The sequence below is a fragment of the Megascapheus bottae genome, chromosome 14, assembly GCF_031878675.1.
Source record: "Megascapheus bottae isolate mThoBot1 chromosome 14, mThoBot2.hap1, whole genome shotgun sequence".
NCBI lineage: Eukaryota > Metazoa > Chordata > Mammalia > Rodentia > Geomyidae > Megascapheus > Megascapheus bottae.
The window spans coordinates 25,483,661-25,545,777 of NC_143522.1; the positions used below are offsets into that span (position 1 = coordinate 25,483,661).

At 53.7% G+C, this 62,117-nt stretch overlaps 2 protein-coding genes across 3 annotated transcripts; one reads left to right on the forward strand and one right to left on the reverse strand.

Annotated features, from left to right (window-relative positions):
- The first annotated feature begins 10,819 nt into the window (after positions 1-10,819).
- Fam181a (family with sequence similarity 181 member A) lies at positions 10,820-19,063 on the forward strand. Of its 2 annotated transcripts, none has more exons than XM_090345410.1 (2): positions 10,820-10,903; positions 17,654-19,063. In XM_090345410.1, exon 2 carries the CDS (start codon positions 17,740-17,742, stop codon positions 18,616-18,618), a length of 879 nt encoding a protein of 292 aa, XP_090201536.1. In that variant the 5' UTR covers positions 10,820-10,903; positions 17,654-17,739; the 3' UTR covers positions 18,619-19,063. The 2 variants fall into 2 exon arrangements, with proteins under 2 accessions (XP_090201536.1, XP_090201537.1); XM_090345411.1 differs by lacking the exon at positions 10,820-10,903 and adding an exon at positions 10,984-11,231.
- Positions 19,064-21,552: 2,489 nt separating this feature from the next.
- On the reverse strand, positions 21,553-57,562 carry Asb2 (ankyrin repeat and SOCS box containing 2). Its single transcript, XM_090344747.1, has 10 exons — positions 57,259-57,562; positions 45,072-45,334; positions 38,723-38,827; positions 36,536-36,702; positions 35,750-35,905; positions 33,221-33,466; positions 30,256-30,427; positions 25,190-25,754; positions 23,940-24,093; positions 21,553-22,188 (listed from the first exon to the last, which is right to left on the reverse strand). The coding sequence occupies exons 2-10, from the start codon at positions 45,263-45,265 to the stop codon at positions 22,052-22,054; spliced, it is 1,896 nt and encodes a 631-aa protein (XP_090200873.1). The 5' UTR covers positions 45,266-45,334; positions 57,259-57,562; the 3' UTR covers positions 21,553-22,051.
- Between the last annotated feature and the right edge of the window lie 4,555 nt (positions 57,563-62,117).

The following is a 62,117-nucleotide window of genomic DNA, read 5'->3' on the forward strand; positions in this document are numbered from 1 at the left end:
GGTACATGTTAGACAAGTATTCTACCACCTGCTAATCCCCTTTATTATTATTATTATTATTATTATTATTATTATTATTGTTGTTTGTGTGTGTGCACCAGTAGTAGCAGAGCTTAAACTTAAGGTCTGATGTTCTCACCTGTCTTTCTCCAGGCAAGCTGCAGCTCTGAGACTAGAGCCAAGCTCCCTTTCTGGCCTTTTGTTGGCTAATTGAAGATAAGAGTCTCCTGGACTTTTCTGCCCAGGCTGGCTTCAAACTTTGATCCTCAGACCTCAGCTTCCTGAGTAGCTAGGATTACAGACTTGAGCCACCACTAGCAGCATCCAGTCTCTTTCACATGTCGTCATGTGTCAGTGACGACATACCTTACAGTGGAGGCTGTCAGGTAAGGATCATAATGGAGTAGTCATTACACATACATACATACATACATACATACATACATACATACATACATAACAGATTGAAGAATGTGGATAATAGCTGGGAAGTCGGGGCGGGGAGGGGTGATTCCAAAGACAACAGCTATGCCACACCACCGATGCCTCGAACTCCTTGTGAACCAGCATGGGTGTGGCTGACCCCTTGGAAAATGCATATGAGAAGGGCTGACTGACTGGACATCTTAGTTGATTCATTTTTGCTTATGTCTCCTTGTTATGTTGTAAGGTAACTCAGCCATAAGAAACAGAGAAGCCACATTTTGAGAAGTCGAATTGGGAGTCTTTATAAGAAAGCCTGTAATTGCAGGTCGATTCTTGTCTACCTACAGCCCCTGGAATACCCTTCGCACTGTTAGAAAACAGGGCCATGACATTAGTAAAGCAAAGAAAGAGTAGAAAAACAATACCAACAAACCAGATCAACCCCAGTGGAGGGCAGCCAGGAGCCACCACTGAGGCATGGTGGACTCTAAATAGAGTCAGGGTCAGGGATCAGGATCACAGGAAACTCAAGAGTATTGTTCATTCAAAGCATAGGACTGACAGGTCCAGTAACCTATCCAAGGCCCCGCCCCTGCCTCTAGGAATTCAGCATGCCGATCACCTGAGAGGTGAGACTTCACCTCCTCCACCATGAAGATAAGATGGTGCCAATTAAACCCAATTCTCTATCCGCTATGTGGGGTTAGACTCAGCATCCCTACTCTCCAGTTATGTATGTATAGGAGAAATACATGGCTTGTCTAATGCGGCTCCACTGATCAATACAAAGCAGACAGGAGGCATGTTGTCCTTGCCTGTGGATCTAGTTGGCGTCATCATTTGCACCAGTGGTTTATTCTTTGTTAGCTTGTGATTCTTAGAGACTCATCAGCATTGTAAAACAGTGAGGGGCTGTATCAGTTGGCATCTTAAGGAATTTCTGAAGGAATTTCAAGGTCAGGCTGGCTGAGCGAACCCAGCAGCAGCCTGAAAAGCAGAAGGGTGACCTTCACTGAACCAGGAAGAGAGAACTAAAAGATGGCAAGCTGATGGCAGCCACTGCTTTTGGTAGGGGAAGAGCCAGGAAAGAAACCTAACCCTCCCAATAGCCCTGAGGAACCTAGAGAGTCAGAGCCAAGGTATCACTGAAGCCACTTTCCAGCGATTTCTTCCATGGGGCACAGAAGAGTGGCAAGAGCTAAACCAGGCTCACCACACCCTGCCTCTGACTGCAGTGCTTGTACTCTGTGCTCAGAGGCCCTGGGTAAGAGTGGTGGGATGGGTGGCTAAGAGCTGGAGCTGTCGCCATGCATTATTCCCAAGCCCCAGTGGCTCCCTGCAGTCTGTGTGTGACTTGGCTGGTTCAGACTCTGATAGCCCCTCTTCTTGCCTCCCCTCTCCTGCCCACACCTGATTTACAGGGTGACACTCCATGGGGAGACTCAAAACATCTGCTCCAGCTGACACTTGGCTCTGACATGACAGGCATCCACATGCACACAAGGTGATAGACGGCGAGATCTCTGGTTGTTGTGTGTTCATAGCCCATTTGGGTGAGTCCTCCATAATTCAAACTAGATCTGGTGCCCCTGGCTCCATCAGCCTGGCCGCGGGAGTCTGTTCTGATTTAGGGCTCAGGATATACCAATCTGTGTCCTGAGCTCTTTGGCTTGCCAAGTCTGCAGCACATCTGAGCTCACAGGATCCATGCACAGCAGAGCTGCAGGCCCTGCTGGAGGTACAGATGGGGAAACTGAGGTCCTGCAAGAGAAAGTACAGGCCCAGGCCTCACATAAGGGTGGCGGGAGACCCAGAACCCTGGAAAGTTGAAGACTGTGTTCAGGTTTAGCGTGACCTTTGCCATCAGACCTCAGACAAGTCGTCTAATCTTCTTGTCCTCTGTTTCCTGTTCTGCAAAATGGGATGCTAATACCTCCATGTCAGGGTGGTTGTGAGAATCTGGTGAGCACCCAGACAGAGGGATGGCAACACATTTTAAGCAGTACTTGAAGCTAACAAGCTAGCCAAGGAGTTTGCTGAATGAATTAGTGAGTGTTTGATGAGCTTCACAGACAATTTGATGTGGAGTTCTCTCCCAGCAAATAAATCTCGCCAGGCTGTCTATACACAGCAGGGAAGGCCTGCAAGCTGGAGAATGTTCTGTCTGCTTCCTCAGCAGCAAATCCAGGCTTTTACTGATGGGATTTAAAGGAGCCAGTGATGAGGTGAGCAGGAACCAGGTGGCTGTCAGGTGCATGGAGTAAAGTCCCCCCAGCCTGGGCACTTAGGACAGTCTGGCAGCAGGGTCAGAAGCAGCCTTGGAGTCCGTGGTCATGGCCATGGCCAAGAGGAAGTGGTTGATGCAGGGAATGAGTCCTCTGGGGCATCAGGGAGGATGTGGCTTGGACTGAGCCCAGCAACTCTACCACAGAGGCCCACAGAGGAGTCTCAGATCCCATGGCTTCCTGAGAGGGAACAAAGGAGGCCACATGGCCCCCTGGGACAGCCACAAGTTCCACAAAGACACAAGATCCCAGAATTGAGAGCTCAGAAGGACTAGGAGTGAAAATGGCGGCTTCCCAGCTTGCCTACCACACAGCAGGGCAGCCCTGGGTTCCAGCTGAAGCCCTGCCCATCCTCCCATCCCACTGAGGGGCGAGGCTGGGCTCCTGGAAGTGCGCGTTTCCAGTGCTGTGTGTCGGGGGAGAGCTTTCCTGCAGAGCAGCCAACTGACCCAGCCACAGAGCCGGCACTCTCTCACGTAAAGGGCTACAGCCTCGGGGGCCACGCAGGACACAGCCCGAGCAACTGCGTGCAGCACCCCTGGAGGAAAGCCACACAAATCGACCCTCCTGACCACCCCAGGCATCTCCAAAAGTGGACATCTCCACGGCCCTGTGAGCTAGCGTTTCCCTTCAGCAAGGGGATGCACCTCAGTTAGATGATTCTAGAATGCTTATCCCGGAAGGGCCTTTGGAGGGCACTTCATTTTAGGTTATAAATTAGAACCTATAAAGACTCCACTGGCCCTGCTGTGGTTTCACTCACACTCGAACCCACCTGTCATCCCCCTACGCAGGGACAGCCACCCTCTCCTCTCTCAGCCACCCTCCCTGTCATTGCCAGGGGTAAACTGAGCATCAGCTACTCCTCTCACCAACCCAGATCCTTCCTGGGCTCCCGGGGCCATCGCAATTGGTGTGATCTGGCCTCCTTGTCCTGAGCTCCTGCCCTCTTGAAGCCCAAAAGTTTGTGGGTCTATGTCAAGTCTCAGCCTCTCCGTGTAGCTGAACACCATGGCGTGCAGGCCTGGCCTTGCAGGTGGTCTTCACCTGCCAACTTCTCATCTCGACTGACCCACCAGATGCCCCCTTGTCCAGAGTTCTTCCGTAAACCCCAGTGACATTCCAGCACCCAAAGCACAGCCTTTTTCTGCTGTCCTCATGCTAACTGAGGTCACATACCCTTGGCCTAGAGCCAGCTCTCCATACAGTGGTTCTAGATCTACCTTGGAACATGCTAGAAAACCTGTCATGGGAGTTAAAGTGTTGTTTGTATAGGAGTGTCCCCAAGTCCGCTTTCCCTTACAACGTGAATCACAGCCAAGCAGCTCTCTCCCAGCACCCAGCACATGGCACCTGCACTTCTGTCACCACTGTCCACACACAGGTGGGGCTGACTGCACGGCTGTCTCCCAGCAGACTGTGGGCCCTGCTGGGCGCCTCCTCCCCTGTGGGTGCCTTGCTGTACTAGAAGCAAGATCCGTGTCCTCGTTGGGCTTGTCCCCTAGAGCATCTACACCTGACCTCCCAGACGCACCTGGCCAGGAGCTCCACAGCTTTGGAACTGCACTGCGGGCCTAGCCACCCCAGGGGCCTCAGATCCAGGATCTCTCAGCTCTGTGAAGCAGGTGGTGATCACACGTAGGTGAAGGGAGGCTCAGAGGGGGAGCTCACCTGCTCCAGGCTGCAGTCAGGGTGCCTTGGACCTGAAAAGACTCACGGAGCATCTGTGCTTTCTTTCTCTGCATTGCTGGAATTTCAAGTCTTGAATTTCCACTGTTGCTCTGATTAAGTCTTAAGCGATGGAGGCTAGAGACCCAATACTGCCTGTTTAGACAGGAAGCCGGGGCCGGCAGTGTCTATGCCACCTAGTAGTAGTTCTGGGGATTGCATTCCAGTACCCAGGAGGCCATAACGGGGGGGGGGGCACCTCCATATCCCTGTGCACTGCTCATTGAGAGGACAGGACAGATCCTCGGAGTGGTCCCACACCTTCTGCCTCAGGTTTAGAGATCAGGCCTGGTTTACTGGAAGCAAGTTACAGTTCTTCTGTATAGCTAAGACCATTCCTTTCCCTGTCTGCGTTTTGGGATATTGCAGGGGGAGGGGGGGAGAAACAGGTGGATTTCAGAGACAATGAGGCTGTAACTTGGGGCGGAGGTGGGAGGGTCCAGGCTCTGACTTAATCAGGCAGCCTAATTTCATTATCTCTGTATTAACCACAGCCCAGCAGCCACAGGAGACTAGCACTCACTGAGACCTGGACACTTTGGGCTGGCAGGGCTCTTTTTATTTCTGTTCTCCCCTACCCTTCTCCCTACCCCCCCTGCAGCAAGTGCCATTTGGGTTCTTTCACTCCCTAGAATGAGATAAACATAGGGCACAGACAGGGTCTTCTTTTTAAAACTTTGGGCAGGAAAAGCTTCACAGGGCTGTAGCTAGGGAAGAAAGATGGCTTCCCCTTGGCCACATTCCCTGTGCTGGGACCCAGAAAGCCCTTCCCTCTCCCTGTCAAACCCACACAGCACCCTGGAGCACCAGCTCCTGGAAGGCTCAGGTTGCCCAGGCCTCTCAGGCCTCTTCCTTCTCCCAAATGCTTCTGCTAGGAGTTCTGGCCTGGACTTGCTCTTTATTTGGGGAAATTAGAAAAAGGTAGGAAAGGCCTAAAAAGAACATTCCATGTCTCAACTACTCTAGCTAAACTTGTTAGCCCAGAATGTTGACTCTGTACTCATCAGACCATTTCTACTTCTACGTCCTTTTCTCCCCAGGGCCATGATCCTGGCCAGTGGTTGCTAGGACCATTTTATTAGCGGGGCTTCCTCTCCCTTCCTGCAAGCATCCGGGTCCTCTGTGTTGCTGTGTTTCTGATGGCCAAGTTCCTCTGTATTCACTGGAGATCCGTAAAGCCCACTGCAGACCCAAGGCAGGGCTGGGGCCATGTATCTTGTCTCCAGGGCCTGGAGTGAAGTCAGGGATGGCTGTGGTGAGAGCTGGGAGCTCAGCCCTGGAACCCTCTCTGGGAATACCCAGTCATTTATTTCCTGCAGCCACAGACTTCATTCCTGTTGCTCAATCTTGCTTTCCGGTATTTGTAGGCAATAGGACAGGATTGCCATCTTTGAACTGGTCTCTTCTGTGGGCCGAGGTTCTCAGCCACTCAGTGGGAGACCCTGTGGAGGCCAGCCGGTGTCCTGGAATATGTCTTTGCCCTCCTCTGCATGCCATGCCCTTCTCCTGGCTTCCACCATTGCCCACCCAGCTCAGAGCCCCTTACCTGTGTATTCCAAAAACCGTTCACCAACCGATTTTATAGTAAGAAAAGGTCACAGTGCCCTCTGCTGGCCACTGGCTGACTCTTGGTAAGATTTCTGGTATTAATTCAGAGGCATGGAAGTAATTTGGATGGGTAGATTTAGCATATTCTTGTGGTTTGGGAGTCTAGGTAATGGCTGCTATGGTCTGGAATAGGCTGTGTAAGTATAGACCCCCATCCTCCACTGCTCTGTAAGTGACCTGGTTAGAACTCACATTAGTAATTCAAGCAGAACTTGAGTCATTGTTTAAACTGTCAGTGTCATCCCTCCTGAGAAAATCAGACTCCACCTCTTCTGATTGGCCTTGCCTGCCTTCAGCCCAAGATATGAGGACACGTGTCACAGCTTCTGCTGCTCTGCAGGTCCTTATCTGCTCATCTGCAGACCTACTGTCTGGTAGGTCCTGAACACGGACCAGAGAGACTAGGGCAAGGCCTGGTGTGGGCAGAGCTTGTGTGGGCATGGCATCGGTGGGGCGGGGCCTGTAAGGGAAACGGTGGTTGGAGGGATGATTTGCAAGTCAACCTATTGTAACATGGGTGTTTGGAGCAAGCACTGAAAGCAAGCCCAGTGCCTGCCAGTAGCTCACATGTATGATCCTAGCTACTCAGGAGGCTGAGATCTGAGAATGCCATTTGAAGCCAGTCTTCCAGGGCAGGAAAGTTTAAGCTAGGGGGCAGTGCTCAAGCCCTGAGTTCGAGCCCCAGTACTGGCATGCCTATGAACCCACAGGGACAGGTTGGGTATGGTCCTTCCCATTTACACACTAGGGCCTTTAGGTCCCAATTCAGAAATAATGGTTTGTAGAATATTCCCCGAGGCTCCTATGCCCAGCTTCCAGCCAACACACATTACCCGTCATAATTGCGTCATCTCTATTGCTTGTGTCCATTGATGTGCCTGATGGATTCTGGGTCCCTTCCTTCTACCTCTTCCTTCTCCAGCCCCTCCCACCCAGCAGGTGCAGCACAGGTGTACGTAGAAAAGGAGGATGGGGTGTGCGTGAGTGGATGCCAGGAACCAAGGAACATTCCTGGAACCCTGAGGCAGAGTAAGGAAGGGGCCTGGCCAACGTGAGCCACCTGCTGCGCAAAGCCAGAATGGGGTCTGTGCTCCAGAAGAGGGTACCTAATCCTGGGGTGGCGTACAAAAGGGGAGTGAGGATGGCTCTGAGGTAGCTTGAGGTACTGAGAGTTGGAGAGGACACAGGTCAAGGTTTGGGGGAGAGCCTGCTGGCCAGGGTGGAGGAGGGATGAAAAAAACCATCAGAGGCGCTGATGCCATTCAATGCGCGCCCTCTGGTGGCCATTCCGGATTCCTGCACTGTCCTCCCAGCCCAGGGTAGAAAGCCAGTTCAACAGAGAGGCCCTGAAGTTCAACGCAGGCCCTGAAGTCCCGAAGTCAGGACTCTATCCTGACCATGCTCCTAGTTCATAGCTTTCAGCCTCAGTTTCCTTATCTGGTGGTTCAGAAGGTAGAATGAGATAACCAGCTCTCACAAATGACAGAACAGACCCAGGCAGTCCCTGGACTATGAACCATACCAAGACATGACAAGCAGATGCTACCTGACAGAGGAAGAAACTGAGGCTCCAAGAAGCCAAGTCATTTCTTCCTAGCCACCCAGCTGGTGAGAAGACAGAACCCGGACGTGAAGCCAGGTCTGTGATCCCAGAGTCCCTCTGTCTTCTACCCTGTGATATCTCTCATGCTCTCAGAGGCCCCTTCTATCTCTGCTTGTAGATGAAGGCCTCCAGTGGAGCAAAGAGAGTCACAGCAGACACTGGGGTCCCGGAAGGTAGATGAGACAGGAATTAAGGGTCATCTGACAAGCTATTTGGGCACAGAGCAACCTTGTAGACAGAACAAATAAACAAAACAAACACCAACAAACCCTCATAGCTTTTGCTGGAGAAGAAATTTTGGTTACCATTCATTCGGCCATTAGAACAGTATTATCTTGGCCAACTGTCTACCAGGGAACACAAGCAAGGGAAGACTTAGAACTTGCTTAAAGACACACTATCAGATATTTGTTAATCTTACCCCTGCCCACCCCAAACTTGCTAGCTCTGAGTCACTCAGAAGTTCTCAAAGATCCACCCATCTACTTACTCTCCTCCCTCCCACCCCCTCCCCAGTCTCCCTCCTACACAACCATCCATCTACTACCTATTCACCTATCATTCCACTTACCCATATGCCCACCCATCCATTAATCTGTCCACCCATCTACTCATCTATCCATCCATCCACTCACCCACGCATCCATACACACACACACCCATCTGTCCAACATCGCTGGGCCCTAAGCTGCTACTGCCTTATTCTTAGGAGCTCCTGGTCAGATATGTGTCTTAGGTACGTAGGCTAATGAATACAGAAGCATGTTGCACTAGATATCTATCACTGCATATTGTTTAGTGGCTTTAAACACCAAGCATTTACTGCCTCGTGTTGTCTCCTTTCTGTGGGTGGAGGATCTGAAAGTGGCTGAGTGAGATGGCAGTCCTGCCTCTGAGTCTCTTACGAGGTTATCAGGACATTGGCTGGGGCTAGAGCTCACCTTCTGAGACAGCTCCCTCATGCGGCTCTCCACTGGCCATTGGTCTGGGTCTTCTCTGTTCTTCCTTGCATAGACCCCTCCCCAGAGCTGCTTGAGTGTCCTCACAACATGGCAGCTGGCTTCCCCCGAGGGAGGGATCAAGGGAGCAAGGAAGAAATGGCATGTTCTTTTGGCCCAGTCTCTGGGTCACAGGATCCTTCTTCTTCTACTAAATAGGAATTCATTAGAAGAGAATTTTTAAAAATTCACTTCAAGGGGTAGGGCCTGGGCTCCATTACTCCTCCTAGGAAGGAGTAGCAACTAATTTGGGTCTACCATACTACCATCCCTGTGTGGGAGGGGCTGTGGTAGAGGCATGGAGGGACAGGGGAGCAAGAGGAGAAAGAGATGGTGTTCTAGAACCAGGAAGGACTAGATGGCCTTACTATAACCAGTATGAACTGAGTGTACTAGAGTGGTGAGCGAGGCAACAAACACTGTGCCAGGTTCTCTCCCCAGCTTGTGACATGACCTTCAGCAACTGCCTGTTCCTTTCTGGGTCTCCATGTCAATTCAGGCCACTGCACGGGGATCCACTGAGCCCAGTCACTCTGAGCTCACTGGAGCAAGGAAGCGGACCCCCATCTTGTGCTTGGTGGAGACACAGGGCAGGCAGCAGGAAGGGAAGGTCTTCCCAGGGCCTGTGTCAGCTCCCTGGATGACCTCTAGTCCATGGCTCTTTGCTGAGCAGCTCAGTTGTCCCCAGTGGAACGGAGAGTGGTGCTACACCCCCAGCGGTGCTCTGAGTAGAAATCAGAAGCCTGCGTGCCAGCTTGGCCGTTAGACAGCATTTGATCGAGTTTGGATATTCCATCTAAGTACATCATTTGATAAGTTTGAAAGAATAAACTAAAAAGGAAAAAGACTTTTCAACTTTCACCTGTCTCCTCCTGGCCCCAATTCAGTAATCCTCATTAACCATTTTCAAAGGAATTACTTAAACAATATTCCAATATGGTTTAATGAATTATTCTGTTGAGTGAATTTTATGAATTACCAGAGAAGCAATGGGAATGATTTTGCGAATGGCAGTCTGGTAGCACTGAATGTATGCGCCAAAATTATGACTCTGACGTGGGGATGTTTAAAGTGCCACGCTTTCTACACCCCACATTGTCATGTGGGTTTAAAAAAAACAGTGGGAGCCTCACACAATGGAAGTAGTGCAGAACATGGCCGAAGCCTGGATGTATGTAGAGACTGTAGCTGTCTATGACAGGTCCAGCCTCCTTGGAGAGGATCTGGCAAGGAATCTGCCAGGACTCAGCTCCATCATAAGGGAAACCAAGGCAGAGGCTCAGAGGAAGCGCTCACTGAGAACTTACTTCCCGGGCCTGGCCATGTCTCAGTCCCTGAGATGAAGTTGGGTGCACTCTAGCTGGTGTGCATTCCATGGAAAATAGACAGGAAGTAGACCTCCCAGGCCCCTCATGGTGCCACGTGGTGGAAAGCCTGGGATAGCTGCGGGAAAACCTCACCCGGAAGATGGTTAAGACATAAGAAATGAGGCGTGAGTTGGGGGAAAAGTCAGCAACGTTTTCCTGTCAAGGTCTAGGCTTTGTGTACCTTCTGGGACCTTCCACTCTGTGGACAGAGTGTAAAAACAGCACAGACAATGTACCGGTACATAGCTGTTGTTACAATAAAACTATTTATACCAACAGGTAATAGGAAGTAATAGATTACAGTTAACTGATTGTCCATCCATGCCAGGGAAGGGAATCTCAGGAGAAAGAAGCAGCAAGGACAAAGGCCCTGGAGGCAATGTCTCTGGTATTTGCAGCATAGCAAAGGGAAGGGTGGAGTTGGGCGGATGATCATGGGAAATGGAGAAACAGGGAAGAAGAGGCAGTTTGACTTGGTCCTGCTTGGAGTGTGTCCACAGACCCAACTCAGGATTCACTGCACACAGCCAAGCACCTGGAGCCCTGCTTGCTGCTCTGAGCAGAACGAGCTGGCCCTAGTGAAAATCTGCAGAAGCTCAGATCCTGGGAGTGGGCCACCCAAATGGGACTTAGGGGGACTCAGTGCAAAGTTGTCCTGTCTCCCTCCCTCCTCCCCCACCACCTGCCACCCAGGACAGACATCACTAGTCGATCAGAGCCCTCTAAGAATCAAGCCATTCTGGGACCTCGGAATCTTTCCAGAAGGCACCTGCCAGACAGCATTAATCAAATCCGCATTGGCAGTTGGGAGTAAACGGACATTTCATTCCTGACCAGCTCCCTGAGCGGGAAGGACACGCAGCAGACGGCACTGAGGATACCGTTGAGGTGATGGGCATTTGGTGGGAGGGTGGGTGGGTAGGGAGGTCTTGGCTGGTAACAGGACTATGGGAACAAGGCTGAGATGGTACACTACATGGGCACAAAGGTACAACTGCCCCATGTTTGTTACCCTGGCCCCTCTTCATGGGGGACAGACCCAAGATGGCTTCACCTGGGCACCTTCACGTCCAGCTGTGCAGGGTAACTCAAAACAGAATACCCAGTGGAGTGTTATAGCTCACGAGCCCTCTCAGTCCTCACTGCAGCTTTGCCAGGGAGTGGTAACTCAAGTCCACCTTCGGGGCAGAGGAATTGGAGACAGCTTTTTGACCAGGTGACTAATTATCCAAGTGTGCCATTGGCTTGGGCTCCAGCTATCCCTCTCCTCGGGCACCCTTATCCATATCCTCACCTGTACAGCCAGCTCCCCACAGGAGGAAGGAGCTCATACAGATGAGGTTTTAGAGCACTGTCTGGAATTTAACAGGGAGTCTGCAAGCTATTCACCTAGCTGCCAATGCAGTTGTCTTATTGATTGCCATCTCCTGTCTCCTGCACATAGTAGATAGTTACTGAATGAACACTGTGGAGTAGAACTATCAGGTGTTATCTATTCCTCAGGATAACCCAACATGTCTCTTAAAAATTACATATATGGGTTAGGAGTTTGGCCTAGCAATGAGTGCTTGCCTAGCATGCACAAAGACCCGGCTTCAATTCCTTGGTACCACATATATAGAAAAGGCCAGAAGTGGCATTGAGTTCAAGCCCCACGACTAGCAAACAACACATACGTATATATGTGTGTGTGTACACATATGTGTCTATATACATATACATACATGTATGTGTACATAGATACATATATATTCATGCTGGTATTGGAGCTTGAACTCAGGGCCAGGGTGCTATCTCTTAGCATCTCAAGGATGGCACTCTGCCCCTTGAGCCACAGCTCCGCTTCCAGCTTTATGGTAGTGACCTGGAGATCAGAGTCTCAGGGGTTTTCCTTCCTGGGCTGGCTTCTAACTACAGTCCTCAGATCTCAGCCTCCTGAGTGCCGAGGATAACAAGTGTGAGCCATAGGCGCCCAGCATGTCTCTCATTGCCAAACAGGGGTAGGAAACGGGGGCTCAGTGAGACCTGAGGACCTGCACACAGTCAAAGGGCTTGGAAGAAATGGCCAGCTTCCATCCAGGCCAGGGGGCAGTTGTACCTTTGTGCCCATGTCTACCTTCACAGAGGCCTCACGCCCCACATTTTCCTCCATACACTCCAGTCTTACCCGTGCTTAGTAGCTGACACTTGTAAGCTAAGTGAGGGGATGAGCCTCACCCAGCCTAAAACACCACCAAACAAAACATCAGATTCTCTGGCTATACTATCGGCAATCTAGAAATCAGCAGAAAGATAGGCTGACAATCCACAAACATTCAAAAATAAGAAGATATACTTTGAAATCTGTACAGGGAGATTGCACACTTTCCCTGCTGAATGAAACATAGGCACCATACTGCATGCATGGGAGATGCAGATAAAGCAGGGGTGGGAGGGAACTTCATAGTACTTTCACATCTGTGCTTTATGCTTGCTTAGGAGGTACTGTGAGGGTCAGAGCTCTTTGCAGGGTGACATAAATTGGATGCAGGGCACTTGTCATCGTACCACTGTATGTCTTGTGCTTCTTGGCATAATGAAACTTGAAAAGGGCTAAACAAGAAAAGACCATGTGGTCATCATATCGAGGGATGCAGAAAAGTCACCGGAGAAAATGGAACCTCATTCATGACAAAGAGCAAGTGATCCAGGAAGAAGGGAGCCTCGCAAACCTCTCACAACAAACATCTAGCTCATGAAGGGCTCAGGACACTTCTCAACATGAAACCGGGGGGGGGGGGGTCTGCACTTGGCACACCAAATTCCTGAGACTCACATGACCCACAGAGACCAATTGAGTCTCCGGCCTTGGTTTCTCCAGCTTGACCCCTTCGGATAGTATCAGAAGAACAAGAGGGGGGAGCAGTCAAACCTCAGGCTATGGTGTTGGATCTGCCCTGATTTATATTAGGAGAAATTAAATCCTTCACCAAGCTTGGGAGTCATAAGTTACACTGACTTATGACACACAAGTGTCCCCCCCCTCCCCAAATCACTGTGTGTGCAGCACCAAAGCCAAGAACCACTGTGTCATCTGGCAAGCAACAGGCCCAGGAAGGGTGAGTGAGGTCCCAAGAATACATAGCCAGGTGGGGACAGAACTGAGAGATCTCATCCTCAAAGTTGAGCAGAGTCACAGTGAGGTGACAGCTCCACCACAACTTTCCAGTGCCATCAGCTGCAGCAGGGGGACCCAGGCTGGATAAGCCAGGCTGTGCCTTCTCCTGGTATCACCCAGTCCAGGCTGGGAGCCAGAGGGGTTTGTTTCCTCTCCCATGTCCTTCCTGTGACTGACAGCATGCCACAGGCCAGCCTCTAGCAGTGGGACATTGTGTAAGGGACATACTTGAAACATGTGATGTCTGTGTCCCACACCCGGGGAGGCTCTGTGCTCAGCCATGGCCTCGGCGTGTCCCCACGCTGGTGAGGTCGGGCCGGGTGCTCAGGGCTGGGATGGCAGGTGTGTGCCCTCGACACTGGGCTTGCAGCATCTCCTGATGGATCCACTGTCAGCATCCAGTGCCCGCTCTGTCATCCACTGGCCGTGGGATGGTGGGTAAGTTTTCCGGCCGACGTGTACCTCGGCTTCATTCATTTCAGTGATGGTGGCATTTTGGGAATGGCAGATGACTGGAATGCTGGTTCTGTACTGCGATCAAGTGGGGTCTGAGGCGGCTGTGACCAGATGACGTGGGTCTTGGAAGGGCAGCGCAGTCCCGCGGCCATTCTAGTCCCTCAGGACACAGAGGTGGACGGCAGCCGTGCCTGCTTCCCTCCTGGGGCTCAGCCTGGGTGCGCGTGAGGGACAAATGATAAAGCAAGACAGCAGGTGGCTGTGGTCAGGCTCCTGGTGAAAGGCTGTTCAACGGGATGGGTGAGTGTTTATAGTAGAAGCTACTCTAGGGCCAGTTCCTGCTCGGGGGTCAGATGATAAGGGGCCTCCTGTGTCTAACTAAGGAGGGTAGATTTCATGTCGCCTCTGTGAGCCTAGGGAGATGGTATCATGATTAATTCTGGCCTTGGCAGGAGGTTTCTCAAAAGGGAAAGTATGCTGGAGGTTGAGGAAGACCGAGGGACGGCCAAGGTTGGCTGAGTGGGGTTCAAGAATCAGAAGTCTGAGACTTGTCTCTGCATGTGCCAGCCATGTGTTAAGAGGAAAATAACCCCATTCCTGCAAGGCCAGGCTAGGAACAGGAGGAAGGGCAAGGGAGGGGCCTGGAAAGGGAGCAAGCAAGAGTGATCTCTGCTCTTCCCACGTGCCGGTGGCTCTGTGGGAAACTGGGGAGTCTCCTGACAAGAGAGGTGGCCCAGAGGCCTGGCCAAGCTCCTCAAGCAGGGCCTGCTCAGCACAGACCCTCCAAATCACTGCCTTTCCGATTTCTGAGTCATCACAAGACCTGAGCCACGACCTGAGAAGAAAATCGGGTCCCCCAGGTAAGTGCACAGCCTCTGGCACACAGCTGGTGCTCAGGAAAGCAAATGTGCTATGGTGGTGCCACAAGTTCAAAATCTGCCAGCTGCTAGCATGGAGGCCTTGGGGAACAAACTCAACTTCCCTTGGCTTCTCTGCCAGTGGCAGCCAGTAGCCACCCACTAGTGCTGTCCTGGCTGCCAACATCTGCTGCTGGAGAAGCCTCATGTGGCTCAGGTGAACAGTAGAAGCCCAGCAACTCTACTTTGCTTTTCCTTCCCATTCTTCCTTGCTTTGTTCTCTCTTGTCTCTTGGTGGAATTTCTATAGAAAGTATTTTTTTTCCTGTCTACACTCCGACATCCTTGGCTTGGAAAGACACTGACACAGTCCAACACAGAGCCCAGCTGGTGGTCAACCAGGAGCCAGCCTGACCAGAAGGCTTCACCAGGTTGTGCTGAGAAGGGCTGAGATCTGGGTAGAGTGACTGGAAAATGTCTTGACATCTGGGAAGAGAGAAGGTGTGCCAGAGAGTGAGGACCACTGCCATAACAGACTGGGGGTTTAGGAAGCAAAGTTTTCCAGACAGCAGCTCGAAGGCTGCGGAGGCCAGACGCACACTGCCACCGGGCAAGCAGCAGTGAGCTGGGAGCGGGGCTGGCTGGAGCCTCAGGGCCTCAGTCCCCCAGCAGAGTCGATGTGCCTGTCTCAGCAGGCGGATTGGGCTAGAATGGGCCAAGGAAAACACATAACCCCTGGGCTCTGCCCCTGCGGACAAAGCCACCTGTCTACAGACAGCATCCCAGGATGCTCCAGTCCCCGCCTGCCCCAGGGAAGCTGTGACTGCAGCTTCTCCACAGGAAGGCCAGATAGGAAGTACTTGGGGACAGGTGCCTGTGAGCAGATCACTATTGGCTAGGAGAAGGGCTTGGCTCCTTGCCACCCCACCAGTGCCCAGAGGAGGCTGAGCATCTAGGCTGTGGTCAGAAAGTGAAGGCTGAGTGGCACACTGGTGGCTCAGACCTGTAACCCTATGCTAAGAGCTAAGGATTATAGAAGCCAGCCCAAGGAGAAAAGTCCATGAGACAGACGTGGGGGTGTGGCTCAAATAGTAGATGCCAGCCTTGAGCAACAAAGCCAAATGAGAGCATGAGGCCCCAAGTTCAAGCCTCAATGCATGTGCACAAGCACCAAAAGAGAGCTTGTATAAAGACCACCAGCCCTTTGGCTGACCAACGGTCCAGGAGGCAGACAGCAGGAGAAGGGGAAAGGCAAGGAGGAAAGGAAGAGGCATGTGAGGGCCCGCTGAGCAGGCTGGCACAGAGGCCTTGCCCACGGACATATCCTGAGCAGCCTTCCTCACCATCCTCGTCGCGGGCCTCACCTTCCCTCCAGCCCGTTGGTGGGCTAGGACAGTGTGGCCTGGACTCGCTCTAAGCGGTGCCCTGCTTGCAGCCCTGTCGGCGTTGGCACGGTGACAGTAGCCAAGTGTGCAAACTTGTGCCATTGTCCCCAGGCCAGGGGGAGCCATGGAGACTGGCTAATATGACACAGGAAAATGTTTGCTGATGGCAATTCTATGGGCTTTGTCCACCTCTTTCTCCATCATGACGACTCGATTTAAGTCCCTGACTGTTTGACTACAAATGCTAAGGGACCGTGCAACGCCAACCTTTTGTCCCCCGGCACTGAATGGGCAATTCAGGCTTTGTGCAGCTCAATTGAGGAAGCAAACATAAAGACAAGATTCCTGAGCGCTCCGGCTCCCTTCCCAGGGATATTCCAGCATCCTGTTAGCAGGGCTTTCCTTTCTCCATGTCAGTCAGTGCCCCATCAGGCCCGGCCTCGGGGGGGCCTTCCAGCACCCCAGCCCTGGGGGAATCCTAGAGCAAGCGTGGTTCAGAGAGAGACAAAGACAGAGACAGACAGAGAGCCACTCAACACTCAAGGACAACAGGGAAAACAGCCCGCCCTGCCTTACCCTGTCCAATTGTCTGTCTGCACTGGAGCATGGCAGCTGTCGGCCTGGACTCTGGGGGGGAGGGGGGAGGTGGAGGGGGTTGTGCAAGCCCTTCTCCCCTGTGCCCAGCCCTGAACATTTTAAACACACACACACATGCGTGCACACGCGCACGCCCACACCACCCCCTCGAGGAACAGGGAAGGGAGGTCGAGGGGAGGAGGGGTGTTGGAGGCCCAGGAGAGCCTGGCCTGAAGGCCAGAAATTTACCGGGAAATGATTGCATTTGGAGCTGTCTTTTTTGTGATGGTCCCCATGGCGACAATTTGTGACGGCAAAGAATGTGGGAACGGGGCACCGCCGGCGGATTGGGATGCTTTGTATTTGGAGAGGCGCTCCTGATTGGCCTGAGGGCCCCCCAGCTCCGGACTTGTCCTCCATTCAGTCCACTCAAGGGCTGCACAACTGCTCCCGGCCACGGAGCCCAGCGCGGCGCGCCGGGCCTGCCCAGGTCTGCGGGGGGAACCTGTCGGGCCACGCTGGCCCGGCCGCACCTTCGGTCAGTGTGGAGGCCCCAGTGGCCTGGCCTGGCGGGCAGGGGGGGGGGTGCGGGCAGGGGGGGGTGTCTGGGGGAGGGGCACGGGGCTGCGGGTGGGGGCCCCCCCGGAGGCATGAAATCGCGGCAGCTGCTGCTCCTGAGGAAGCCCGGCTGCCCACAGCCTGAGATCAGTCTGCAGGGCAGGTCTCGATTAAGTGCTAGACAGGGGTCCTGCCTGGTCCTGCCTGAGAGCTGGGGGTGGAGCGTGGGCCTCGAGGGGGCGGGCTGCAGGGAGGGGGCAGCCCCCCCCCAGGAGGAAGGGGGCTTGGCCTTTCAAGGGAAGCAGTTGTGTCAGCTCAGAAAAAAACAAAAACAAAAACTTTGCTGGCAAGTGGTGCACGCTGGCCGGGCAGTGTGGAGGTGAGGCAGTCGAGGAGTCTGGCCATGCCATGCCATTTAGAGCTGGGCCATCTCGGGCTAGTCGCTTGATGCCTCTGAGCTTGCAGCTGCAAGAAGGGGGAGGGGGAGCACAGATCCCAGGAGGCCGTTAGAAATTGTCCCACCTCAGGTACACAGGACATGCGCCGAGGCTTCGCAGGTGCCCCCTGTCCAGGACTGCATTGAGGGCTGAAGTATGCAGGGGGCGGGGTGGGCACCCCTTTTGCATCCAGTGGCCTTTTATGTCCCCCAGGTCAGCTCTGCGCCCTCCTTGGAGCTCCAGGCCCCCAGCAGAGCCCACCCTCTTCATGGAAAGCCCGGAGCCGTGGCCCCCCGGTGATGGCAGCCGACAGTGACGTGAAGATGTTGCTGAACTTTGTGAACTTGGCATCCAGCGACATCAAGGCAGCTCTGGACAAGTCGGCGCCGTGCCGCCGCTCCGTGGACCACCGCAAGTACCTGCAGAAGCAGCTCAAGCGCTTCTCCCAGAAGTACTCCCGGATCCCCAGGGGCCTTCCCGGCAGGGGGGCTGAGCCCCACCTGAAAAGGGGGTCCGAGGACCCTCCGGGAAGGCTGTCCCTCCACCTGGGCCCTGATGGCAGCCCCGACGGGGGAGGGGGCTACAAGGAGAAGGCTCTGGGGAACCCCTTCAGGCAGGAATGTCTCCCGAAGGAGCTGGCCCTCCAAGGGCAGAGTCCAGAAGCCGCCAAGCCTGGCCAGGTGCCCATGAGGAAAAGACAGCTGCCCGCCTCCTTCTGGGAAGAGCCGAGGCCCACCCACAGCTATGCTGTGGGGCTCGAGGGAGCTCTGGGCCCTAGGGAGGATGCTCCATATGAGAATAAGAAAAATTGCCATGGTCTGGAGCCCCTGGGGCTCGGGTCTGCCTCCGTGCCCATGTCCCCAAGGGCACTGGCGGACAAGGACCCACTCAGGATGCCGGGCATGTCCCTGGTGGGCCGTATGGATGCCTGGAGCTGCTGCCCCTTCCAGTACCATGGACAGCCCATCTTCCCTGGCCCTCCCGGGGCCCTCCCTCAGAGCCCAGTGCCCAGCCTGGGCCTGTGGAGGAAAAGCCCAGCTTCTCCCGGGGAGCTAGTCCACTTCTGCAAGGACGTGGATGGCCCGGGGCAGAAGGTGTCTAGACCCGTGGTCCTGAAACCCATCCCCACCAAGCCAGCCATGCCCCCACCCATCTTCAATGTCTTCGGCTACCTCTAGCTGGGCAGGGACAGGCTACTCCCTGCTCCACCCTGCAGGACTGGGGCCCTGGGGAGCGATCCTGATATGAGGAGGGGGCTGGGCCGCGGTGTGGCTTCCTGGGCATCTCCTACCCCTTCCCTCTGGATGTGAGAGGGCAGCACCAGCAAATAGATGGCACCCTCAAGCACTCAGCTGCTTGACCCTTGCGGCCCTGGGAGCTGCAGGGCTGGGCACGGCTGGCCTGTCGCCCTGCAGGCCAGAGTCTAATAGCATCCCCAGCCATGTGCACACGGCAGGCAGTGGGACTCAGCCAACCCACTGCCACCCCAGTTACCAGTTACCAGTTACCAGTTGCAATCCTGTTCGGCCACCACCCACTATGTGAGCCCATCCCAGATGTTCGTTTTGTTCTTTGTAAATATTGAGGTTACAGAATAAAGACATTTCTTTTGCAGTTTCCACAGCTCGGGTGTCATGGAAGTTGACTGGTTTACCAACTGTGTCCAGACTGAGAGCTGACACTGAGGTATTGGCTTTGGGGGACCAGGAGTGGCTCAGAAACTCTGAAATACCTGGGGGACAGATCCTGGGAGCCGTAGGTCAATTCAAAGGATGGAGGTGGAAGGTATTGGGCAGGGGGCCAAAGAAGGTCCTGGAGGGACCCTGGGTCAGAAGACCTGAACACTGGAGGGTCCGTTCATGCTGTCCTGTGCCCAGAGCTGAAACGACAGTTCCAGTTCTGCTTAGTGCACATGCTGTGCCGGACGCTGACCGAAGTGAACACCGCCCAAGCAGGATTTCGGTCCCTCATGGACCAAACAGGTGATTCAACCCAGCATCCCATTTAAAATGGTTGGTTCCGTGACCATGATAAAAACGAGAACACCTCAAAACCAAACCAATTGATAATCTCCAATTCAGATTTCCAGGATTGTCTGCAGATAACTCTCAGTCGCTGGCATGTTCTGGGCGCCTATCACTAGAATGACAGAGCACGGAGGAGCACTGGGTCCTGGCCTGATGATGCCGGAGTAGCAAAGCCACCAGGGTGGGAGAGGGTTCCCATCTGCCCACTCACCACAGAGGCTGCCACAGCCCACAGAGGCCTGCATGGCTGGGGTGCCGAACTACACAGTTAATCAAGCCAGGGCCCTCCCGGCCAAGCCCAGTTCAGCACCCAGCTCTGGCTGGGGACTTCCCTCACTAGTGCTGGTGAGGTGATGGGGAGTGAGTTCTTCTCAGAGCCTCAGCCTCCTTGTCTGTAGCATGGGAACGACAAAGGTCGCATCCAGGTGTGCACTCTTCATGTCCCCTCCTCTCTTTTCCCTCCCCGCCTCTTTGCCTCTCCCTTTCCTGACCTGAATCCTTTCTAGCTAATACAGGATTGCACAGGGCCATTTCCCCCCTGCTTGGTTTCATCCAGGCTCCATGCAGGAAGTCCACTGGACAGGCAGCTCACAGTGGGGCAGCAAGGCAAGGTACCAGTGCTCATGTCCAATGGCCTCAGAAGACCTGAGAGGCTTGGATGCTGGCCTAACTAGCAGAACCATTCTGAGTGGTTATCTGGCATGGACCCTCAGGCGCAGGCCACGTGGACATCAAGAACAGTGAAGGCTGGGAGAAGGCGTGTGCTCTTCTTTGCCCTCCTCCCACACATGCACGCCCACAGAACCTGGGCTTCAGATCCCCATCCTCCAAACTGTACAGCAGGGGTTAAAAGCACATGTTCCAGCCCTGCTGCCTATCCACTGAGTGATTTGGGGCAAGTTACTTAACCTCTCTGTGCCCAAATTTCCTCATCCAAAAAGTGTGATTGCTCAGAGACTTGCTGCATGGTTTGCTGAGGTGGTGTGGGGACATCACACTATCCAAACACTCAGCAACTACCCCAGCCAGAAGTCACTCCTCAAAACCACCGGCTGACATCTGCAGACCCCGCTGCACCAATAGTTTAAGAACAGTATGTGTGAAAGAGAAATAGAGCACATGCTTACATGCATGTGTACACAAGGCTTGAACTTAGGACCTTGCACAGATTTTTCACTCAAGTCTGGTGCTCTTCCATTTGGGCCATACCTCCACTTTTGGCTTTTAGCTGATTAACTTGATACAAATCTTTTGAGTTGTCTGCCCTGGCTGGCTTTAAACCAAGATCTTCCTCAGATCTGTCTCCTGAGAATCACATGCATAAGCCATCAGATTGTACTACCCCTGGACCACTGACCAGCCACACTGCCTACAGGAGCCAGCTTCCAGAGGCATGTCTTTGCGTGCTATCAAGCCCACCAGACCTGGGTCTTCACTGGGGTTCCGTGCCCACGGGTGCCTACAGATCTTGTCATCAAAGCCTGCAGGCTTTGTTGCAAAGCACAAATGGGTACTAAGCCACGATAGCAGCCTATAGCCCTGTGACCTGTGTGTGCAAACAACCAGGACACATCTGGGGAGACTGGCTGTTGATGGCAGTGCTTTAACAAGCACCAGCGGCAGATACAACCCAACAACAAAGCCAGTTGTATTGGTTCAAAGTAAAATCTAGAGCCAACTGGAGACCCCACCTATCAGTGTCTAGTTTCCACTGCTGGGACTTTGGAAATGCTATGGTGGCCATACTTCCAGGATGATTAGTGTTCTGTGATGCTGTGTGACAACCCGGAAGCCGGAAGCCCTCCTGCAGCCAGGTCCCAGGCAATGGAGGCAGCAGCCACTGCTGAAGGTGATGGCAGCAAATCCTTGACAGGAGTGACAGAACCTGAGACATGGCACGCTGGGTGCCTGACCAATCAGCACTGACATCAGAGCAGGGCCCAGCCAATCAGCGCTGATGCATAGGAGAGGGCCCAACCAATCAGCTGTGGCTGTGGGGAGGAGTGGACAGGGATCTGAGAATCGCAAGGCTTTCAGATGAGGCAGCGAGAGTCTGGTGAGAAGGGCTTGGATGGGCAGAGCATCTATGTGTAACATTTATTTGAACTTAGTGAAGCTGCCTGGGCCAGACCTAGGTTCTTTATCCCAGTGCTGGGCTTCACTTTTGAGGGGTTCACGAGGAAGAGAGGGGGCAGGGCATGAGGTCATCCCGGACGGCAAACTCATCTCTACAAGTTCTCCAGCCACAGTCCAAGTGGAGGCTGGGCCTTGCTCAGCCCGCCTTACCCAGACCACCTCAGGTTCTGCCCTGGCCTCACCGTGGAGGTACCTGCTCTTCTCCCGGGCAGGGAAGGTCAGATCCACACAATGGTTTGAAATGAGTGATTCTTTTCCTACTGACACACTGTGCTCTCGGCTCTGGGCAAACACCTGCTACAGACCAGCAAGGTCACTGCCACTGCCCTGGCTGAGCGGGGAGGGGCTGCAGCCTTCTTCTGCCCCCACATGCCTTTGGATACAGGATACCACAATCCTGAGGCTTCAAGGAAGCAGTCTGAGGGCCATTCCTTCTCCCTGAGGCCTACTACTGGGTGGTCTCATATTTCAGGTATCTAATCAACCTGCCAGGGAGAGGCAGTGTGTCCAGGAGCTTTATACGGTATTTCCCAATGGCCTTTCGAACCCGTAGCCGGCAAAGGTGAGCCAGAGGTCTTGGAGGTTCTGGAAAAAAAAAAAGAGTGAGATGCTGACTGTTGTTTGCACCTAGCAGAGTATAGCCTAAGAAAGGTGTGCAGCCGGCATGGCAGGACATGAGTGGAGTGCCTGCTGCTGGTAATCCAGTCCCTGGGGAGGGAGGGCAGGCTCAGGGGGCCTTGCCTAGGATGTCCTGGGTGGGCCTAAAGCATCTTTCTAATGCATCCTTTGTTCCCTCCTCTTTATACCCAACCTGGACTCCCCAACCACAGCCTCAACAAAAGGAGCCAGAGTTTGGCCCCTTGGGTGTACCATGCACGGGCTTTAGCTCTGGACTTCTGCTAGTACAAGAGACCAGGGACAGTGGGCAGTGCCCTGCAGCTCCCAGAATCCCTCACAGCTGTCCTCCAGAACCCCCAGAAGGCCTCACACAGTGAGGTTCACTCAAGAGGAGGACATGGGAGCCACGCGTCAGGTAATGGGTGATGTACTTGGATGCCAGTGTCAAACGCCAGACACCATGGCAAGGTTCAAGGTAAAAAAAACATGAGAAGGGGTGTGGAAGAAGGCCGAGGGTCTGGTGATTGGAGTATGCCTAGCCAGCCAGCCAGCCATACCTCACCCTCTAGAGACAGCGGGGAGTCGAGGCTGCTGGGAAGGGGGGGAGGTCATGACACGGAGACTGGGCCACCTGCCACCTCTGGAGACTTCTGTCTGCCTTCTTCCCAGAATAAAATTAACATCTAGAGCACCAAATGCAAAAGCAGATGGAGAGTTTTATAGGTGGGATGTGGGCATTAAGTGAGCCATATAGGTGTTGGTTCAGAGCTGTGTGTTCTGCTTGTCCATTAACATTTGCAACTCAGTAAAGCTCTCCCCACAGACAGGGTTTGATTGTGTGGGATGACCTTGCTCTGGGGAGGAAAATGGGAGACACATCCAGGTATAGACTGCTTGACCCTCTAGTGGTCAGGAATGGTAATGACAGCAGACTGTTCAATAGGTAAGCTCCACTGTGCATTGCTGAACCAGAATGAGAAGCAAGTCAATGCCACTGTCTCTAGGTCACTAGCTCAGGCAAGCCAAGGGGGGAGGGGGGAGGAGTGGTATTGGTTGCTAGAGAACCCTCTCCAGTTGGCACAGCTGCCCCATGTACACAGTATACATCAGCTCCACTGTGCCAAGCACAGTGGTCTGCACACACCAGAGGCTGGCAGAACCAGCAGGGGACTGGACCGTGCGTCTGTCCAGCCTCTGATCCAGGTAGGAGGGGGTCTGCCTGTGGCCACCTGTGGACCCTGGAAAAGTGAGCACAGAGCTCAGAGCTCTGACACCAAAGCTGTCTGCACCGCAGAGGCACCAACACACCTGGGAGCCAGGGAGAGGGAGCTGCTGGAGGGACTGCAGTGCTACCAAACCTGTCCTTTGGACAAGACACCCAGATGCTTGGTGAGCACTCTCTGGGGATGCCACCTCTCCCCGACCTGCCACACTGCCTCTCCAGGGACACAAGGTATGGGCAACAGACTCCACGGCTCCCCTTAAGGAGGACTGTTTCAAATAGAGTGGGAAGAAGTCTAATCCACAGTGAGGCCATGACTTGAATCTGTAGCTTGGAGTCCCGGCTGTGTGGTGCTGACCCAGAGGACGTGAACTTCTCTGAGGTGTCATTTATCATCCAAGGAGGCTCCCACACACTGCCTGGCATGGCTGTCACATGCCCTGGGGCTTTGGCACTGCATCGGGTGGGGAAGCTGCCGGTGGCACCCACGGCCTACCTGCCTTCTCCTTAATGACAGCCCAGTCCTCAAAGCTGTCGATGTGTTCCTTGAGCCGGGAGCACAGCTGCACGTTGCCTACGTAATCAAGGAGGACATCGATGATAGGCCCGGCCCAGCGGCTCACCTCTGGGGCCGATAGGAACTCGCAGAACTGAAAGGGAGGACCACATTAGTTCCACAGGTGAGACTAGAGAAGCAGGAAAGACACTGAAAACAGACTCGGGCACACCTGGCTAGATTCGCATCAACAAACACAATCCCTCCACACCTAGGCCTCCTGCCCAAAGCATACATGGGCAACTTGACTAGGTCCATAAAATGGGTATCAAACATCCACTCCAAGAGGATGTCTAGAAATGAGCATTCAGAGCCAGGCACTAGCGGTTCACACCTGTAATCCTAGTGCCTCAGGAGGCTGAGATCTGAGGATCATGGATTGAAGCCAGCCCAGATTAAAAAAAAAAAAAAACGTGTGAGATCACATCTCCAAATAACTAGCAAAAATCTGGAATGGAGGCATGGTTCAAATGAGAGAGTGCCAGCCATGAGCAAGCAAGCTGAGCAAACGTGAGGCCTTGATTTCGAGCCCTGGTTTCAGGTAACAGGAACCCCAATTTCTCTGCACATAGGTAGCTCACACATGCTGGTCATTAACCTTGACGATGAGTAGGGTTGCTTCATTCTCATTTAAAGTGCTGACTTCATGTTCTCGGACAGCTTTTGTGCTCAAGGCACCTGACTCACACTTCCACTTCTGGCTTTCTGCTGGTTACCTGGAAAGAGTCTCATAGACTTTCTGCCAAGGCTGGCTCTGAACTGCCATCCTTACACCTCAGCCTCCAGAGCAGCTAGGATTACAGGTGTGAGCCACCACTGCATAGCTTCAAGTGTGGGCAGGTCCTGCCTCTGCCTCCCTGGCTTCCTGCACCGCGTGGGACCTTAGACCTGCATGGGCTGCTGTCTTCACCTTGACCCCGGACCCCGCAGGTGACGGTTCATCAGAGGCCATGAGCCCCTCCGGTTTGCACCCCACCAATCCCTTGCTCGACTGTTGGTTCCTTAAACGTCCCAACACAACAGTCCAAACTCGGGATTGTATGGGTTTAGGACAGGAAGTTCTGCACCTCTGAAGGTGCCAACCACCAAGTTCCCTCGTCTCCCGTCTGGGGGGTCGGGTGAACGGTGCTCAGGCCAGCGGTCTGCGCCCCCCCCCCCCCGGGCTCCGGGGCCCGCCGCCCGCCGCGCACCTGCACCGCGCAGGGCGCCTTGTCGTCGGCCGGCGCGTCCTGGAAGCGGCCGGAGCGCGGCGGGTCGGGCGGGTGCGGGCCGTTGCCATAGCGGCAGGAGAAGCAGGCCTCGCCATCGCAGCCCAGGTCCATGAGGAACTTGAGCAGCGACAGGCACTTCATGGCGAACATGATGGTGGCGGGGAAGGCGGTGGGGTGCGAGGCGACGTAGGCGTCGATGTCGGCGCCGTGGTCCAGCAGCAGCCGCATGGTGCGCAGGCAGCCGTGGCGGATGGCCACGAGCAGGGGGCTGATCACGTCGCGGTTCGGGTCGGCGCCGGCGCCCAGCAGCAGCTCGGTGGCGCGCACGTTGTTGTTGACCACGGCGAAGTAGAGCGCGGAGCTGCGCCGGTCCTCGTACAGGCGCGCGCGCTCGGGCGCCAGCGGCGCGTTCACGTCGAAGCGCGCACCCAGCAGCGCCTCCAGCACCGCGTCGTGGTTGCGCTCGGCCGCCAGGTGCAGCGGGCTGACGCCGCTGCGGCGCACGCGCGTGCGGCTGGTCACCGGGAGCAGCAGCTGCACGATCCTGGGGTGGGGGGGTGGGTAGGGGGGTCGGGAGGGGGGCACACGGTCACCGCAGGCCCGACGGCACGGCCCCACCCGACGTCACCTGCCCGCCCCAGGTGCATGGGCGGGACAGGTCCTGGGACCAGGCAAGGGCCCCAGCCACTCCTGTGCTGGTCATCCACGGTGCCTCTGCCCGCCTGTTCCTGCTCCCCCAGACTGAGCACCCCCATGAAGACAGACTCTGGCTTCTACCAGGCTCTCTTCCCCTCTCTGACACCGTGTGGTCAGTCAACTACTGCTGAGGCTACAGCTCCCCAACCCCCATCTCCTATCTCCCCCTCCTCCACACTGACCTCATTTAATCTAAGTCCTCCCCATGGCCCTGGGTGCTGCTACTCATATAATCATCCTCACTTTACAGATGAGAACAAAGACAGCCAGAGGGAGCATGTGACTTCCCCAAGGATGCACAGCTAGGACATGATAGAGCCAGGATTTGAACCCGGGCAGCCTGATTTCCGGGGTCACACTCAGAACTGCCTCCTTCTTTCTGTGCAGCCATGGGGGTGGCGGTTCACGTGGAGGGTGGGGCGGCTTTCCCGTCTTCACAGTGTGGTAACTTGCCTGCCCCATTTTGCCTGCGCGGCCCTGTGAGGTCGTCTGAGCCATGTAGGGTTTCCTGGGAACAGATGTGCCTCAGAGCAGTGCAGTGAAGAATGAGAGGTCACAGCACAGCTTCAGGGGCTTGGCCCCAGGACCCTTTGTTTTGGTTCTCTTCCTGCAGACCCCCGCTGCCTACAAGAACAAGCACCTGCTGCTGACATGATTCCACAGCTTCATTGTGCCATCCTGCTATCAGGTGACCTCACAGCCTCAGATGTGAGGTGGCCATGTTGGGCAGAAGCAGGTGCTGCCAGGCCTGTTCCCACGCCTTCGGCCTCCTGGCACACCATTTCCCTCTGGCTTCCTGGAAATCAGATGCCCAGAGACCTCCTGCTAGCGTCTCCATGGACAGCATTATTATTGTTAGTGAGGCAGTGTTTGGCTAAAATCTATCTCTAAAAACTCCAAAGGAAATTCACACACCCAGGGGGGCTAATTGCCTCCTAATTTCTATTTGCACAGGCACTGAAGACCTGACCTCACTCTGCAGAGGTGCTGGTCAAAAGCAAGGCTGAGGCCTTGCCCTGGACCAAGGCCATGGGCAACAAATGCTCTGTAACAGCCGTAACGTGCCCAAGTGCGGGAAGGAACAGTGACTGGGGCTGCCCCGGGCAGCCGGCCTGCTGAGGCTGGGATTTCTGGCAGGCTGGCCACAGCTGGTTTCCAGCAATTGCCTGCCCCACATGGCAGGAATGTGGAAATGTGACGGGCTCTGCCGCAGGTCTCAATAACAGTGAATCACAGGATTGCTGCCCACTTTGAGGGCTTCAGCAACCAGAGCATGAATGGGTGAGGCTGGCCTGTGTGACACCAGGCAGAGTCAGTGTGTCTAGCCTGCCATTCCACAGACGTGAAACAGAGGCCTGGGATGAAAGAGAAGTTGGACCAAAAGGGAGGGGCAAACCAGGCTAGAATGGAGGTACCTGGTCTTTCTATGGTACCCCCATTTTGAACTATGGGGAGTGGTCATGTAGACAGCTTATTATGCTTCAGTACTCCTCTTCCTCCTCTGCTCATTTTGGAGGACTGAGGGCAAAAAGCCCTCAGCCCGAAAATGGGTTTGGGTCATCCACTCTCCCAGAGGATGTCCTAGGGGGCGCTGCTGCTTTCGAAACGCCTGTGGATGGAAGGAGGTAACCACTGCCCATAGGACAGAGGTGTCTGGAGGCCTGGTGCCCGCCCTCCCTCCCCCAGGCAGGGGCTGCACTGCACAGCTCAGCTTTGCCACTCTGGCCATGAAAGCAGAGCAGACAACCTTGGGGATGCGTGGAGAGTCCTGGGGCAGTGGCTCTGGAGGTGTGGGGGCCACTGGGTAGATCTAACCAGGGACTTCAGCCCATGTAACCTAGATGCTGCCTTGTTCCTGGGACTCGCCACTTCAGTAACGGAGCCCCACTCTCTCTTTCTTGTCTCAATCAGCCCACCAGCAGGGCGTGGGTGAGGCTCTCGGAGTGCAAGCAGACTGCTGGCCTTAGCAGTGTGGACACCCTGCACAGGTAGTGTGAATGAGGATCAGTGGAATGCAGGCAGCACACCCACCTCTAGGCTTAGTGCTAGGTCATCACTTAACCTCCCTCAACCACACGTGTGACCTTACCATGATGGGGTGATGATGCTAACAGCTATTGCTACTCTTTCTTGAGGCTGGAACACATCACCCTAAACAGCATGATTATTATGATGTTCTTAAGCACTTATTCTATGCCAGGCACAGTTTTAAATTTTTTCCCTTCCATACCACACCCAGATTCTGGGTCACCAGATCACAGCCCTCTGACTTTTGTCAGTGTTCACTGGGAAAGCCGACCTTCACCTGGAAACTAGCACCTCCTGATGGCTCCCGTGTCAGCCCTGCTGTGTAAATGGGTGTGCATATGCATGTGCATGCACCCAGCCTGAGGAAGGTCATAAGCTGGGTGCTGGTGGTTCATACTTGTAACCCTAGCTATGCAGGAAGCTGAGATCTGAGGATCAGGGTTCAGAGCCAGCCAAGCAGGAAGTTCATGAGACTCTAATCACTATCTCTAATTAACCACCAAAATGCTGGTAGTAGAGCTGTGGCTCAAGTGGTATAGCACCAGCCTTTAAATGGAAAAAGCTAAGGTATAGCACCAAGGCTTTGAGTTCATGGCCCAGAACTGGCACAGAAAAAAAAAAAAAAAGGAGAAGAAAAGGAAAGGAAGAAAAGAGAGCTGGGTGCTGGTAGTTCATGCTTGCAATCCTAGCTATTCAGGAGGCTAGATCTGAAACTCACACTTCTTTTTTATCTGGGCAAGGAAGCGCTTGACATTCTTATCTCTAATTAACCACCAGAAAACTGGAAGTGGAGCTGAGGTTCAACAAGACAGCACTGACCTTGAGCAAAAAGAGGTCAGGGACACCACCCAGGCCCTGGGTTCAAGCCCTATGAACAAATAAACAAACAAAAAGCTGAAAGTTGCCACAGCCCTATCCAGTTCTGCCCTCATCTCTGAGGATGGCTCTGCTGTCTACACATCAGGTATTTAGCTGTCCAGGGTTCCAGAATACAGCTAGGTTTGGGGACCACTGCTTCCTGGCTATCTTTGGGGGTGTTTGTGCTTGTCTGACTCACCCAGTTTCTTCATAACTTTGACTGTGGTACTGATCTTTCATTTCACAAAGTCCCTTTGCCAAACTAGAAAAGCAGGAGGCAGAGCACCTCGGGGTGACCAAGATGTGGGGATATGAGGTCCATGCCCTGAGGCTGTCCCTGCTCCTCGGGTGCTGGAGAGCAGATCCTGCTGACAAAACACCACCGTGCTTCTGGTGCTGCATTCCAGGCAGACATGATGGGGGACGGGCAATGGGCGACCGACTAGCAGGGCAGTGAGCATGGAGTACCCATGCACACCCAGGGAATGAGTAAGGAGCGGGTCTGGCTGGCTATGCCTCTGCCAGGTGGCAAAAGCTGCTGGGCACCTAGCTTTAACCCATTGCTTGGCAGCCACCAGAAAGCTAGTCACATGTGAAGGCAGCCTGTAAAACAGGCCTGGCTTTTATTGGGCCAGCAGGACTGCTGGGGCCTCCATATCCTTCTCTCTGATCTCATTCTCCTCTAGCCTCCCCAGCCCTTCTTCTCTCTGCCTTGAAGACCAAGATCAGAGCACCCCATGTGAGGCACACCAGTGGGATTTAGGATAAAGTTTTCTATTCATTGTAAATTATTATTATTGTTTTGGTCAGTCATGGGACTTGAACTCTAGGCCTAAGCCCTGTCCCTGAGCTCTTCAGCTCAAGGCTACCACCCTACCACTTGAGCCACAGAGCCACTTTGTGTGCATAAATTCCTGCACGTGTATGTGTGTGTGTGTGTGTGTGTGTGTGTGTGTGTGTGTGTGTGTGTGTGTGTGTGCGTGTGTGTGCAAGCACATGGGTGGTTGGTGTCACTTTCCCTGCTCTGGGGGATCTTAGCATTTCCACCTGTTACTAAGCGTCAGGCACTGAGTCAGAGCTTGCTTGCTATCAGTCTCCTGAGCATAATTCCTGTAGCTGGGACATTGAGACCTTAGAAGCCAGGTGACCTTGGACAAGCCACTCAATCTCCCTGTGCTTCCTCATCTGCACAATGGGTATCACAATGCATGTGCGTCGTGGAGCTGACAGAGCTTACCCTGTAAAATGCTGGCGGAAACTTAGCGTGTGTGTGCTGCTATTATTGTGGCTGTATGCTTGCCCATAGCCAAAAGCTTCCCTCTGTCCACTGGACAGGTGTCTTCGACACTGATAGCTCCTGAGCTTTCCTGGCCCTGGGAGGGACTCTGTCCCCTCCACACCTCCTCCCTGAGGGCCCCTGGGATTGCAGTGCTGAGTGGCTGTGGTGGCTGGGCCCAGCTGACCTGTAGTTGCCCTTTTTGGAGGCAATGTGAAGTGGGAGTAGGCCATCCTTGTTGACCCTGTTGGCATCGGCACCCTGAGACAGCAGGAACTCTGCCACATCTTCGTGCTCATTCTTGCAGGCCTCGTAGAGAGCAGATGCACAGTCACTGGCCTGGGTATTAATGTCAGCACCTGGGAACAGAGATGAACAGCCTGGCCTTGAGGTATGCCCTCTCCTGCTGGGCACTGCTCAGCTAATCCCCATGGTGCCCCAGAAAGTAGGCGTCTAATCCAGGATCTCCCTGGCTTGCTCAGGAAAACGTTGAGACCCAAGGGCCTGCCAGCCTGAGCACAAACCTCTTGGACACCAACCAGCACCACATGCGATGACACTGGCTTTTTAGGTACTGTGTACTGGGTGCTTAGTTGTTCCTGTCTCTGGATCTATAATCCAGGGACTTCGGTGTTGCTTCCAGCTCCAGAGAACCCAGGTAACGTGTTCCAATCCTCCTAGCTCATAAATATTGACCCAGACTCCACCAGTCTGAGGGCAGAGGCCACAGGTTTAGTCCTCCCTCTGTGTCACACACCCAGGCTCTGTCCTCGGTGCGTCTTCCCGCCTCCAACTGAGCTCCTGGTAAGAAAGAAGCTCCTCATCAAGGAAGCCCCCAGTCATTTTATCAATTGGGATTTGCTGTTTTTTCTGCCAGAAGCGAGATTACTTCCACCCTCCTGGAGGCAAGCCCTGAGTTATGCTGTGAGGAAAGGAAACCGAGCCTGCAGACATCCTGCCTTCCGCTCAGTCTTCTCCACCTTCTTCAGGGCATGAAGTGTCTGCATGTGATTTCTCTGCAGAGAGGCTCTCAGGAGCCAGAGAGTCCAGACTTATCAGTATGGCTGACATCAAAGTTCTGCCTGTCTCAAATTTCCTGGTAACTTCATGCTCAGTGAGAGTAGACCAGTGTCTATCCTAGCAGAAGTAGCCCAGGCTTTGGTAACAGGTGAGGACACGTTGAGGTTTCTAGTGGATTCCTTTATTTTATGTTATTATTTTATTTTGGGCTGGAACAGAGGCTTGAACTCTGGGCCTGAGCATTGTCTCTCAAGTTTTTTGTTTTGTTTTCTGTTGTGCTCAAACCTGGAGCTCCACCTCATTTTGCTGGTTATTTGGAGCAAAGAGTCTCATGAACTCTTTGAACCATGATCTCAAATCTCAGCCATCTGAATAGCTAGGCTTACAGTCAGGCACCACCAGTGCCTGGCCCCAGGTAGCCTCTAGAAGTTTATCCGTCTGTTCACTCGGAGCCAAAATCTCTAGTGTCTGGGTGTATGTATAGCATTGTCAGCAAATATCACGGTGATAGTGCTCAGACTGTGCCAGCTGTCTAGGAGACGGCCTTGGGCACAGGCTGGCTGATCCCGCCTGACCTGCCAAAGAAGAACTGCCAGCTGGGCGCTGGTGTCTCATGCCTGTAAGCCTAGCTACTCAGGAGGCTGAGATCTGAGGATCAGGCCTCAATAGCAATCCAGGCAGGAAATCTGTGAGACTCTGATCTCTAAAGGAACCACCAGAAAACCAGAAGTGGCACTGTGGAAGAACACTAGCCTTGAGCAAATGAGCTCACAGACAACATCCAGGCCTTGAGTTCAAACTCCACAACTGACCCAAACGAAGAAGGAGGAAGAGTTGGGGGAGGGGAGCCACCACCCTTCTCTGTCATAGCTCTTACCGTCAGGCTGTGCAGAAGACTAGGTTTCTCCAGCAAAGCTGCCTGCGTACACAAGGCAACTGGATTGAAAAGCAGCCTCAGCCCCTGAAGGGGAGCAGCCCCTGACTCCGCGTCTGCAGGACGCTGGGCAGATGTGTGGAGCTGGCGCCTCACCGCTGAGCTCCCTGCCCTTGCCCCAGCGCCCGCTGGACCTTGAGCTCCTAGGAGACTGCTAAGGTCCCTTTGTTCTCCTGCTGGTTGGTCCAGGTTTGTCCCTGGAGGCCCAGAAGTACCCTTGGAGTCTGTTTTCCTAACTGCTCTGGCATGAATTAGAGACGTGGACGCCTGTCTGACACAATCTCACCGTCAGTCACTCTTCTAGGCCTAGGGGCCATGCTGGAACCAAAGCTGGGCATAGTTTTGGGCCAGACGATCATAGGCCAGAGTCTAGACTCTGATGGGGACACATTCCTCCATCTTCCGGAGCCCTGGTCTCTCTGTTTATTCAATGGGACAAGGATAGAGCCTTCCTCCTATGGCTTTTGGGAGACGTCAGGGCCTAGTCTGTGGCTGTGCATAGCAGAATGAACCAGGGCTGCCTGCTCCTAGTCTCTCTGGGGCTACTTCCCGTGGAGAGGGAAAGGACATTCCAGGTGTTCTTAGGAGAAAAATCACAATACACTGATCTTCAACCAAAAGAACATCTGTCCTGGCCCCAGGGGCTCCTTGCCACTAGGCCATCCTAACGCAGGCCCTATTGTTTTGGCATCTCCTGTCAGATATTTCCCAGGCAAAGAAGGCAGAGCCCTGGGTTCAAATCTCAGCTCTACCAGAATTCACCGGGGGATCTCGGACATGTCCCTTTTCCATTCTGATCCTTGATGGTATCACTAGCAAAAGGAGGAGGTGATCTGAGCTGACTAGCTGAGATGGCCTCTCACCCTAACATGTGGCACAGTAAAAAGTCATGGTTGGGACATCAAGAGGCTAAGAATATGGATAGTCGCACATCTCGGTTTTCTCTGTGACTATAAGTCACTTTCCCACATGGCTCCCCATTCCTCATTTATAAATGGAGGCTGTTGGGCTGGGGTAGAAGCGTTGGCAATGTGTTTGTACTTAGGGGAAACAGTGAGAGAGGATCCCCCTGGGCTACAAACGACCCCAGAATCCTTCCTACACTCCATGGCACACTAAGCTGACATCAGTGTCTGCTACGGGGTGGCATCCCAGGTTCTCCCAGCTGTACCCCCGGGGTACTCCACGCCACACTCACCATGCTTGGCCAGGAACCTCAGGGCCTCTAGCTGCCCACTCTGGGCAGCCACGAATAAGGGAGTGATGCCGTAGGCATTCTTGGCCTCCACCTTAGCCCCGCCGCCCACCAGGATCTCCATGACTTCCAGGTCATTGCGTGACACAGATTCGTGAAGTGCTGTCCAGCCTCGGTTGCAGCGATGGTTGGTGTCTGCATGGTGCCGTACCAGAATCCTCACCGCCTCTGCGTTCTTGCGCTCGCAGGCTGTGTGTGCCAGGAGAAGCAAGTGTGTCAGCAGAACCCTGACAAAGACCTGCTCAGCCCTGGGATTCATTTGCTGGTTGTCCATTCATTCATTCATGCATTCACACATTCATTCGATCATTAGCCATTCATTCAGCAAGTGGCCATGGGGTCTGTACCAAGCTCCAGTCTCTGCTCTGAACCTAGAATACATGATTACAATAACCCTGATAATAGCAGTAATCCTTGGTGACAGGAAGAGAGTCATGAATCTGTGCCCCACCCTCTGGTAAGTGTTTTCCATGATTGATTGGCTAGCTTGATTCCCCAAATAACCTTAAATAAGCAGGTGATGTTACCCCTTCCACAGACAGAAAACCAAGGTAAGTGACTTACCAGATAATGTATGGCCTTCTGTCCCCTGGGATATTCCAGGATGTCCCTCCTAACTGTGTCCCCCTCCAATGCTACTGCTTTGGTCCCCCATATCACTATGATTGGAAGAACCTTCTAGATGATAACTAGACAATGTCATATGTCTGTTCAACCCTCCCTCACCCCCAAAGGCTACTTAATTAAGTTGGGATAAACATGTGTTATCAGTGCAGCTTTTATTTCTCAGCCTGTTCAACCCCTCCTCCATCTGTCTCAAGATCCCAAATGCTTGGAGACATGTCCAAATTAATCACCGGGGAAGCCAGTGTCATTAGCAGGGGAGGAGACCTGGGGACAGGGAGAAGAGATGCTGTGGAATGTTCCAAATAGGAACACCAGCTCTCTGCCTCTCCCAGCCATGTCACAACAATAATTTGTTTTAAAAAGTCACAGAATCTCTGGAGAGGATGCTGGGAGGCCCAACCAAAGGAGACCAAGTAGATAGCAGACCGGGCTTGGCACACTGCAGGGCCAGGGCCAAGGTCAGGGCCAGGCTTCTAGCTGTGGCTCACCCTCCTTCCAGGGAACTCCCTTGGAGACAGCTGAAACCCCAGGTGACAGGCACGGCACCCACTCATGTGAGTGTCTCAGAGACACTTCCACCCACAGATTACACTTCTACAGCAGCATGATCCACTTCCCAGCCCACACTGCTCAGAACAAACCAAGCACCAGATACTGGGCACGGGGGACGCCAGGGCTGTGTAAGTTGGCACTGGTGTTCATGGAAGCCTCAACTGACTGCTGCAGCAGGTGGTGAGCGCGAGATTCTCCAGACTGTGGGGGATTCAGACCATGATGCTGCTTTCCAGCTCCCTAAGTCGAGACCCCAGGACACTGTTTGCTAGCTGTGTGATCCAGGACCCCTCTGATCTCAGCGCCTCAGTCCTCATTCATAAAATGGGAAAGCGGCAATGCCTACCTCCCTCCTCCATAGATGAGAATGAGGGCTCAACAAGTGCCAGCCATTGTTCAGCCAGATGCCTGTGACCCTGGGCCCTGCTGGGACAGACAACCAATATCTTGGACGATGAATAGAACAAGAAAAGAAGAATCTTTTTTTTTCCTGAGCAAATATCCCAAGTCTGGTGTCAGTGGTTCATGCCTATACTCCTAGCTACTCGGGAGCCTGAGATATGACGATTGTGGTTGGAAGTCAGACTGGGCAGGAAAGTCCATGGGACTCAGATCTTCAAATAATCACCAAAAGCCAGAAGTGGAGCTGTGAGTCAAATGACAGAGCACCCAGCCTTGAGTAAAGACAAAGATAGCACTCGGGACAAAAATAAAGGGGGGCAGGAAAGTGGAGATATGATTTGAGGTAGAGTACCAGACATGACCAAAGAGTATAAGGCTCTGAATTCAAACCCCTTATTCTCTCTCTCTCTCTCTCTGTCTCTCTCTCTCTCTCTCCCTCTCTCTCTCTCTCTCTCTCTCTCTCTCTCTCTCTCTCTCTCTCTCTCTCTCTCTCTCTCTCTCTCACACACACACACACACACACACACACACCCTAGAGCTCCTACACCCTCATTCCTCTCAACTTTTGCCCAAGCTGTAAACCAGCTTGGCCAACTGGTAACTTGAGCTTGGTCATCTTTTCCAGGGCATCTCTCTCTGCCTTAGCCCCTCCCCCGAGGCCTCGTGCCAAGCCCTTCCTTGCTGGTGACTGAGTTGGTGCTCAGGCTTGGGAAAGCCCACAGCATGGCTGTCTTCTCATCTTTGAGTCTAGTGTCCTCAACATGCCTGGCCTGGGAACGAGCATTGCTGAGATGCTGGTGATGAAATGCGTGCGTGGATGATTCAAATATGGAAATGATGCATCTGAGAACGTCTGATCATGGGGACCGTGTTCCAGCAAGCCAGGCTCACCTTTGTAGAGTGGCGTCTCTCGAGACTTGTTGGAGATGTCAGGCTCTGCCCCAGCCTGGAGCAGTGAGAGAAGGCAGTCCAGGTGTTCTCGACACGTGGCCAGGTACAGAGCCGTCTCTTCCTGCAGTGTGCGCTGATCAATGGCCCCCGGGTATGCTAGAGAGATCGAGAACTCCATGAAGAAGGATGGTACCTTCCCCCAGCACACAGGCTTTCTAACTCCCTTCCAGTCCCAATGTATCTTTTTCCTTGCCCCTTCACAGAGCTATTTCAATGTCCTACCACCTCCTCTGGGAAGCCTTCCCTGGTTGAGCCCCCAAGTCCTAAAAGATCCTGTCTTCTGTTGCCCTCCCTCAAGCCAATGCTGAGCATGGCAGGAGAGCGCTCGGTGGGCTTCTGGGGTTGCAGGCTGCCTGGAGGCCAAGGTGATCCCCTCCCACAGGTGTTGCCCAGATGACTCTGGCATGGGAATGAGAGGAAGCCATGACTAGCTTGGAGTCCCACAGCTGGTAGGCACAGCCTTGGCAGGGCACATGCACAGCTGTGGTATTTTCCACACCAAATCATCCCCTGGAACATTCTGGAACAACTTGGCCACGGCTGTCCCCACAAGTCAGTCCTCCCTCCTTCCTTTTCTAGGAATGAGGCTGTTCTTCCTGGGAGGCCTGGAGAATGGAGGCAGGGCTTGACAATCCATGAGGGCCATAACCTGGCCCTCCCTGTTTAGAGAGTGAGCCCTTTTCCCTGCTGCCGTTCCTACCACTGGCCCCCAGGGGTGCCCCTCACCTTGCTGCAGGACCTTCAGACAGCCCAGCTGGCCGTAGTAGGCGGCCTCATGGAGCGGCAGCCAGCCCTCCTTGTTGGGCTCTGCGAGGTTCTTCCCATCCTTGATCATGACCTTCAAGGCCTCTTCATTGCCTTCCTTGATGGCCTTCAGCACAGGGTCCATGGCACTGCAGGGGCAAGAAGTAGTTCAGGCAGAAGCCAGATGAGGAACCCCTGTCCCAAAGGCGAGCTGGTGGTCAGAAGCCCTCGCTGGCTTGTCCCAGCTGGTCCCAGGATAGGAGTTCAGTTCTTACAGCCCTGTGGCTGAGAGAGACTTGGGCATCCCCTCTGTCCCTGTGGTTTTCCATGGCTGAAGCTGATGTTCTTCCAAGAGGATTCGGGCTGGGAGGCCCAGTGGCCAGTGGCGTAGTCCATCTATGAATCCACGGCTACCTTGACGAAATGCCTTCCTCAAGGGGGCGCTCCAGTGCACACAGGCCCTGAGTCACCGCAGGGCTGTCCGTGTGCCCCTTCTTTTGTCCATCCTCATCCTGGTCCATCTAGCAGGGTTTTGTTTGTTTGTTTTTAAGTGTACATCCTTGAAAGGTTAATTCATTCGAAGACGTCACAATGTAAAACTTGGAAATGTTAAGAATTCAGGGCTAATGTGAAGGACATCTTTGCTCAGCTCGTTAAAGTCTCGCTGGTCACCCATTCATTCATTGAGCTCTCCTCCCCATCACTGAAGAGTCAGTGAGGACTGAGGACTGTGACCCCAAACACATTTCCCAGAGAGAAGGAGACTGGAGGCTGACCTTGTGCCTAGCACTTCCTCCACATGGGGGGGGAGGGGGCACTGGGGGGGCTTTGATGATCTCAGCCCCAGCCCCCACCCCCTGCCTGCCTCTTACACCAGCACTAGAAGTACAGAGCACTTCCTCCTGACTCCCAGCCTTCTTGGTTCTTAATAACATCAGCACACAGATAGCAGCGAAGCCACACACTAAGCAAGGATCTGATAAGATCTACTTAGAACAGCCACATCCCTTCTTTCCCCCAAATGTCCCCACCTCAAGAAAAGCCCAGAGGGATAAGTAGATACTGCCGAACTGGAAGAAAGGGACCCAGCTGGCCTTGTGGGTTTGGTAAGGGACCCTCTTAGGACCGGTACCCAATGTGGGTCCCTCCAGCTATGTCACACAGACCCAAATGGCTTCCCCATGAATTCAAAGTCCCTACCTCCTGAGAGGGAGGGGTTCACTGGGGGGGGGAGGGGGGAGGGTCAGGCCACCAGGGACTAGCAAGCTGAATGGAAAGTTCGAGGTCACTTTTCTTCTCCCACCCTGTGTTACACAAAGCAGAGACAGCTCCTCTCCAGCTGTCACAGGGCAGTGGCAGAGACCAGAACAGGGTCTCTCTTCGGTTTGTCAAGCCCTGGAAGCTCCAAGGACCCAGTGGCAGCGGGGTGAGAGGGCTTGGAAGAAGAATGCTCTGGCCAGCTGCTCCTCTGCTCTCTGCAACGAGATGGGGCACTGGCCCTGGCATCCTCTTTGGGAGCCCCCATTTTGCTCTTAGCTGCTTCCAGGATGACTCTGGGGTGCAGAGGAGGGAGAAGCCAGCTTTTTTCCAAGTCCGTTAGCCTAATGCTTGTGTGCCAGGCAGCTTGAACCCTCTGTGACTTGTATTATTTCTGAATTTTGGCACCTGATGCCCTAAAACAGTAAAGCCAAACGCGAGCTGTAGGTTTAGAGATTTAGGATTTCCTCAGAGGGACCCCAAAGAGGGAACGGGATAGGGGCTGTGATACTAGGAGACAAACAGAAAATAGGGAGAATCTCAGTTCTGTCTCCCTGCTCCTCTGGCTCAGGTTCTAAGGCCTCTCCCATCTCCCCCCTGCTGGACCCCCAGATTCAAGGCCCCGTAGGGCTGTCTCAGCACCCAGGCTCTGCCTAAGTTCTTGCCAAGGGTAGTGCCATGCTCAGCCTGGCATCCATTCCTGGAAGCCCATGGTTTCTGGCTACAGCCCAGCTCAGTATGGATAGCAGGGATCTAGAGGGTACATTTTGGAGGGACTTTGCCTGGAGGCTGCCAACTTAAGGCCTCCTCCTGTCCTAAAGCTAAAGAGGGTTCCCCACTCCCACCTTCCTTGCCACTCCAGGTGGGGGTGGGCTTGGTGACAGCCCTGGGGGCTGGGCAGGGATCACTTACGCCAGCTGGGAGGACTTGAACAAGCTGCTGCTGTATTTCTGCATCACCCCCTGGAACAAGCCCATGGGAGCTCGGGCTGGTGGGGTCTCAGCGGGCGCCGTGGACCTGGAGGGCACAGAGCAGGAGTGAAAGAGGGAAAAGTATTCTGCATAGGAGAAGCGGGTCATGGCAGGAGGCAGCCTGAGGATGGAGGGAGAGGGAGAACTGAGGGGAAGAGAGAGAAAGAGAGAGAGAGAGAGAGAGAGAGAGAGAGAGAGAGAGAGAGAGAGAGAGAGAGAGAGAGAGAGAGAGGCTGAGTGACAGACAGACACAGGGCGCTGAACCAAAGCAGATGGCTGAGTCCTCTCTGTGTGCTGGACACAGCTGCTGTGTCTCTGGATTATTTTTGGCCCTTGGAGGAAGCCCTGGGAGATTTAAATGACCATATAAGACAACAATGAGGTTAGCCTCACCCCCGCCCCTGCCGCCCCCCTCCCCAGCCAACCACAAGGGCAGCAGATAGGAAGCAAGGTGACATTCTTCACCCCGGAAGATGTGAGAAGCCGGTCAGGAAGGATGGAGGTAGGTCCCAGCGGGGCTGGACCAGAGACCCAGGGGCCAGTGGGAGGTCGGGGAAGCTGATAAGTCAAGCCTTGTGCTGCACCTTGCCAGTGCTTACCAGGGGTGTGGGGTGGGTGGAGCGCCCCAAGCTTGAGACCTTACAGACTCACAGCAGAAAGACACAGGTTTAAATCTGTGATCTGGGACAAGTTCACCTTCTCAGGGCTGTAGTGTGAAAGGCTTAACTGTTCCAGTTTGGTGCTGGAATGTCCCTTAAAGGCTGCGGGGCTGAAGGATTGGGGTCTCTCTGTTTCTGTCTCTCATTCTTACTCACCCGCTCTCTCCATCTGTTACTTTGCATCTGTGTGTCTTTCTCTCTGTCTCTTTCTGTCACTCTGTCACTCTGTGTGTCTGTCTGTGTATCTGTGTGTCTGTCTGTCTCTGTTTCCTGGCTGCCACAGGTAGGCATTCTCCTCTGTCCCCACACTTTTCCTGCTGCCATAATGCTCTGTTCCACTTTGGGACCCAAAGCAATGAAGCTAGAAACCACGGGCTGAAACCTCTGAAGTCATGAGCCAAACAAATCTCCCCTCCCTGAAGTTGATTTTTCTCAGGTGTCAGCTTAACCAGAGAATTCATTTATAGATGAGAAAACCGAGACTCTGGTGAGGGATGAGAGGTGACTGCCCAGAGTCACATGGCCCAGACAAGTGACCAGAGCTGAGGTTCAGGCAGGCCCCTCACATCACTCCTTCTTTCAAAGGCCTGGTCCTTTCCTGCTTCTTTATCCTCTCTCCATTCTAAGACTTCCACATGAGCATCTTTGTGTCTTCTTGGTGCCTCAGTTTCCTCCTTTATAAAACTGTAGTAGTAGGACAGGATTGGGGGTTTCCCACTGCCTGTGCAGAGATACCAAGTCTAAAATCAGGCCAAGCGCTGCTGGCCCAGTCCAGGGTCCCTCAGTGCGGTCCCCGAGAGAGCTGCTGGCTGGTGCTCTGTGGATTGTTCCCGGCCAGAAGAGGTGAGTCTGGGAACAATTAGGGCGTCTTAGCTCTTGGGCTTGTTAGAATGATTTTGGAGAAATAATACCTACTGGTGAAAACCCACTATATACACCTACGACTCTGGCTGTTTCTGGCTAGTGATAATGGCAGTGGCTCATGCCTGCACTCATAACCATTCAAGAGGCTTGAGAATCTGGGGTCAAAGCAAACCTGGGAGACTCTTACCTCCAGTTCACCACCCAAATAAGAAAACAAACGAACAAACCAAGAAGTGGAAGTGTGGCTCAATTGGTGGAGCACCAGCCAAGCAGGATTTAGAGGCCCAAGTTCAAGTCCCAGTGTTGGCACATGTGCACATGTATGTGTACACTACACACACACACACACACACACACACACACACACACACACACACACCAAGGATGGTAGCTCAGGTGGAGAGCTGAGGCTAATGTGGGTGGATGACACGCCGAGTGACATCCCTGCTCTGTCATGTAGCTCCTGTGTTCCTGACTTCATTTCAAGCATGGCCCCATTCCATCCTCTGGCCACCTGTGGGGGAGGTGGGGTGCGCTGTCCTCATTCTACAGGTGAGGAAACAGGTTGTCGCTCAACACAGTTCCCACACTGGCTCTGTCCCAAGCCTGTGCCAGGCTCTAGGGACACAGTTCAATAGTCACATTCCTTCTGGTTTCTGAAGATGGGCACAGGTGACAAGGGCACACACAAGAGAGGGCACCACTGGTCTGAGTAGATGGGGGAGTTGAGATCCCTAAGAGCTGTTTGTTCTCTGGAATCAAGGCTGGAGGCCCTCACTGCTCTGGGGTCTGGGGCAAGGGAGTCTCCAGCAGAGCCAAGGGCTGACCTAAGCCACCAGAGGTGACAGGCACCTGGCCTGGGCAGGATGTGGCGGTTGGCCATGCTCTAGAAGAGGCCACAGGGCTTGTCTGCTCTGTATGCTCATGGCCGTGTCTTCCCGTCAGCCCACTAGGCACCAGTCCAGGTGCCAGGAAGCACCCAGGATGCTCAGCGCACAGCAACTGGGGTTTGCTGCCAATTGTCGACTGCTGATTGCACAGGAGCACAAGGTCAGGCTTTGCCAGTTCCTGCTTTGTCTTCTTAGAAATGTGACTTTAAGGGGCGGGGAGTTTTGCCTAGTGGTAGAATGTTTGCCTAGCATGCACGAAGACCTGGGTTTGATTCCTCAGTGCCACATACACAGAAAAAGCCGATAGTGGTGCTGTAGCTCAAGTGGTAGAGCTCTAACCTTGAGAAAGCCCTGAGTTCAAGTCCCAAGACTGGCCAAAAAAAAAGAAATGTGATTTTACATAAATGCAGAAGTTGAAAGGCCAAGAAGAGCCAGCTTCAGCTTCCTGGACCCCTTTGGCTGGTCTGTGTATGGAGCCTAGATCTCCCCCACTTTTTGGTCACATAGCCACTGTCTTTTTGGTCCCAAGAGCATGAAAAATTACCTCTCCAGAGCATGGCATTGGTTTTGAAGTCCATCCATTTGCCAATTAGGTGCTTCACTGGGCACTCAGGACACAAAAGAGAACAGCACCCCTCCCGCATCTTAAAGACTCCACAGAGGAGTTGGGGAGACCCTCCCAGGGTGTCACAGAAGCTGACCTAGGAAGAAGAGGCTGTCATGGAGTTGGTGTCCCCAACACGGGGGAGGTAGGGGAGGGAGTTCACGCTGTGGGACTGGGGAGGCTCCTGACCTGATTTATGATATCTGCACTTTTAAACAGACAGCAGGGTAGGATTCAGTGTGGTGGGGCAGTGCTTGCTTCCAATGGACGGGGCCCTAGTTTCAATCCCTAGCACTATCAGAGAGAAAGGAGAGAGAAAGGAGAGAAAGAGAGAGACAAACAAATGAACAGAAACATGACATAGAGACACATAAAGAGACAGAGAGAGATGGCTGCAAGGTCCACAGAGCACGCTTTGATTATTGCTGTCTTAGGAATAAGGTCACATAAGGTCACTGGGGCTCAGAGAGGAAAAGCCACTTGCCTAAGGTTGCACAATAATGGCAACAGGTCCTAGGATTTGAGCCTCTAAATCTGCTCTTCCCTTTCCACAGCCTCTCCACTCCACTCATATTCTTTCATTCACTCACCCATTCATTAGCTCACAAGTGGCTCTTTGGCCCTTGCCAAGAGCCAGGTCTGGGCCTTATAAGACAGAAGGAGAACCGAAGTCTTTGCTTAAAGGAATTTTCAGACAAATAAGAATTAATTATAAGTCATAATCTGAATTCTACAGGAAGCAGCAAAGACCCTAGGAAGAGCCAGTGACCTGCTTGAAATGGGAGATGGTCAGGGTGGCATGCGCTGAGGAGGTGGCATTCAATCTGAGGGACACATGTGACATCCTGTTCCCAAATACTTCTTAGATCTGGGTAATCAAACTGGTATTCAGGGGTGAAAGTGTTCAGGGTACTTGGTCTGTGTGTGTGTGTGTGTGTGTGTGTGTGTGTGTGTGTGTGTTTTCAGGGATCATGAACCTGTGCAGGTCGGGGTGGTGTAATAAAGCTCACCCCCATTTCCAGGTGCGAAAGGAAGAAATGAAGTGGCATCTGCAGAGTCAGCGGTTTGGTGACATGTCTGAACTTCAGAGCAAGCAAGCTCAGTCTGGGTTTTGTCATCTGTTCCATGGGTGTGAAAGGCCCCTGGCTCTGCCAGCCGGGGGGGCATGCTGCTTCTCAGCGGGGGCTCATGCCCAGACACAGACTCCAGACCCCTGTGGGGTGAAAGGACCTGGCTGCTGCCTCTTTCTCCTCTGTAGCTCCAGACCAGGCTGCCTCACTGCTTTTTCCCCAGAAGTGGTGGGGGGCCCTCAGTTCTAGTGTTTTCCAGGGGTCTCTGGACTCCCCCAGGGGAAGGCTCTTTCTGGAGTAGGCTACCAGACTCAGGGACCCTGTGCAGCAGGCCTGTCTCTGGAGGGAGGCAGCCTGATCTCAATCAGGTCTCCTGAGAAAGAGGAACCTGTGGTCTGACTTCAGCTGAACTGGTGAGAACAGGAACTGGGGCCTCCTGCAGAGAGCCACGGTGAACCTAGGCTGACTTGGGGTTTCTCATTCCGATACTTGATGCCCTCAGATCAGGGACCCGAGTTCTTGTCCCCTTCCTGTGCGCCCCATGAGAAGGGCCCCTCACGGCGGGAGTAGGGGAAGGGTGACCTGTCCTGACGGGGTAAACCAGCCTTGGCCATGGCCGGGCTCACTTGGGAGTGGGGAGACCTGGGAGGTTCTATCCTTGGGGAGGCTGAGAGATCCATCCCCCACCTCCAATCCCATCAGCCACCTTGGGAAAAGTCTGTCCGCTGTGGTTCTTATGAGAGAAGGAAGAGGAGCTCAAGGCTAGTGCTCTACCATTTGAGCCACAGCACCACGTCCAGTTTTCGGTGGCTAATTTGAAATAAGAGTCTCAGGGACTTTTCTGCTTGGGTAATCCTCACATCTCAGCTTCCTGGATAGCTAGGATTATAGTCGTGAGCCACCAGCGCCTGGCAACAGTAAGATTTGAGGCGTGTGTCCAGAGGCGTGCCTCATACCAACACCACCATTCAGTTTCCATGCTCACCTCTCACCTTCGCATATACCTGATGTTAGCTGGAGGAATGCACAAACAGAAGTCTTTTTGAAAATAATTTAATTGATCATTGCTTTTTTTTTTTTTTGCAGAGGGTGGGGTACTGGGATTTGAACTCAGGACTTTTCACTTGCTAGGCTGTTGCTCTACCAGTTGAGCTGCTTTCTGCTGGTTATTTTGGAGGTGGAGTTTAACCAACTTTTCTGCTACGATCCTTCTGGTCTCAGCTACCTGAACAGGCAGGATTACAGGCGTGAACCCCCCCACACTTGGCATGTGGTTCTCTGGTTTTTTTAAAGTGAGGCTTAGAATATTTACAGTGGAACCTGTGGACTGTGGTTGGGGCTGGGTCATTCTGAACTGCTGGCACTATTCACAGAGTGCAGACCAGGCAGGGCTGAGATGGGCACCTGGGAAGAGGACACGGGCTGGACAGATTTGTTGGGCAGCAGGGGCCCTTTGATTCCACATGTATTTTCCTAGGACCGAATGCAGATTCAGTGGGAAGTACTGGTCTAAGTCAGAGCCTCACCTGCCTGCATCTAAGAATAAAGCGACGTGGCAAAGCAAGACGTGGGCTCCTGTGCCAGGCAGCTCCTGGCTCCGCAATACCTTGTCCTCACTGTGGGATCCTGGACCAGACATTCAGCCTTAAGACTGTCTCAGATTCGAGACAGTCCTGGGATGCCCTAAGTCTTTCAGAGAATTCAATAAAGCATGTGTGTGCATGGTTCTGCTTTTGTGGAGTCAAGCGACCTCTGATCAAAAATATTTGTAGAAAAAAGTATTTTCTGAACTGAACATACAAACTCGTTCCTTTCCATCCTTCTCTACCCAGTGCAGGAGTGATTTACTTTACCTACCTCGTGCCAGGGATCTCCGTCACCTAGAGACTATTTCCAGCAAATGGGGGGTTCACAGGGAATGGGAACATGAATATGGGGTGTTTTACATAAGGGACCTAAGTGTCTGTGGACTTTGCTATCTAGGGGGCTGTCCTGGTCTCAGGCCCCAATTGATGCTGAGCGGGGTCAGGCAGGTGCAGTTAGAGCTCAGCAACTTGAGATGATGGATGTAGATCGCCAAGGGTTAGAAGTACCCTCGAGACCAGGAGTTTGGCCACGGTGAGAGGCATGTGGGGTCTGTAACATGCACATGCCCAGGAGGCCAGAGAGGCCCTGCTCCACCCTCCAGCCTGGCCTGGCTCACCTGGTCCATGGATAGAAATGGGCAGGTTGTTGGTTGGTCCGTGTGCCCACAGTGGCCTCAGTGGGGCCCCGCGTCTTGTCGGCGAGGCTCTGCTCGATGGCCATCTGGATCTGCTCCTCCTCGCTCAGGCTGCTGTACAGGCTGTACTCCTCATGCCACCGGGCGCTGCCCTGTGCGCTCACCTCCGCCGCCATCTCTCCCACCTCCCACCCTGGCCTCCAGGACAGCTGCTCCGCAGGGAGGGGAGACCCGAGCAGAAAACCCTGTAAGGAGATGAAAGTCGGCCTGGTCACTGCGTGTTTTGCCAGATAGTAGTTAAGGTTATCCACAGGGAAGGGGAGGCTTCTTCTAAGCAGTCCCACATTCGTTTATGTATTTATTTATTTAGCCGCATGATCTATTTCCATCCACCCATCCATTTCTATCACCCTCCACCATCCATTTATCCACCATCCATCCATCCATCCATTTTACCACCCGTCCACCCATCCACCCATCTATCCATCCAACGTCCATCTGTCCATCCATTTACCCACCCATCTATCCATCTATCATCCATCCATCCACCCTCTACCCACCTACCTTTCATCCACCCACCCCTCCATCCACCCATTTATCCATCTATCACCATCCATCCATCCACCCATTGACCTTTACCTACCATTCATCCACCCATCTACCCTTCATCGACCATCCATCTATCCATCCAATCATACATCCATTCAGCTACCTAACATCTGTTCACTCACCTATGCATCCATCCATCCATCCATCCATCCATCCATTCATCTACCCCATCCTCCTTTCTGCCTACCTACTTAGCCCTTCATCCATCCCTCCCCTCATCCTTCCATATTTCCATTTATCCAAATATCCACTCTTGTACTAGTCACTTTCCCATTCCAGACAAGGTATCTATAGATGTATATATACATATATAGCCAAAAGACTACTTGATGAGAAAGTACTCTATGTCCAGTGCTCTTCCTGGGAATGCAACACTGGGCATACATGAGTGATCCAAACACACAGCCCCTGCCCCTGTCCTGATGGATCCCACACAGCAGTGAGCACATTCCTTCCTCCCAAAGCAGCAGCATCTTCTCTGGGCCACTTTCCACTTCGCAGTGGGAGGGCTGAGAAAACTAGAGATGAGTCACACCCAGGCTCACTCTTTGAGATTGCAAGACCTCATTAAAACCAGCCATCACAATACTTTACTGCTTTTCTGCAAGAATGCCTCGGGGGGGGGGGGGGAAGAAAGAAAGAAAAAGAACTGGTGGAGGGAACAGCTTTTAGGAAATGGGATAAAATTGACTCAGCCTGATTTGTGTTTTGCCTGGCTGACTTGCGGGGTGATGCAGGCCAATAGTTCTTAGCCCTGGATGAGCATTAGAATCACATGAGTAAGGTCAAAACACCCCAAATACCAGTACTACACTCTGATTTGTTTAACAAATGTGCATTCCCTCACGCCCCCCCCCACCACCAGAGACATCACCCATCCCTTCCCCACTGATTGCTCTAGTCCTTGGAAGCCAGGGAACAAGGCCCACGTAGACTTACGATACAAGCAAGCCTGAGTGGCAGGCTTTGCTCTTGATCTTCCCAGGGGAGCGTCTGTCTTGCAGCCGTGGCCCAGGGAAAAGACAGATAGGCCAAGAGCCAACCTGCCAATCTGCATCTGCAGGGCCTGCAGGCTACAGCCCAGTGTGCCAGTCCTGCAGGATTGAAAGTCTCAGAGCACGGGGGTCGGTGCTGACAAGGAGTATGCTGCTGTGCAATTTCCCCAAGGTCCTCATTAACTGAGACCCAGAGGATGAGGCGAGCCCTTCACAGAGAGAACAGCCAAAAGGCCAAGAGCCAAAGATGAAGGCATTTTACTTCACTCATGTTCAGGGAAAATGCAAATGAAACGCCAAAGCAATACCATTGCGCCCACCAGTGCAGCACCAATGAGAAAAGATGGAAAGTGCCAGTGGTGGGGAGGGAGTGACCACAATTCACCCCAACATTGAAGGGGTGACACATCAAGTGGCAAAAGTGTTCAGAAATAGGGATGACCTTGCCCCCAGTGAGCTAAAAGCCCCATTACTAATTATTCACCCCAGACAGTTATGGACATATATGAGCCAAAAGCAAGGTCAAGGCCTCATTGCAGCCCCATAGCTACTATATCCAACTGGACACACCCCGGATATCCACTGACATGTGATCGATTGGCCACAGAGGTGGGTCTGGGACAGAGCATATACATTCATGGACATGTACACTCATGGACACAAACAGCCTCTGGACAGGGCACAGGTGAGCGCCATGCCAGCCACACAAAATAACTACTTTCCATTGGGTCTGAGAATAGACAGACCAGTGAGTGGAATGAGAGACATTAATGAGGGCCCTTCTGAGGTGTGGGGGGCATTGATCTGTGTCTCTGCACCCCAAGGGTTCAGTGGAAGAGCTCCTACCACTGTGCACGTGGAGTCTGCACAATTCCACTGGAGTCCATTCTGCTAGAATAATCCCACTACTTCAAACTCCCTTTCTGAAAGTGTGTGGGCCCCACCTCAGACCTTGGGCCATTTCCTCCTCTCCCAAGAAGGAGGGCAGGAGTCTCTGTCTCTGTCTCTGTCTCTCTCTGTCTCTCTGTCTCTGTCTCTGTCTCTGTCTCTCTCTGTCTCTCTGTCTCTGTCTCTGTTTTTGTCTCTGTCTCTGTCTCTCTGTCTCTGTCTCTGTCTCTGTCTCTCTCTCTCTCTCTCTCTCTCTCTCACACACACACACACACACACACACACACACACACACACACACAGACAAGTGAGGGTGGGTACTCGGGGGAAGGGCCCCCTGCCCAGCCCCTCACAGGGACTCTGGTTTGGTCTCTTGGGCAACTACGGCACCATCAAACCCCAGTGAGTCATTACTCAGCCATTCTGGGTTCCAGGCACAGCTGACGGGGACTGACGACCCTGAACACAGCAGGTGGAAGTGCCGACCCTGAGTTTGTCCTCTGTGGCATTCCTTCCTGACTGTCACCTGTGCTTGCCTCTCTCCACCCTGCCCAGTTCAGGTCTTCATTTGTTCCTGCCTGGCCTCGGAAATGACCTTGATGCTGGTACCCTTGCCCCCTCCACCGCTGTCTGCTGACAGCTATAACCACACCTGGTGGAGCCCTGACAGAACAGAGCTCCTGCCCCAGCTTTCTGCTCTCTGAAATCCAGTCCTCCCCACCTCTTCTGGGTCTCCCAGCCCTTCCTGATCCTCCCCATGCTGACCTCCATTCAAGGTGGACTGTGCACTTTTCTTCCAGTATATCACAGGGTCCTGCCCCAGTGCCCTTGTTTAAACTGCCTGATGTGCCTCTCCCTCCTTTCTGTGCTCAACAATCCCCCTCCCTCCTCAAGGAACCAAGGCCAGTGTCTCTTTCCTGGGAAGTCCACCTAGATTTTCAGAAAGAGGAATTGTTTCTGGTCGGAGGTCAGCAGCACAAGTGTAACCTTGACTTTGCCTCCCTCTTCAAAGGCTGCAGTTCACTGTGAAGGTCAGTCCTGTCTCCAGGGCCTCTGATCCTGTTCACAGACCACCCAGCTTCCCTCTGAGCAGAGTTCTGCTTTGTGGGGTGTCTCTTGTATGGATGAATTATGACAGGACAATAGTCTGGGGGCAGACCTGTAGCCTAGTTCTGCCTAACCAGAAGTATTGCTGGTATTCCAGGATGGACTTTTTTCCCTAAAAAAATGAAGGACATTCTTCTCCCCTCTTGGCCCATTCTTTTTATGTAGCCAAAGATGAACTATGAGGGATTGACTCCCACCCTGCTTTCCCAGGTGCATACAGATACCAAGCAAGCCACCAAAGATAAGTACAGACTGTCTGAGCCCAGTGCAATCTACCTAAGCCCAGAAGTAAACGTCCCACAGTGGCCCACCCAGAAAGCCCCCCACCTCCCTTGACCTAATGGCTTTGCATTACCTTCTGCCCTCTTGCTCAGACCTCATAAAATCCAGGTTTTGCCCCAGCTCGGACCCACAACCTACAATCCTGTGGGAAGGTCTCTTACTGTTCAATAAACAGTCCTTGCATGTTGATGATCGAGTCTGGCCTATTCCTTTTCCGTTCTCCTCCATTTTCCTAATGTTTGGTGCCCAAACCCGGGAGAGGAAAAGTGCCGGAAGTGATTGGATTCTCTCTGCCCACCTCCTGGCCACCTCTCATCCAGCCTTTTACCTTCTCTTTCTAAGGCCTTCCTCCATTGGGAGCTAAGCACCCACCTGAATCAACCTCGTGGCCTTTGCCTACGTAAGCAGTACATGGCCTCATGCATGGCCATTCCATGTGGCTTGGGGTATTATTGCTTATCTGTGTAAACCCAGGAAAAGCCTTATCTCTCCCCCTGGTCTTTCTCCCCTCACCCTGTCCCAGGGACTCTGGATCTCCAGGCAGGAGGCTCTTTGCCTTTGACGGACTCCACCCACCATACAAAAGCCTTCAAGGCAAGTTAACCAGCCCGGTCTGTGGCAGAGGTCCAAGACGGAGGCCCACTGGAAAGCCCCCACCCCCCTTGACCTAATGGTGTTTGCATTAACTTCTGCCCCCTTGCTCAGACCTCATAAAACTCCGTTCCTACCCCAGCGTGGACGTACAGCCTCTAATCCCACAGGAAGGTCTGTGCCCCTTGGTGTTCCTGAATAAACAATCCTCGCATGTTGATGACCAAATCCAGCCTATTTTCCATTCTCCTCCATTTTCCTAACAATAAAGGGAAGAACAGTGAAGAAAATAATACCTTGCTCCCATCCCTTGCTCTATTATTTGAATACTTGATGCTTGGAGCTCAGGCAGCCAAAATGATTACCCATGAGGTCCTCATCAGAATCACTAGAACCAGTGCTGAGCTGGGCCCCTCTTGGCCTGCTTGGGCACAGGAGGCAGATGTGGACCACCTAGACCAGGGAGAAATCTCAGCCTGAATGAGTTCGATCCCCTACACTGAGGAAAACAAAGACCGAAGAGCTTTGTGGCTGAAGCAGCAGCCAAACACATCATGACATAGAGTTCCTAACCTGGAAGCATATTGAGAATGGGACAAGATGGGGCCCCGCCACTGAGCAATGAGCCTAACGCCCCCAGCATGGGTCTCCAGCCCTGCAATACCATTGTGTCTACCCAGGCGAGGGGACAGGCCTGTGTCATTCTGTTTGTTGTGGGAAGAGCCTAGATTGCAACGGAGAGACAAATCCCCCCTCCCTGCCTCAAGTTTTCCATCTGTGAATAGGCAGGATGGAAGCCAGGCACCAGTGGCTTATGTCTGCAATCCGAGCAACCCAGGAGGCTAAGATCTGAGGATCATAATTCGAAGCCAGCCTGGACAGAAAAGTCCATGAAACACGTATCTCCAATTAATCACCAAACAAGCCAGAAGTGGAACTGTGAATCAAGGGTTAGAACACTAGTCTTATATAGAAAACCTCAAGGATAGTGCCAGGCCCTGAGTTCAAGACCCAGTTCTAGCACAAAAAAAGGTATGGGCAGAAACAGGATGAATGAGAGTCTGTCTTCTGACCCCAGCTGGGGCACTGGCCTAGCCAGGCAGGCCTGACTCCTACTCCCTCCCTCCCTTCCTTTCCTGGCCCTGGCACCTCCAGCCTCTGCTGAGCCAGGTTTGTCTTCAGTAGAGCAGGAATTGGCTCTGCGCAGTAATAGCAGTCCCTAAGAATCTCCCAAACCAGGATGCAACGTCACCCGCCACCTGGAAAGGTATCAGGCCACGAAACACTACCCAGAAGTATCTGGCCTAGCATTATGGTCCCTATTTCCTCAATGCCAGGAAATAAAGCAGAGGAAGACTATTGGACTGAGAGTCAGAGACCTAATCTCCAAGCCAAAGCTAGAGTACTGTGTGACCTCGGCTGAGTATCTAAGCCTCTCTGAGCCTTAGTTTTCTCACTGTGAAAGGAAGATTGGAGGCCAGCAGATCTCCAAGCATTCTTTCAATACCACAGAATCAGTAAGACATCAGGGAGACATCTGGTTTAAGCTCTGGGCTCTTGTGTCTAAGGACCCCCTGCCGTCTCAGTATGTGCCCCCATTTGCTCACAGGGGAATGAAGGGGCAGGGGAGGGTGCTGGAGCTCGGGGCCGGTTGCAGTTCTGCATTCTCCTAGCTGTGGACGACCCACTTCCTCTCTCTGGGCCTCAGTTCCTTCTCTGTAAAAGGGGAAGAGGAGACGTGACCTCCTGGAAGGGAGGCATCTGTGTTGGGCCATGGCCTCGTCTGCCACAAAGGCTGGTCTGCAGCCCCTCCCAGGCCACGTCCTTTCCAGGCACTGAGACCTCCCTGCAGAGCCTCTGCCTGGCACACAGCCACCCCTGTTGCCACCGCCTCACCTCTGTCCATCACAGGCTTCCTGGCTTCTGGTATCGAGGGCCCAGCCTCGCCTAGCCTGTGCGGGCCCTGGCTCCACCAGCGCCAAAACACGTACAACAGAATCAAAAGGCACTCGGTGCTTTCACATACTGGCAGCACTGACGGAGGAGGTGGTTGGGTCACAGATGCCAGGCTTAGGCTTGCCTGAGGACCTACAGTGGGAACTTTGGGGTCTGAAGGCCCCAGCCTAGACCCAGGCCTTTGGTAGCAACTGCCAGCCACTGGTCCGCATGAGTCCTGGGCATACATGGAATGGCTTAGTCTGGGATCCAGGCCAGCTGCCAAACTCAGCCTGATGGGGGTCAAAACAGGCCTTTCCCAGGGCCAGCGGAGGGGCCAGCGAGCCAGGCCACTGGAGGGTGTTCTGAGCCCAGCAAATTTGATACAGGAGCTTGGGCCCCTCTTTGCCACCCCAATGTCAGCTCCAGGGAAGGCCCCCTCCCAGGTTATCACTGCCTTTGGGGGGTGACTCGAGTTAGCACCTGGCCCAGGCAGTGCATGGCCTATGCTCCTGAGGTGAAGCCTCAGTCTTGAACCTGTGAAATGGGTGAAGCAGAAGTGAGGTGAGGATTAAAACCCAGTCCTGTAGCAAGCAGGAATCTTTTCCTGCCCTACAGACCCAGGCTTGTGGAAGGGGAGGTGGTCACCCCAGTGTGTTCCATCACAGAGCATGGCAGCGGGACGTGCCTGAAGGGCAGGGGCCTAGGGCAAGGGTATGGACACAGCTTGGGTTTGGAGATGGAATCAGGCTTCTCAGCCTGCTCTGTAGCCATCCTCACTGCCTGCAATGGCTTCACCTTTCTGAAGAGTCCAGAAACTTCTAAAGAGCAGGACTGTGTCACATCCATGGCATAATCTGGGGTGTTTAATAAGTGTAGCATAGAATGACTGAGGCTTCACTGTGGCACAGGGGAGACTGGGCCAGGGCCTCATGGATCCGGCCCAGCCCTGCCACCTGCTGGCCGAGTGAGGCAGAGCAACTTGCTCACGGGAGACCTCCCTGCAAGCTGTGAAATGAAGACACCAGGGTGTAGCTGTGATTGTGTTATCACCTGACATGAGGTGACAGGCCATTCTGATGAATGGTACCCGGTACCAGTCCATGGTTTGTGGTACACAATCCCAGGATACTGAGGTGCTGTGACCCCAGAAAGAGGGAGACACAGCCCCTACCCATTCCTGTGGAAAGGGCTTTCTGAGCCCCCTAGCTGAGCTGGTTTAAAATGAAGGAGGGGAAAGAGGGCTTCTGGGGACAGCTGTGAGCCAAGGCACAGGCCCAGGGTTGGGATAGAGCTGGGAAGGGGGTGCAGGGTGGGTTCTGCCCGCTCATTCCCAGGCTCCATCCCAGGCCCCACCCCCCACTTCCTGCCCAGAGTTCGCTGTCCCAGACCTCAGAAGGCCACACAGTGCTGTCCACAGCTCCCCCCATCCTTCCTTGATTCTCCTCACAAGGTGGCCCCTGCGGACCACAGGATCCTGTTTGCTCAGTTACGTTCTGGCCCGTGGGAAGTGAGCTGTGGTCATTTGGTCTGGCTGAGGGGGAGCAGGACTCCTGTGGGCAGAGCAAGCTGTCCTGCGCACTCCTCCCACCATGCGCCTTCCCTGCCCCCATCTGCTGCTGATTTTGCATTGGGAGCCAAATCAGCCTGTGTGACAGGGTCTTGTTTTTGTCCAACAGGGGAAACTGAGGATTGCCCAGGGAGGACTTGATGAAGGAGGAACTACAGGTACATCAGCTTCAGATTAGCCTTTCATCTCCAGTAACTTAGCTGGCCATCGGTTGGGTTTTAAGGTTGAAGACCTCTGCTAAGAGACTTCAGATATCCATATCTGAGACCTATCATTATAACTAATTTATTTCACGTTAGTGGTTAGGGCCGCATACAACACATGGAGTGTGTCACATGGAGTATATGTACACATGAATACATCTTCACATACAACACCTGTAATCATCTCAGCTCTATATCTCAGAGTTCTGTAGGTATGGACTCAACCACAAATCCAGACTTCCCAGGGGGGAAAAAGTGCCCCAGTAATTTCCAAATGCATACAGACTTCTTTCCTGTCGTCATACATAAACACAAGTATCCAGTATATATATATATATATATATATATATATATATATATATATATATATTTGCACTGCACCAACTTTGTAACGGGGCTCAGAAGTAAGGAGGGATCATCTGGAGTCCCCAGGGGGACATCTGGAGGTGATTTGCCATTTTGCAGAAGAGATTGGCACACCGATTTGGGTATCCAGGGAGCATCCTGGCACCTACGCTCACCCCACCCACAGTGGGATGACTGCATCTATGCACATACATGCATAGTAGCCTGCAACGTTTGAGAGTTTCCCAAATGTCACAGGACCCTTAGCCCTAGGCAATGCCACTTCTCAAGTGGCTGCTGGGGCTGCCTGGAATGGGGGAGAAGGAACTAAGGATTGCTGCTCCTGGGCCCACACTCAGCCCATTCTTGGCCAGCCCCTGGCTGCAGAGTCGCCTCCACCACTCACCCCCTGCCCCCCCATCCCCTGTCTCCAGAGATTCTAGGAAACAGGAAGTTCAGGGCTCAGCTGGAGACAGGGAAGGCTCCCTTCTCCTTCTGGGGTCACAATTCCCTGAAGTCTAAAGAGCACTGTGCAAACTGGCATCACTGGTGGCATCCTTGGCCCTTCCAGCAAGTGGAGGGGCGAGGCCCCTTGACTCTCCCTGTGGGCTGAGGGCAGTGGTGTGAACACAGTATACACAGCCCTACTGCTCAGCAGTGTCCACCTCTGGCCAAGGTGAGACAGGACCTAGGTGAGAAGGAAGGAGATGGAATCAGGAGGCAAAGTCCCTAAGATTGGATGAAACCTGCACCTGCTCTGTCCAAGCCTTAGGCTGGGGCCAGAGCTGATAAGCCTCTGGGATCCAGGCCTCAGAGCTGCGGGGAGTTCGGCCTCTTCATCTGGACTCTAAAGATCCTAAAAGACTTCTCCCAGTCCGCCTAGTTTCAGCCCAAACTAGCTCTGGGGTGCCAGAGTCTTGGACATCTCAGCTGGACCAGGGTACCGGATGTGACTTGGGAAATCTGCTCAGAGCTGGAGACTGTACCCTCTGAAGCTCAGAGATGGGGAGACGATGGCCCAAAGCCACCTCGTGAGATCTGAACATGTCCTCAGCTAACTCTGCCCCTGCTCCACAGAGCTGGTGGAAACGGAGTCTGGGTCTGGACTGGAGCGTTCCAGCCGACTCACGTCTCTGTAGATCTCTTAGGGTGTCTGGAACCCTCACAAAACTTATGTTGGGGAGGGGGTTCCATTTCTGGAAGCCACCTGGAAAACAGCTACAATGAGAATAAACTTGAGGAAAGAACAAAGGGAGAAATCCCCTCCCCCCTTGCCCCGTGCTAGGCCACAAACCTTCTGTTCAAGGGACACCCTAAGTTCCCGAGGCCCCAGCTGCTGAGAACAGCCTCTGCCAGCACCAGCCTCCTTCCCATCCGCCCCCAGCCCCGAGCTGCTGTGTTTGTAGCCCAGATCTCACCATCTCCCTGCCTCCCCGCTCTGCAGGGACTGCCCTGAGCCCTGGTCCTCCTGTCCTCCCTCTGCAGTGAGGCTCTGCCAAACACAGGGCTGGACACAGGATTCCAGGCCCCTGACCAGTTCCTGCCAGGGCTGTGTCATCCGGCTTGGGTGGCACTCATAGGTGGGCCTCTGATAGCAGCTGCCCCAGCTCAAGGGCTGCCCTGCCCAACCCTGCTCTGTCTCATGGGCCTTCCCTATGGTCCTGGGTAGCAGACCAGCAGGGGCTGTGGAAGCTGTAACTTCCATCCCCCCTCAACTGCATGGCTAGCTGGGAATCTTAACTAGACGGCATTCAAATCAGCCAGGACTCCTTCCTTTCTACACACTCCCTCTGCTGGGTCCATCTCCCCCACCACTGCCCTTACTTAAACCCTTTCCATCTCCCCTGCTCCCCTCTCTCATGCCTCTCCTTTGGACATTTCGGGTGCCACTGGCACCTGGCCCTTCTATGTTATTCCAGAAGAAAGAGCCAGGCAGGTTATGAAGCTACTTCACCACTGCCTCCCTCGACATATTCCTTTCAGCCCAAGCTCTTAACAATGGCATTCCTGAGCACTGATTGTTCCAGAAGACGGGCTGAGGAAGAGGACTAGAGACCCACACTTCCTGGCGATGGCGCCTCCTCCAGGCCGACCTTTGCAATGGGGGTAGAAGACCCCAGGCACCATGGTGTGCCTCCCTGGGGAAGCCTGCTTCAGGTCTAGCCTGGGATCCTCTGAGGGCAGCGGGGACACGTTGGCCAGGTGCTCATTACCAGTGCCCAGGCCCTGAGGAGCCACCTGAGGCTTTGGCTTTCAATATGGACCCTGACGCTTGGATTTGATTCTTGATTCCAATACATCATACAGGTCTAAACTCAAGCAAGATCCCCTGCCCCTCCTGGCCTCAGTTTCCAAATCCAGAAGATGGGGTAACTATCACCTCTAATGCATGAGAAGGGTCTGTGAGGGGAGTCGCCCAGTAAGTGCTCTGGGAGCACTGTATTGGCTGGGTAGCTCTTCAGGGTAGGTCACCAAGGTGAGGCACAGCAGGAGAGATGCCCACTCATGGCCACCATGCAAACCAAGTGACTGGCGCAGTCCCTGGGGGAACTTGAGGGCCAGGCCTGGCCAGCAGTGGGCGCTGTCCCCAATGTTTTGGAAGTGACTGGATTGTTGGCCACGGCTGCCCCATTGGGCTCTGCCCAGATGCCTGCCAGTAGAATCAGACCAGGGCTCGGGCTGGTGTCATCTTCCTGGGCCCCTTGGAACTCTCTGGAACCCTTGCCTCATGCAAAGGGCCTTTCCTGTAGGAAAGAGGGCTCTGCTGCTCTGGGCAGGGGCTCTGTCTGACCTGCCTCAGTCTCTCTGTCCTCGCTCAGTGTCCCTGCCTCCCCGTGGCCATCTACCCCTGGCTTCTTAAGGAGCCACCTGAAGTGACACCCACCTGCCTTGCCTCTGTCCAGACATCCAGGCTAGGGTCCGATTCCCTCTGGACCTAGAAAGAGCTGCCCCAGGGCTCCCCACTTGTCGGCCTCTGTCCCAGCTGCTCCTCTATCTGGAGATCCCTGGCCCCATCTGGTGGCATTCCTCCTGGCCTTTCCCAGGCCTTTGCTTCCTCCTGCCCCCCACCATTCCCCTAGTGTGTCTCGCGTGCACGTGCGTCTATGAGCTACTGTCCCATCTCTGTGCACGCGCCTGGCATGGGCTGCTTTCTTCTCTCTATTCCACAGCTTTGTTAAATCGCACACAGAGAGTGTTCCTCATCGTATTTCCTCCCGTAAACCTGAAGTAGCAGCAGCAGACCCCTGATTCTGAGCATGTGCAACCCGCAACATTTAACTGACTCCCCACAGAAATAGCTCTGCTCACCCCCAACTAAAGATTGCTGTTGACACTTATCCGTCCCGACAATATTTGAAGACATTGCCCTGGGCTTCTGGATCCAACAATAGCATCTCCCATAGCCCCATTCACCTTGCCTTTTTTAGACATGCCAGTGATATTCCAAGCCAAAAGAGCATCTCAGAAGAAGGGACGTGTGCATGCCCATCACCACCTCCAGACCCAACCCAAGAGTGCCCTGCCTGCTGCAAGAGAGAAGGGGGTTGGTTTTCCAGTGAGTTCTGCAAGCACGCATCTCAGGCAACCGAGCCAGCCCATCCCTCTACTGCAAAGTCGGTACAAGAAAGTCAAGCTGTGCATACCTGTAGGTGCCAGGGCAGGCTTCAAGGGGTAATAGGAGGATTTGCTTGAGAGGGTCTGAAATCAGAACGTGCTCCCTGTGTGCTCCCTCTGCCCTGGCTGTGAGCTTCTGCTCGCTGTGCCAGGCAGTTCTGAAACGCTCTCCTTTGAAGCACAGAGTTTATTTCGGGCCCACCGCATGACCACGATGGCAAGCCAAGCTATAAGATGCTGAGAAGCTCAAATTTCCTGTTTGAGGATTGCACTGAGGGATTGGTGCTCCCGCCTCCTCCTGGCCCTCTGGGTGCAGGGAGTGGGGCTCCAGCCTCCCAGACCATCTCCGAAGGGCTTTGGCCCTCACGTGATGTCATCATTTGTGATCCCTGACATGGAGCCCATATATGGCCATGTTTCTGGAACGACCCAGGAGGGAGTGAGAGAGGAGAGACACTCAGAGGCGGAGGCACGGAGGAATAGCAAAGGAGGGCAGAGATGAGGAGTTGGGAAAGAAAGTAAAGCACAGTGGGGAAAGAGAGGGCAAAGAAAAGACAGAGGGAAGAAGGAAGGCAGGACAGAGGACAGAGGGGCAAGAGAGAAGGAGATGGAAAAGAAAGAACTCAGTAGGATCCAAGCTCAGCAGTGCACACACAGCAGGTGCCAGGCCTCACCCCAGAGCAGCCAGGCCTCACCCCAGAGCAGACAGGCCTCACCCCAGAGCAGACAGGCTTCACCCCAGCGCAGCCAGCTTCACATCAGAGCAGACAGGCTTCACCCCAGAGCAGCCAGGCCTCACCCCAGAGCAGCCAGCTTCATATCAGAGCAGACAGACCTCACCCCAGCGCAGCCAGGCTTCACATCAGAGCAGACAGGCCTCACCCCAGAGCAGACAAGTATCCAGTGCTGGTTGGTGGGGAGGGGGGGGACTGGGGTACAAAAGAAAGGACACCAAACAATGTCGCATTGCATGGGTGAGGCCTGGGCTGGCCTCTAGGAGACCCAGGTAAAAGGAAGACCATCCAGGAGAGATGTGAAGGCAGCTCTGCACGCTCACCGTGGCCTCGGTGGTGCCTAGAGTATGCCAGGCTCCCAGGCTGTGTGATTCCAGAGTTGGAGCCAGGACGTGCCACTGCTTTGTGCCTGGACATGCAAAGGACTGCCATGCCAAAGCCCATTTCCCTTGGGGAGGTTGGGTGTGGCCTTGGGTGCTGGGATGGCTAGGCAGACTTCACATAGCTCTGTATTTGCTCCCCAGAAGGAAGCTCACGTGACATAGGTGCCTGGGGTGGGCACAGGTTCGGGGGAGTCCTTGTTACCAAGGATAGGAGAGACATGTCATCTCCAACTGGTCCCTAGTGGCTGTGTCACTGGCCTAGCCACACAGCACTCAGGCTAGGACATCTCCTCAAGCTGCTCTTCTATGTCACACTTCCCCCAAGTCTTTATTTACATTAACAAAGGAGGAGGAGGAGGAGAAAGAGGCAGAGGAGGAGGAGGAGGAGAAGGAGGAAGAGAAGGAGGAGGAGGAAGGAGGAGGAAGCAGGAGGAAGAGGAGGAAGAGGAGGAGGAGGAAGAGGAAGAGGAGGAGGAGGAGGAGGAGGAGGAGGAGGAGGAGGAGGAAGAGGAGGAGGAGGAGGAGGAGAAAGGAGATTAGAGGTGTGGCTCTGGTGATAGAGCACCAGCCAATGAGTGAAAGCCTCAGGTACTGAGTTTGAGACAGACAGGGGCAGGTCTGGACACTGACTTGGGGGAGGGAGAAGGGGAGGGAGGGACCAATGGGGTACATTCCAGTAGGAAGAGACATGCTTGGGCCTGGACTCCAAGCCTGTGATTGCGCCCTCTCTCTGTCCCTGTCTCTGTCCCTGTCTCTCTGTCCCTGTCTCTGTCCCTGCCCCTCTCTCTCTCTCTCTCTCTCTCTCTCTCTCTCTCTCTCTCTCTCTCTCTCTCTCTCTCTCTCCCTCCCTCCCTCCCTCCCTCCCTCCCTCCCTCCCTCCCTCCCTCTCTCTCTCTCTCTCTCTCTCTCTCTCTCTCTCTCTCTCTCTCTCTCTCTCTATGCTGGTGCTGTGAAATGGTCCCTGTGACATGTGACATCAGTGTCAGACCATCTATTTCAACTATAGCCTCCCCTCTCCACTTGCTCTGATTTGCTCCATTGGAATCCAGACCTAAGCAACCCTGACTTACAGGCATGGGAAGACGCAATGAAAATGCATGTAGTCTGCCCACAGAAAAGAACACACCTTTCCTAAATGGACGTCTTGATACACTTCCACAAAGGACACACCCAGCGTCCAAGTGGCAAAGCGAATGCTCCGACAGCTCCCTCCAGCTCCTCCCTCCTCCCCGCACAGCTGGGCTGCCTTGTGCGTGGATTCCTCCTGTCTCCATTCCCTCCGCAGCATTCCACGAGGTTCTGCCAGAGAGAGCGCCACTGGCTGATGGGGCATTCCCCCCCCCCCCCCCGTGACTCTCCAGCGCAAGCAGCCATCTCTGGGGTGGCTTCCAGGAGGCGGAGGGGTGGCCAGTCTTCCCAGCACCCATCTTCAGGTGAGCATCCATACCATGTTCATTCAGGGTACTTGGGGGAGTTTCGGGGTCTGAGCCTCAGCGGACAGCCAGTACGTCCATGCAGTCAGCTGCCAGCTTGCCACAGAAGTTGTGCTGGTCAGTGTGTGATAGCCCCAGTGGCTTCTAGCTCACCCGCGGTTGGTATCACTCGTGTGCATGGGTGTGGGTGGTATTTCACTCGGTCATGCGGCTGATGACAAGGGGTGGAGGTATCAGATGCCTTCGGCCGAAGCCACCTCTGGAGCCTCTGCAGGACCCTTGCTTTGCACAAGTCCCAGGCTGTGGCTTTGGGTCTTGGTTGTCACTGCCAGGGAGGTCCTGGCACCTGCATTTCCAGCACCCTGACGGTTATGTAACTGGCAGCTCCCAGGCCAGCGCTGAAGGTCACTGGCCGGGGGGGGGGGGGGGGGGGGGGGAAGCAGCCAGGACTGAAGCAACACAGAAAGATGGGCTGCAGAGATCATCTGAGATCGGGGGTCTCCTATACACGGGATCGGAGTCCTGGACATGTGTCAACCAGCTAGGGCCAGCCCTCCTTCCTCCCTCTCTCCCTCCCTCCCTCCCTCCCCCCCTCCCCCTCCCCCCCCCCCCTCTCTCTCTCCCTCCCTCCCTCCCCCTCTCCCCACTCCCTCTCTGTGTTGGTACTGGGGCTTGAACTCAGGGCCTAGGTACTGTACCTGAGTTTGTTTTTTGTTTTTTTTTTTTTTGCTCAAGACACACATAGGATACACAAAATAACATGTTCATAGGAACATGAGGTACCTGATGCTGTGGAAAGGCCTGGGGCCTGGCCCAGTCTGTTGGTCTTAGCCATTCTGGAAAGTTCTGTGAGATTCTCCACAGTCCTTTTTCCTCTGAAGCCTGGAGGAGCCATTCAGATTCACCGTGCACCCAGCACCTCTGGAACCAGCTGAGCAGCCACAAGCTTCCATGACCCAAGGGCTTTGTTCTCTGAAAACAAAAAGTTCTTATTGGAAATCAGTTGTAATTCAAATCAAGGCTACCCAAATATTTTGTAAACAGAAACAACAACAAAAAAGGGGATAGGAATTTTTGTTTGGAGGCTCACTGTTTGGGGAACTCTGGGATCCAAAGTTACTATATACAGGATTTCATAATGGCTGTTCTACCCTCAGGCTCAGTCAGCAGGGAGCTGCTTTGCACACGGTATGTGCTACCCGCTCATGCACACATGTGCTGCACACACTCCAGTGGGGCCCAGGGTCCTGGGGTGTGAGCTGATACTGGGTGAGGAGGGTAAGGGGTTTGGAAAGCAGTTGTTTACTATTCACAGCTGTCCCAAGGGTAGAATTAGCCATGTCACCTCCATGGGCTATGCTTCAAAGCACTAATACAATAGCCTGACTTTCTTTTAGTTCATATTTTATTTTTTGCCAGGCCTAGGGTTAGAACTCTGGGCCTGGGCACTGTCCCTGAGCTTCTATACCCAAAGCTAGCACTCTACCACTTGAGTCACAGCTCCATTTCTGGCTTTATTGGTAGTTTATTGGAGATAAGAATCTCATGAATTTTCCTGCCTGGGCTGGCTTTGAACTTCGAGCCTCAGATCTCAGCCTCCTGAGTAGCTAGGATTACAGGTGTGAGTCACTGGCACCTGGCAATAGGAGGACTTTAGATGTCCTATTTTCCCTCATTTTCTTCCTCCTTTACTTTTCGATTCTCCTGGTCCCACTGAAGCCAGCCGTCCCTTGCAAAGTGCACTGTCATAGTTCCTGGCCTGCCCCTGCGGAGCGTGTGACCGGGGCACACTGACCTGGGCCTGCCAACAGCCAGGGTGTATGTGGGGGTGGCTGTCCCGCCATTGCCAGGACACTGCCAGCTAGTGTCCTGGGACCAGAGCTGAGCAGTGTTGATGCAGGGCCTGATTCTGGACGCTCCTGGTGGGCCTGCTGCCCTCACCAGCTCTATCTATCCTGCCCTATATTTAGTGCCACTCCTGACCCAACGTGATCAAATGTCTGCTGTGACACATGTCCTGGGATCACGTCCAGGCAGCCGTGCCCAGCAGCCTGCTTTCTGACCAGGTGCCTGACTGGCACAGGGCAGCTGTGTTCCCCAGGGAAAGGCCTGTCTTAGGAGATAAACACGGGGTGCAGGTGGTGGGACAGGTCCCCCAGGCCTCTGGATGAGTGGAGGTGACTGGGCCAGGGGCAGCTGGACTCACTCTCAGTCCTCACACTTGCTCTGCTGCCAGGGAAGCCGAGGGTAGTGGCTGCTCAAGGAAAGAGCCCAAGGCATGGAGCCAGTATTATTTTCATCCTCAGAGCCCAGAGTCCTACTGAGATCCATAAGCACA

Bases quoted from the DNA above. Each gene is read 5' to 3' on its own strand.
- Fam181a (XM_090345410.1), top strand. From the start codon at position 17,740: ATGGCAGCCGACAGTGACGTGAAGATGTTGCTGAACTTTGTGAACTTG.
- Asb2 (XM_090344747.1), bottom strand. From the start codon at position 45,265: ATGGCGGCGGAGGTGAGCGCACAGGGCAGCGCCCGGTGGCATGAGGAG. The intron at 36,703-38,722 runs GTAAGTGATCCC...TTGCCCCTGCAG, and splicing joins TTCAAGTCCTCCCAGCTGGC to TGCCATGGACCCTGTGCTGA. The intron at 25,755-30,255 runs GTCAGCTGGGCC...CCCCCACCCCAG, and splicing joins TCCAAAAAGGGCAACTACAG to GATCGTGCAGCTGCTGCTCC.